General features: G+C 36.6%; 6 protein-coding genes across 6 annotated transcripts; 1 reads left to right on the forward strand and 5 right to left on the reverse strand.

Annotated features, from left to right (window-relative positions):
- Positions 1 to 9301: 9301 nt before the first annotated feature.
- On the reverse strand, positions 9302 to 9853 carry LOC116033106 (U1 small nuclear ribonucleoprotein C-like). Its single transcript, XM_031275860.1, has one exon. It carries the CDS (start codon positions 9851 to 9853, stop codon positions 9302 to 9304), a length of 552 nt encoding a protein of 183 aa, XP_031131720.1.
- Positions 9854 to 27389: 17536 nt separating this feature from the next.
- Positions 27390 to 29524, reverse strand: LOC116033107. Its single transcript, XM_031275861.1, has 6 exons — positions 29244 to 29524; positions 29005 to 29162; positions 28380 to 28449; positions 28148 to 28334; positions 27942 to 28043; positions 27390 to 27866 (listed from the first exon to the last, which is right to left on the reverse strand). Exons 1-6 carry the CDS (start codon positions 29522 to 29524, stop codon positions 27390 to 27392), a joined length of 1275 nt encoding a protein of 424 aa, XP_031131721.1.
- Positions 29525 to 29695: 171 nt separating this feature from the next.
- LOC116033108 lies at positions 29696 to 31954 on the reverse strand. Its single transcript, XM_031275862.1, has 4 exons — positions 31651 to 31954; positions 30984 to 31566; positions 30412 to 30511; positions 29696 to 30331 (listed from the first exon to the last, which is right to left on the reverse strand). Exons 1-4 carry the CDS (start codon positions 31952 to 31954, stop codon positions 29696 to 29698), a joined length of 1623 nt encoding a protein of 540 aa, XP_031131722.1.
- Positions 31955 to 31973: 19 nt separating this feature from the next.
- LOC116033109 lies at positions 31974 to 33245 on the reverse strand. The gene has a single exon (XM_031275863.1). It carries the CDS (start codon positions 33243 to 33245, stop codon positions 31974 to 31976), a length of 1272 nt encoding a protein of 423 aa, XP_031131723.1.
- Positions 33246 to 52132: 18887 nt separating this feature from the next.
- LOC116033111 lies at positions 52133 to 54769 on the forward strand. Its single transcript, XM_031275864.1, has 6 exons — positions 52133 to 52294; positions 52565 to 52981; positions 53069 to 53182; positions 53304 to 53426; positions 53534 to 53874; positions 53983 to 54769. Exons 1-6 carry the CDS (start codon positions 52133 to 52135, stop codon positions 54767 to 54769), a joined length of 1944 nt encoding a protein of 647 aa, XP_031131724.1.
- A 4407-nt stretch (positions 54770 to 59176) lies between these two features.
- On the reverse strand, positions 59177 to 64139 carry LOC116032182 (methanol O-anthraniloyltransferase-like). Its single transcript, XM_031274626.1, has 2 exons — positions 63572 to 64139; positions 59177 to 60494 (listed from the first exon to the last, which is right to left on the reverse strand). Exons 1-2 carry the CDS (start codon positions 64016 to 64018, stop codon positions 59520 to 59522), a joined length of 1422 nt encoding a protein of 473 aa, XP_031130486.1. The 5' UTR covers positions 64019 to 64139; the 3' UTR covers positions 59177 to 59519.
- Positions 64140 to 69531: the final 5392 nt, after the last annotated feature.

Below are 69531 nucleotides of genomic sequence, written 5' to 3' on the forward strand. Positions count from 1 at the left end.
GTGACAATGGATTTCCTTACTTAGCCGTCGTGCTAACTACACTTCATTGTGTCCTTTATTAGATGCAGTCTAGCGTGGGCCCCTGTGGCCGATGAGCTCTGAATAGGATGGGAGTCGAGGTTGAAGACTACTCTATCCTAGAATAGACACCCTGGAAGGTTTATTTCCATATGTACACTTTTGGATGTTGATATGGTTCTTTGAGGTTGTAAGTTTAGCCTTAGCGTTTGGGTATAGGAGAGATACCTAAGCGTGGCGGTAACACCCAGTTTTCTGCTGGTTAGATGCTTCCGCAATGTATTGTATCATTAGGGATTTTGTAATAAATCCAAGAGGTGAAAATTGGGGTGTTACAGTTAAAGGGTCCATTTAGCCGACGTTAAAAGCCGTCTGTGTAGTAGTGCATTCTCGGACTCCCAAGTCCGCATTCGGGTGGGGCATTTCACCAAACATCTTGTCTACGAGTTTCCTCCGGACCTCATCCTCCCTGATCGAGGGTGGGAGATGTGAGCACCTAGGCTCTCACACACTTGTGATATCTCGCCAAGTGTGCGACCATAACTCTTGATGTAATTGGGAGCTCTCAACTCATCAAGATCAAGCATGATCATAACTCACAACATAGGTAAAACAAAGTCAATTCAGTCTCTAACTAAGCAATTCAATTCATAAGTGCAAGAGCTTTAGGTCTCCTAATCCAATCCTAGCTAATTAGCTACTAGAGTTCATAATCAAGGCTAACATTGCTTCAATTTTGATTTCTAATGTAAAATTGCAATAAGAATAATATTCAAGATAAAGCTTCATTTTAGCAATTGAAATAACAAAATAGGAAATGAAAAGTGTTACCAATTGAAGTCTACAATCCAATTTAAGCTTGATTCCTCTAAAGATCTTCTTCAATCCTTGTTCTCTTCTCCTTTCTCTCTCTAGAAACCTAATATAGAACTCTCTAATATGAAAATCTAAAGTTGGAACTGAATTGGAACTCCCTAATTTGCTAAAATGTCCCCCTTTTATAGTTCCCGCGCATGCTCCTCAAGTGACATGTCCACGCTTGCGTCCACGCGTGGAAAAAGGCGTGGATCGATTTTGGAAACTACCCACGTCTGTTCCCACGCGTGGAAGGGTAATTCTCCCTTCTCCTTTTGCTTCTTCACTTGCGCGGGTTGGTTTTGATTGTGCCATGGCCGGTCCATCTTCTCATTAATCTTTCACATCGTCTTGTGATCTCTTCGTGATCCCGAACTTATTATATTTCTTTCAAAACATTCTAAAGATAGCATTCTCACAAGTATTATCACATTAAAGCATAAATACCACAAATTGTTTCACAACAAGGCACTAATCATCACTAAATGACCCTTGAATAGACCCTAACCATAGGTACTTTTGGCACCTTTCAAGTTTCCACAATTTAGACCTTAACCATAGGTACTTTTGGCACTAATCATCACTAACTCGCCAAATATCATGAACCCTAATTTTATTGTGAATTGCCTTCTTCTTCCTTGCTTGATTCATCTTCCTTGGCTTCGGGAGAGCTTGCTTCCGTCCTTGGCTCTTCATTGATTGTGGTTTTCTTTTGTGGTGGAATAGCCTCGAGAAGTGCTTTCCCACTCCTCAACGTAACGGCATGGACATCGGATTCCCTTTGTGCTTGAAACATGTCCATCATATTCACAAGGGTGGTCTCTACTTCTTTAAGAGGTTGGAGCGTTTCTTGATGAAGTTCTTGTATTTCTCCCAACATTTTCTTCGTTATAGCCTCTTTGAGGTTTGCATTTTCTTCCTTNCTTTTGGGTGACAATGGATTTCCTTACTTAGCCGTCGTGCTAACTACACTTCATTGTGTCCTTTATTAGATGCAGTCTAGCGTGGGCCCCTGTGGCCGATGAGCTCTGAATAGGATGGGAGTCGAGGTTGAAGACTACTCTATCCTAGAATAGACACCCTGGAAGGTTTATTTCCATATGTACACTTTTGGATGTTGATATGGTTCTTTGAGGTTGTAAGTTTAGCCTTAGCGTTTGGGTATAGGAGAGATACCTAAGCGTGGCGGTAACACCCAGTTTTCTGCTGGTTAGATGCTTCCGCAATGTATTGTATCATTAGGGATTTTGTAATAAATCCAAGAGGTGAAAATTGGGGTGTTACAGTTAAAGGGTCCATTTAGCCGACGTTAAAAGCCGTCTGTGTAGTAGTGCATTCTCGGACTCCCAAGTCCGCATTCGGGTGGGGCATTTCACCAAACATCTTGTCTACGAGTTTCCTCCGGACCTCATCCTCCCTGATCGAGGGTGGGAGATGTGAGCACCTAGGCTCTCACACACTTGTGATATCTCGCCAAGTGTGCGACCATAACTCTTGATGTAATTGGGAGCTCTCAACTCATCAAGATCAAGCATGATCATAACTCACAACATAGGTAAAACAAAGTCAATTCAGTCTCTAACTAAGCAATTCAATTCATAAGTGCAAGAGCTTTAGGTCTCCTAATCCAATCCTAGCTAATTAGCTACTAGAGTTCATAATCAAGGCTAACATTGCTTCAATTTTGATTTCTAATGTAAAATTGCAATAAGAATAATATTCAAGATAAAGCTTCATTTTAGCAATTGAAATAACAAAATAGGAAATGAAAAGTGTTACCAATTGAAGTCTACAATCCAATTTAAGCTTGATTCCTCTAAAGATCTTCTTCAATCCTTGTTCTCTTCTCCTTTCTCTCTCTAGAAACCTAATATAGAACTCTCTAATATGAAAATCTAAAGTTGGAACTGAATTGGAACTCCCTAATTTGCTAAAATGTCCCCCTTTTATAGTTCCCGCGCATGCTCCTCAAGTGACATGTCCACGCTTGCGTCCACGCGTGGAAAAAGGCGTGGATCGATTTTGGAAACTACCCACGTCTGTTCCCACGCGTGGAAGGGTAATTCTCCCTTCTCCTTTTGCTTCTTCACTTGCGCGGGTTGGTTTTGATTGTGCCATGGCCGGTCCATCTTCTCATTAATCTTTCACATCGTCTTGTGATCTCTTCGTGATCCCGAACTTATTATATTTCTTTCAAAACATTCTAAAGATAGCATTCTCACAAGTATTATCACATTAAAGCATAAATACCACAAATTGTTTCACAACAAGGCACTAATCATCACTAAATGACCCTTGAATAGACCCTAACCATAGGTACTTTTGGCACCTTTCAAGTTTCCACAATTTAGACCTTAACCATAGGTACTTTTGGCACTAATCATCACTAACTCGCCAAATATCATGAACCCTAATTTTATTGTGAATTGCCTTCTTCTTCCTTGCTTGATTCATCTTCCTTGGCTTCGGGAGAGCTTGCTTCCGTCCTTGGCTCTTCATTGATTGTGGTTTTCTTTTGTGGTGGAATAGCCTCGAGAAGTGCTTTCCCACTCCTCAACGTAACGGCATGGACATCGGATTCCCTTTGTGCTTGAAACATGTCCATCATATTCACAAGGGTGGTCTCTACTTCTTTAAGAGGTTGGAGCGTTTCTTGATGAAGTTCTTGTATTTCTCCCAACATTTTCTTCGTTATAGCCTCTTTGAGGTTTGCATTTTCTTCCTTAGTTTCATTGATAAGAGCATTGAGGCACTTCTCAAGGTCATCCTGCTCATTGTTATATGAAAAAGGTTGGTTCGAAGACGAGGGAGAACACGGTTGTGGCTCAGCTTGGTCCACCCATGGACTATGGGCGTGGATTGTCTTTGTAGTTTTTCCATGCCCCATCCACGCGTGGGGCGGTTGTGGACGAGCTACAGTCTGCAACATGACTTCGGTTTTGATTTCTTGGTTTATGGAGGGGTGCTATAGGGTGATGTGGCGGCTCATATGTGTAAGGGTAATGAGGGGGTGAGTAGTGGTGCATGGCATACGCTCTTTCATGATAGTATAGTGAAGGTGAAGGTGGTGTATAGTGGTAGGGGGGAGGATATTGATAGGCATAGGGTGAGTAATATGGTGGAGGTGGATAATATTGTGGTGGTGGAGGATAGTAGGGGTCTCCATTACAGGGTGGATACCCGCAAGGAGGTCTATCTTCATGTGGTGGATGATGATCCATATGCTTGACAATTGTACCTACAAATAATGGTGAAACAAAGAAATGGAGCACAAGATGTAGCTCCTTATGTGGTTAGCTCAAAATGTGTCTGACAAGTTTGAAATGAGATGAAGTGATCAATGGTAAAGCAAATTGAAAAGGGAGCAACCATACAAACAAATTGTCTATGTAATCAAAGTAAAAAGTCTAATCTACATCGTTTGTCATCCCTTGCAACGATGCCATTTTGAAAGAGTAGCTTTAGAGGTGGTGTGGAAGGTGGTAAAACGGAGATGAAATCCTCGAGTGTCATGTTCTCGACGGATGGGAAATTGGAGAGTTTACAGAAGTTACACTTAACTACTAAGACAATTGAGAACAAGAGAATCACAACGCATTGGTAAGGGAAGAGATTCAATTCAACTAAAACACGAGTAAAGTAAACGGATTGGATTGGGGTCCCTCAACTCTTGCACTCAACGGGCTATGGTAGAAGTCAAAATGACAATTGATCTACCTAAGGAAACTATACATACTACACCGAGTGGTGTCACACTCGGACTTCCAAGTCCTCATTCGGTTGGGGCATTCCATCGGACCTCAACCTCCCGGATCGAGGGCGGGAGATGTGAGCACCTAGGCTCTCACACACTTGCGATATCTCGCCAAGTGTGCGACCCTAACTCTTTATGTAATTAGGGCCCTCAACTCAGCAAGATCAAGCATGATCATACTCACAACATAGGTAAAATAAAGTCAATTCAATCTCTAACTAAGCAATTCAATTCATAAGTGGAAGAGCTTTACGTCTCCTAATGCAAACCTAGCTAATTAGCCACTAGAGTTCATAATCAACGCTAACATTGCTTCAATTTCGATTTCAAAAGTAAAATTGCAAGAAGAACAATATTCAAGATAAAGCTTCAATGTAGCAATTGAAATTACAAAATATGAAATGAAAAGTGTTACCAATTGAAGTCTACAATCCAATCTAAGCTTGATTCCTCTCAAGATCTTCTTCAATCATTGTTATCTTCTCCTTTCTCTCTCTAGAACCCTAACCTAGAGCTCTCTAATATTAAAATCTAAAGTTGGAACTGAATTAGAACTCCATAATTTTCTGAAATGTCCCCCTTTTATAGTTCTTGCGCATGCTCCTTAAGTGACTTATCCACGCCTGTGTCCACGCATGTACACAAGCGTGGATCGATCCTGGATACTTCCCACGTCTGTTCCCACGTGGAACAGATGCGGAAGGGTAATTCCCCCTTCTCCTTTTTCTTCTTCACTTGTGCGGGTTGGTTTTGAGTGTGCCATAGTCGGTCCATCTTCTCATTAGTTCTTCACCTCATCTCGTGATCTCTTCATGATCTAGAACTTATTAGATTCCTTTTAAAACATTCTAAAGATGGCATTCTCATAAGTGTTAACACATCAAAACATAAATACCACAAATTGTTTCACAACAAGGTACTAATCATCACTAAACAACCCTTAAATAGACCCTAACCATAGGTGCTTTTGGCACCTATTAGTGTCTAAGGACAAGTCATGAAGCTCAAGTTGCCTGAAGATCGAAAACTCAAAGAGCACTTGAAGGTCGAAGACTTGAAGATTTGTAGACAAGGCCAAGAAGTACAAAGAGGCAAAATCATGAAAGGGCCCACCTCTTGATGACCACCAAGGCCGAATGATAAAGAAAGATCACCCGAGGAGCTATTGAGAGAATGATAAAGTCAATAATTCTTTATTGAGTATTAAGGCACGAATCAATCTTGACTCGTGTGGATAAGCCTGAGAACATTCTTTGCGTGACTTATTGTCCGAAACTTTATAAATGTGGGTTATCAACCTTGTACAAATAATGTCATAAGAACCGATCCCAAGGTCAATACACTCATTTAATGTCGTGTCCTTATGTGTAAGGCAAAAAGACAAATTGTTTGTACGATGAGGTTCAAACGGCTATAAAGTACTGATACCCACATGGCTCTTCAATACCTGGCGGTTATAACACATTGGATAAAAAGGGTTTTCGAATTTTTGTGGATGAGTGTGTTGGTCTATTCATGATATTGCAAGCTACTGTGTTCATAAGTTTCAAGCATTCTAAGTGTGTAACAAGAGAGAAAAATATTTGAAGTTCATCTAGCTCTCAAAAGGAAATCTTGAGCTGCTTCATCGCCATTTGAAGCTCACTCAAGCCAACATTTCATGTTGGTGGAATGAAGAATAAAATCTTCAAACAACTATCTCTACTTGGAGAAAGTAGAAATAGGCGGAGTAAACTTTTGAGTTTAAAAACCTAAGGGTCATGTGCTGGTCGACTTTGTGATCAAGGGAGTACATTGGTGGATTATTATACTAAGAAGGGAGACATTAGTGCAATCCTTCACAAGTTGTGAAGAAGAGTGGAGTAGGCTTAGTTAACAGTCGAACCACTATAAAAATTGTCTCTCTCTTTCATTATTTACTTACGCATTTTATTTACTACATTGCATATCATAGACCAAGACAAAAATATTTCCCTCGTTTTGTGTTGTTGAGACATGCACCGGTCTTCCTTCAGTAGGTTCTTCTACTCGTTACTCCCTTGCTTCGCTTTCCCCTCGGGGGAATCATGGATAAGATCGTACAGTTCTCTCTGTGCGCTAGGAATACCTCTTTCGTGCGTCTTTTTCATGGTGGGAACGTTGGTGGCTACCTAAGAAAACTCCGATTCGATCCTTCCCCCGGCTGGGAGGTATTAAGTACCGAACCGAGCTTCATCCTCCGTTGGATTGAGTTCACTTACGCTTTCCTTCTTCATCTCAAGATTTTGGAAATATCTAATATTCATATACACGCAAAGTTAATTAAAAGTTTATATAACGTTATTTCCGCTGCAAAAATCGTTTTGACCAAGTATTATCTCCTAAGGATAATTACTTGTGAAGAAAATTTTCAAAACCCTAGTGAGTCTATTCACCCCCTTCTAGACTCACTTAGCAACCCATCGGGACCAACAATATATTATATGTGTATAATTAACATATTCTATATATGAAATTAATCGTTTATATGTTTATAGTTACTATTTTATGTGGTTATAGTTAACATGTTATGTGTTTTCGAGTTATTTAAAAGTACAAAAACTATTAACTACTAGTACAAGTTTTGTCAATTGTAGGCACATAATGTGAAAGTTATTTTGGACCGTTGTGCACAATGTAAAGTAGACCCTCGTCCATCGGTATAATCTGTCATCATTTTCTTTGGTGATGACTTGCTTTATTCTGTTAAAATTTTTATTAATCTCCAACAAATACTGTAAATATTTTAACTTTAAACGAACGAATAAAACCAGTTTAAAGAAACATGATCCCCAAAAAAACTATATATATTAAAAAAAACAATATTATATTGAGAGGAAAAACTATGGTTCAACTTTATAATAGTAATATTGAGTTAATTATATTAATGATCCATTGACTATGACATTTATTAATTTTTATATTCTCTATTTTTAATTTGACCATAAGTGATCTGAGAATTGATTTTGTTCAAGATTTGACCATCCGATTCAAGAAAAAATTATATTTTTAGTCATCCATTGTAGCATTTTCAAATTTAGCCTTATTATTTTAATTTTGTCTCATTACATCTTAAATTTTTATTTACTTGTCACAAATAGTTATCTAATAAAATTGTGTTATTTTACCGTATAATAAAGAGGACTAAGATGTAATATTTTCAATCAAACCTATTGCCTTAATAAATCTAAACTTTTCATTAATCAATTAATTTAATACCAAAATTAAATTTGTATAATTCAATCAGTTACTGTTATAATATTGTCTTTAATGAAACACTTTAATCTAAAAAATTGTAATCATGGAAAGTTTCATAAATAGAATTCTATAATATCATAAAAAATCACTATATATGGAGTAAAATAGATATAATATTTGTAATAGTAATAATAATATATCATCTAATCTTCCAAAATAGTAATCTTTTCAAATATAGAATATAATATTATCAAAATAATCATTATAAAATAATTAATACTACCAAACATATCTAATATTTAATTTTGTAATAAAATTTTGTTATTATCAGTATAGAATATTTTTAAAATAATATAATACGTGATACTACCAAAAAAATATCTAATATTTAATTGGTAGTAATATTTTTTGTCAAAATTACACTTTTACCGCATCGGCCGTCATTAATATATTATATATCTATAGTTAACATATTTTATATCTGCAATTAATCGTTTATATGTTTGTAGTTACTATTTTGTGTCTATAGTTAACATATTATGTGCTTTTAATTTATTTAAAGGTACAAAAACTATTTACTACACATACAAATTATGTCAACTGCAGGCATATAATCTAAAAGTTATTTTGGACCAGGGTCCACAATATAAAGTAGACCCTCGTCCATGATATAATATGCCATTTTCTCTTGTGACGATGACTTGCTTTATTCTGGTAAAAATTTTACTAATCTCCAACAAATAATGTAAATATTTTAACTTTAATCGAACCAATAAAACAAGTTTAAAGAAACGTGATCCAAAAAAAAAACCATACATATTGCAAAGGAAAAATATAGTTCAACTTTATAATAATAATATTGGTTTAATTATATTAATGATCTATTGACTATTGACACTTATTAGTTTTTATATATTCTCAATTTTTAGTTTGATCATATGTGTTCTATTGACAATTGATTTTGTTCTAGATTCGATCATCCGATATGATTAAAGAACAAATTCTACCTTTAGTCATTCAATTGTACTTTGGCATTGTCAAATTTAGTTTTATTATTTTAGTTTTGTCTCATTATATTAACTTTTATTTGCTTGTCATAAATAGTCCTCCAATAAAATTTGTGTCATTTTATTGTATAATAATAAAGAGGACTAAGATGTAATATTTTTAATCAAACCTCTTGCCTCAACACATAATTACAACTAATAATATTCCATAGAATAATTAAAATAACTGAAGATAAAGTTGAAGCATTGATATTAGCAGTTAGAGTATTAGAGCAAGAAGAAATAAAAATGGAAGACAAATAACACAAGAATTAAAAATGTAGATATAAATGGAGCTCTAATTTTCATTTTGCATCATTTCTATAATTTCCTTTTCGCATACAATATAAAAATTGAGAGAGTACAGTCAACAAAGCATGCCAAAAGGCAAAAGGACAGGAACCTATACTGCCTAGGACTCATCACTCGCTAGTTGGGCGCTAGGACTTGGTGCTTCAGCTGGACCTTCTATAGGTTCCCCAGGAACAAATGGTGGAATTTCGGGAATCCCATAGGCAGGTCCTGGAAATGGAAAATCGGGAATTTCGGGAATCATTCCTGGAGGGAAATCAGGAATAGGAGGAAGCCCATAGATAGGTCCTGGAAATGGGAAACCGGGAATAATTGGAAATTTGGAATCAAATTTTGGTCCTGGAAAAGGGTCATCAGGAAGATTAGGAGGAATTGGAGCACAACTTGGGGGTTGAGGCGGGAAATCAGGGATAGGAAAATCTGCAACACTATGGCCTGAGTTTGGGGGATGGGGGAAACCAGGGGTAGGAAAACCTGCAAAAGGATAACCTACAGGGATGTTTGCGGATGAAAATGGTGAGAAATCTAATTTCTTTTCTGTAGCTTGATGATTTTCTTGTTTAAGAATACGAGCATCGCAGTAACTTGTCAAGCTCATACCCAAGATCAAGCATAGTACGTATAGCACCTTCAATAACATTTGATTCGTCATTTTCTTTAATTTTGTTTTCCAACAATGCTAAACACGTACAAAATCGAGTAGAGAGGAAAACGGTTTTCACTATAGGCAACATTACCCACATATACTTATATAGCAGTAGACAAAGACGGAAAAAATAAATAAATAAAAGCATTTGTTTTTATTTATTTATTTATTTATTTATTTAACGTTAGGGTTTAGTTTAAATTACACCTTTTACACAAACACGCATATACACGCATATATATATATATATATATATATATATATATATATATATATTAGTTCATTATTTCCATTATTATTAATCAAATAATTTTTAAAATAAAAGTTGTTTATTTATTTCATACGTACAATCATTTATATAGAACGTAGTCAAATATTAATTAAAATTAAATGCTAAATTATAATAAATTAATATTAAAACCAAAATAAATAATATATATTAATATACTTATCAAAGATGAATGAAGAATTGAAAATAAAGAATAAAAAATTGTAATTTAAATTTGTATGAATTTGAAATTAATTTTTTGTATTTTTAAAAAATTGGATATTTTTGTTTTATTCGATGAGATGTTTGAAAATTTGTGATTTTTTAAAAATTCTTAAAATTTTGTATTATAATTTATTTTATTTTTAATGCAAAAAATCCAACATCTTATCAACATCTAATCCACCAAATTTGCAATTAGCATATGAGATTGAATTGGATCCTATGTCAAATATTGCATTAATTATACAACTGAAGAAAAGTATTGTATCCTATAATAATATGTGTGGCTGATTATTATAAAAGAACTAACTTTTATTATGAATTAGTTAATTACTTGAAGCAATACTAATTGATACAAAATTTGAAAGAAAAAGCTAGATATGTCAAATTTTAATTGAATTGAATGTTCACAAGTCACTATATAGTGGGGATACTTTAACTTTTGGAATGATAATACCTGTAAAATTAAATTGTACTGAATTGAATGATGCCAATCAGGTTTAGAAATAGGGCGAATCTAGTTATATCTTTTGACAGTTGTTTCACCTAGAATTTTGAATTGCCAGTCAATGGATTACACCGTATGGTCGGCCCTAATTTTCTGGTATCCTTTAATTTTGTCTTAGCAGATTCTAATTACAGTGGGTCCTTTAAACTAAATATCTTTCACATAATGATGATAATATGATATATTGATATATAATCTTTTGAATAGTTTTCAAAAAAAAAAAAAATCTTTTGAATAGTGAACATCGATTTGCACCTCTGACTTTAATTTGTATTAATTTTTCAGTTCTTTAGCGAAAGTTTCTTTATTTTGATTTTTAAGTTAAAAAAAAAAAAAGAAGCGTAATTGGCTCCCGAAATTGGGTCTTTATAATTTTGTGCGACTTTGGTATTTGAGAAGAAAATGAAATAATGCAATATTCCGAACTTGAGGTATTACATTATATTTTTTTCCTCCAAAAAAGTTGAATCCCCTATCCCTAAGGCCCCACACCCCGCCTCGATAAAATCATGTTTATTCAACTGAATACAGAGGCTAGACATTTATTCACTGCGCACAAGGAGTCCCCTCACTTTGAGTGATTGCTCCCACACAATCGCTGGTGAGACGCGATCCCTGATCGGTCAAAGTACCTGTCAGGTCCCTGTACTGTAATGTTTTGTTCAATTTAGTCCATGTACCTCAATTTTAATTTGATTAATTTAAGATTTAGAACAATTAAGGACAATACTTTAATTTGATCAATTTAGTGCATGTACTTTAAGATTTAGAACAATTAAGGATAATACTTAACACCGTTTATTTTTTCGTTAAGTCTGCCCACGTGGCGTTGGAATTGCCATGTCATGTTTTTGTGATGTGGCTTAAAACTATAAAATTCGACGCAAAACAGACCAAGTTTTGAACCCAAGACCTCTTGTTTTATGATTGTTAAATATATGTAATAATACTTTTCTTTTCTTTTTTATTTTTGAAAATCAAAGGAAACACATATATTAAATCAAATGCGAAATAGAACTAGGCCGGGAAAACTTCCACACCCTAAGGACAGAAGAGAAATCAGTTGCCCGAGCTAACGCATGAGCTACATGATTCGCTGACCTTTTGACATGACGAACAAAAACGTTCCCAACACTCTCCCCATTTACTAATATATTGTACTTAACCGAGGATACACAAAGTAGAATGAGATCAACCCACCCACGGGCGAACCCCAAAGCTACTAACATACCCTCTAAGAAAAGCCATTCCATGTGATCATAGGCTTTTGCTATGTCCGGTTTTAAAGCCGCTCAACCCTCATTACCATACCATTTTCATCGAAGAAAATGACCTACCTCACCAGCGACAATTATATTATTCGATATCAGTCTGTTTGAAACAAAAACACTTTGGGATGGAGAAACGATAGAGTCCAGAACTTCCTTCATACAGTTGGCTACCACCCTAGCAAGAACCTTATACACCACATTGCATAACGCTTGGTCTCAAATCCAATACTATCTCGAGCACTTTTTTCTTTGGGATTAACACCACATTCGTATCATTTAAACCTAGAGGAATATAGCAGTTATCTATACAGTAGGAAACAAACTTCGTGATATCCATTCCAACAACTGACCAAAAACTTTGATAAAAAGAGGGGTTCATACCGTTAGGACCTGGCGCCTTATTCAACATCATTGAGAAAATAGCAGATTTCACCTCGTCGGCCTCAACAGGTCTGAGCAAACATTTGTTCATCACACTTGTTATCCGACTCTGAACCCTTTGAATCACATTTCCACCTACATTAGAAGTACTGAAGATATCATTATAATATCTCATTACCCCCGAATTCATAGCCATGCCATTCACCCATCTATCGTCCTAAGTTCGTAAACGAGCTAGATAATTTGTTCGATGCCTACTTGAAGCAAACTTATGGAAATACTTAGTTTTCTGATCACCTTCTTTCAACCACAACTGCTTGGAATGTTACTTTTAGTTGATTTCTTCTTGAGTCATTAAGCGGTACAACTCTTTTTCCAAAACCTGAAACTGGACGACATCGCCTACCACTCGACTGCTGCGTAGGTGTGACACCCCAACTTTCTTTTCGCTAAGATAGGCATAACTTAAACGCAAAAGCTATAAATCTCAGAAAACTACTCATAACATAGCGGAAGCGTATATAAAACTTTAAGGGTGTCATGCCACACCTAGGTATAATCCATCCTAGGTGCACAAGTTATAATCCATAAACATCAATCCAAAAAGGTAAAGACAAACGTAAAAGTCAATACATAATCCATCTCTAAGGCTCACATGCCCAAAAGCCTAATACAAAAACTAGTCTAAGCATAGCAAAAAAGGAGACTAGCTCTATCGCGCTCTCAACTCAGACTACGGCATACTTGGAAAACAGTTTAGAAAACCATTAGCAAAAGAATGCTAAGCAACCAACCACTCACAGTCGTGAGAAAATACATAATATAATAAGGTTTGTAAATAGATTTACACACACGTATAGAATATACGCACCAACGAACTATTCTTTATTGAAATCAGAGGCTCAACAACAATAAGCTGAATAAGTCACAATCCAAGACTCTTCCAACGAAACCAACATTCCATACGAATATTCAAGACAACAAGTCTATAAACAAGATACCAATTGAATCACAACTTTAACAGAATACTCACAAAAGAATCAACCCAACTGCAATACTAAGGAATAACAAGATATCAAACGAGATACAACACAACCAAGTAACCACAAAGGAAACCAACAATCCACAATACCAAGAAATAAGCACGAAACTACAATACCAACCATCAACCCAACCCTCCATACCAATATCACAACGCAGAGGCATACGAGCCCATGTTTACGGAGGCACACAAGCCCATTATCACAGAGGTACCCAATTCCCAATCATAGAGGCACACGGGCCCAATTACGGAGGCATACAATACCCCAAACAATACCAACCACAAATAGCCATAACTCTAACAACTGCTTCCCAAAGGATATGAAAGACTCGACATGATAAGGAAATACTCATAAGGAGTCAAGGTTTCCACATACCAACTCAAATTCGTTCCCAAAGAATCACCCACTAACAGTGTTCATTTCAGAATATAAACACAGTACATACTCAGAATGATGACCAAGGAATAAGCCAACAATACTAGTTCAATAAGTCAAGATGAATTACTAAAGATCATGAATAAATACTCAAGAATCAAGGGGGAATACTCAACAAAATGTTCAAGACACATTCCAACATCAAAAGGAATCAAGCAGAGTTCAAAGACCGCAAAACAGACACTGGATCAGAATCTCAACTGACCTAGCGGAACACAGCAACTAAACGCACTGGTCCGTTAGACTGCACCGCACGAAGACACGGAAGAAACTCACGGTCCACACTTCCCCGCCACACCATTCTGCTCGTACACTTGCGGAACACATTGGCGGGACACATTATACCGCCAATGTGCACCGTAAGTGCATCCTCAATACACCAGAACTCCCAGACAGAACAGAATATGCAATGAATCATTCCAGAATACGAATCATGCTCACAATACACAAATTACACATCTCAGAAGTCAATAAATCATGGAATCCATAACAAGAATTACTGATACACATCTAGATACAAAGGATGATGAACACAAGTCCAACAATCCACAAATAAAGGTTCACAGACCATCAACAAAGTTATAACCCCAAGAAATTCACAAGATTCCAACACCAAATCATACACATAGATCATGAGTGAAAATAGGTTTAGTGAGACATGGATGGTTACCTATTGGAGCTCTTCTCAACCAAGCAATCCTCAATACACCACACAAGGCACCACCTCCTTCTTAATCATCTTTTTCCCAAGAAAGATCCCCAAAAGAATATAATGAGAACTTATAAAAGACTATGAAAACATGATGAGAAAAGATGTCTTCGTAAGGAGAAATACTTACCCAAGTGCTATAGACCCTAAAAGAGCAATCTTGACTTGGAAATCTTGAAGGATGAAGTGTAGGATAGGCTTAGGGTTCTTAGAGGTGAAAGAGTAGGAAGAAATGTATTTTGCAGGAAAAGAAAAGAGAGCTAGGGTTGCAAGTACAAGACTTTTATATGAGTTGGGAAAAACATTACATATATCATGTATATATCATATTAGGGTATTAAAGTAAGACATGGGCTTATTTGTAAGAAATGGGTCATCCATACTCAATATTAATTTAATGGATATAAATATGGTCCTTCCAATGATTGGGCCATTACATAATTAATATACCTGTAAGGAATAGAAAGGGTCCAATTAAAGAATTGAACATCCCTTACAAAATTAATTCAAGGAATTGGGCCTTTGATTAAATAAATAATTCCGAATGGGAAATATATTTCTATAAAAAGGTCGGAGCTCAATTAAATTAAATTAATTACACAGTAGAATTAATTACCGGGTTTTAAGGCTTGAATTAAATATGAGGTATTACACTCTACCCTCCTTACAAGGAGCTTCGTCCCCGAAGCTCAAAGCTCACGGGAACTAGGATTGAATAGTTTAAAGGAATAAGGATCGGCCGGAGGTTAAAGAAAGGATTGCTCAACCACACCTATACTTAAGAACATACTATACTCCTAACTCCTAAACTCCTATCTTACCCAAACCATGCACAGCATGCAAAACTAAGCTAACCTCCTTACCTTGTTAAAAGAAAAGAAAAAAAAACAAAGACCTTAACATGCGAACGAAAAACAACTTGCTGACCTGGAAAACCACCTCGCGACGAACTGCCTGGAGCCTGAAACAATCCGGGGTGCAAGTACTCCGGCGGAACCTCAATGCCCAGCTTAGCTTCGATGAAACCCAGGCGCTGAAAACCACGGTCTACCTTCAAATCTAACGATGTGAACCTTGCCTCGACCATACGGTGCATCTCCTGCAGCTGGAGAAGTACGGGGTCAACTGGCTGCGCAGAAACCAAGGGATCGTGTTGTTCCTTCCTTCGATGCTCCCGGTCAATCTCGTCCTCTGGCTCCTCGTCCTCGGACTCCTCCTCAGAACTATCGTCTTCCCATAAACATGCACTATTACACATTACAAAACATGTACTAAAATATGCACAAGTCTACGTATTAAAATGCACCACAACGTGTGTTAAAATGCACAATTCCACTTATTGAAAATCCTCATCCCAAATTATAAACATGTACTATTACACTTATTAGAAAATATATGTTAAAATACACACCATTCTACGTATTAAAATACACTAGAGGGCGGATTAAAACACAGCATTCCACAACACAGTTAAATGTAGCAACATTCGTATTAAAATGCACCACAGCATGTATTAAAACGCACCACATTATGTACTAAAATGCACAATTACAATTCACATAATATAGATACTAAAATTAACACCATCCACTTAACATACGCGAATTGCAATTTCCTAAACACTAAGATTATATTTCCACTGTTAGATTACTTGTAACACCCCGAAATTTTGCCAACATTTTTGTTAAAAACTTCTATTTTTGGCCAAAATTGTTTCTAACCATTCCATTCCAGAAAATTTTAGTTTGGCGCAGTCCGAAAGACTAAGCCGGTAAAAATGCTTCCCAAACTTCTTTTCACTTGAAATTTTTGTGGTAGACCCTAAACTTATAGTACTTGATATCCATAAAATATTTTTGGTAATTTTGATCTTCGAAAAAAACATAAAAATTACATTTTTTCCCTTGGAATTGTGATGTCCGGATTTTTGTTCTTTCTGGACCAGTTTTGGAAAAAAATTCGAAAATCATACTTCTACTACTCGGATTGTTATGAAATTTTTTATGTAGGTTGTACACTTATTGATTTGGTGTGATTAGGGGATAATTAGTCACCTTCCCAGTAATTTTCGTAACATTTCTGACAGTCAAATTCTATTCCTGATTTTTTCTTGAAATTACTATGATTTGGTGTGATTAGGGGATAATTAGCCACCCTTATTTGATTGACTAGTATTTTGTACGCGCGATACGCGAAAATTCGTGCCCAATATTAAAACATTAATTAAAATTTATAATTTGAATTATATATACACAAATAATATATGTTATTTATACACACACATATATGATTTACCATTCATAGAAATTTAATTAAAATATAATCAACTATTAAATTAATTAAATTAATTATATAATGATTTTAATAAAATGATAATTAAAGAATAGGAAAAAGATATGATAAATATAGGGTATTGTAATAATTATGGAGTTAAAAAGTAGCGGTGTTATAATGGTGTTGACAGGGTAATTGGGTACCCGACCCGGAACCATTGGCATGACCTACTACCCAAGACACCTCACTCCTCAGCATCAATGCGCAACGGTCCAACTCCTCAGCATTGATGACCAACGTTAAGCTCCTCAGCATTGATGATCCTCAGCATTCAGCTCCTTAGGCATTGATGTCCAACGTTCAACTCCTCAGCATTGATGTCCAACGTTCAACCAACGTTCAACTCCTCATTAATGCTCCGTTACTAAGCTGAAAGGGATAAAAAGACTCACGACCACATAGTGAGGGAGGACACTTCTTATGACACTTGAACTTAGACGAAACAACACTCAACTCATCTTGTACACTGAGCACTGCACTCAATATTGTACTCAAGTACTCAAACACTGTATCAACATTATATTCAAATAGTACTCAAATACATACCGGTAACACATTATTACCGTCAGGTGTAAGAGTAGTTTTGTATAGCAAGAATGTATTAGGGACAATTTTGTCTCATAACATTGAAGTGTACAACATTTAAAGTAAAATGTATATACTTATTAGCATACAAAAAGATAGACATAAATCAAGGATATAACCTTGATTGAGACTTATTAAGTTTTTAGATTAGAGGTAATTAGGCCAGAAGGAAAACTAAAATTTGGAAAAATGGTTGTCAATAATAATATATAATTATTGGTGACCGTTATTAAAGTGTGTTTGTGCTTGTATCGTGTGTATATAAAGATAGAGGGATGGGTGAGAGATGAAGTCAGGGAAAGTTAAAGAAAAAGAGAGAAAGAAAGAAAATTTAAAGCTTAGTCCTCTTCATTATCATCAAGTTTCTCCTCTCATCATCAACGATTAGGAAGTACATAGTGAGGGCTAATGATCCTAACTGATTTTGGTGTATAGAGAATGGTTTGTTGGGACTATATACTAAGGTAAGATTTATGTTCATTCAAAATTTATTTACCCCAATCAAAATTATTTAATATGTGTATATGTGATATATATATATATATATATTATCTGGATTTGTAATATATTTGATGTGTGTACATATTATTGTACTTGTGATTTTTGGTGAAATTATTTGATTTATTGAGATTATGATAAGTAATGAAATTATGATGTTGGTGGAATTCGTGATGAAATTTTTGGTATATGGTTTATGAAAGGGAAAATATTGGTATTTAGATATTTTGAATATGAAGGTTATAGACCTGAGGTATGAAATTGAATAAGTGAATTTTGACGTATAATTATAAGATGTGAATTTTGAAAATTTAGTTATATATATTTGGGAAAAGGGTCAAATAAGCCCTCCAACTATACTTAAACGTGTAATTAAGCCCTCCAACTTCAAAAAAGCTCCAATTAAAACCTCAAACTTACAAAAAATAAAAGTGCAATTAAACGATTTTGTAGGTTACCTTCAGGTAACCTGTAAATTATTTATTGATTAGATTTTTTAAGCTTATTTGGCGGGCTGGCGTGGCATCCACATATTTTTAAAAATGATATATTATATTAAATTTTTATTTTATTTTAATTAAATAACTATTAATAATAATGTTAATAACAAATTTTTTTAATAAACTTCTTTTATATTTGTTGTTGTTCGTCGTCGTCGACAAGCATCGCTTCTTCCCGAAAGATGGCATCGTGACATTTTGGACCACCATCGACCACCATTTTTTTCGAAGGATGGCAACCTTTTCCCCGAGGATGACGTCACATCCTTCTTCCACATTTGGAAGAAGGTCGCCGTTGCCCTTCTTTCAGATCTGGAAAAAGGCTAGCGTGACCTTCATATGTCGCCTTAGCCATAGCATCAATTAATTTGGAAGAAGGTCACGCCATGGCTGTTCTTCCAAATTTGGAAGAAGGCAGCCATGGCCATCTTCTAGACCTGGAAGAAGGCCAACTTAACCTTCTTCCAAATTAATTGATGTTATGGCTGCGACGACATGTGAAGTAGCAATAAAAACTATATTCTTTTTAATAAAAATAATATATGAAATAATAATATTAAAGTATGAAATAGCATTAACTTGCAAATGACTTGTAAAAGCAAGTAACAAGGGGTTAATTGCTTTATTTTTTTGAGTTTAAGGATCTAATTGAATCTTTTTCAAGTTGGAGGACTTAATTGCACATATGAGAGTAGTTGGAGGGCTTATTTGACCCTTAGTGAGAGTTGAGATCTCTCTATTTTGTTTTGGCCACCGGTTCGTGGATTCATCCGGTTGGTTTGGTATTGGTTTGGATTTCGTGAATTCGTCTGGTTGGCTTTGGATTTGGTATTGGTTTGGAAGTTTGAAACTCTCCATTTGGATTCATTCCTCCTTGACACTGTATATACTGATTATTATTGGACATATGATAATCCGTGGTGGTGATTGTGAAAGTTCATGATACTCTCTATTTGGTGGTTAATTTGAGAGATTGGAATTCTCTCTTTAGTAATTATTTTGAAAGATTGGAATTATCCCTTTGGTATTTATTTTGAGAGTTGAAATTCTCTCTTTGGTTATTATGTTATGAAATTGGAGAATTATGTGGAATCAAATAATTATATGATTACTTTGGAATGTTACGTGAAATCGTAAAGTATGATAAATTATTATGTGGTTGAATTGAGAATGAGTATATTCTAATGGATAAAAAATGATTATGTGGATGAGTATAAAAATATCCTATGGGGTTAATATGAAATTATGTGCTCCAAGGTGTTATGTGCTATGTGTAAAATATTTCACGGGGTGGAGTAAGTCTTACCAGCCGTCGCGCTGATACTGTTTTCCCCCCTTTTAGTCATTTTGCAGGTATGGATTACGTGGCATTGGTATGAGAGTGATTTGCGTTAAATTTTTATAAAGGTTGTAATTAAATCCATTAGAATTCATCTTGTATTAGTCTAAGATTTTTGGTGGTTTAGGTTAAGTAGTTTTAGCCTTTGCGTTTGAGTATAAGTGAGATACTCGAACATGGCATAGCACCCATTTTTCCTTTAAGTTGTTGTATGTTTCCGCTGTTGTATTCGAATTGTATATAAAATTTTTACCCGTATTTTCTTAAGTGGAAAAAGTGGGATGTTAGATTACTCCAATCCGACGACAAAAAAGTAGTCACACAACTGCATGGGAGCTTCAGGCCACATATGAGTCAATATATATATATATATATATATATATAAGATGTCGTTCAGGTGCCTGCGGGCCGCCCAGGAGAGAACTGCGGACGAATCGCTGCGCGCCACGTGTCCAGAATGTAGTTGCACCTAACGTTATAACTAGGTGCACGTAATGTTATAACTAGATGCACTTAGGTGCACCCTAATGCATAAATGTTAACAAGGTAAATTACTTGCACTTGTAAATGAAAATAGGTGCACACGTGCAAGTAAAATGTATTACAAGTGCAAGTAAAGTTTACACTGAGCATCAATACTAAGTGCACCTAATGTTATAACTAGGTGCACGCTTAGGTTGCACCCAAGTGCATGAATGTTAACAAAGTAAATTACTTGCACTTGTAAGTGAAAATATGTGCACAAGTGCAAGTAAAATGTATTGCAGATGCAAGTAAAATGTATTACAGGTGCAAGTGAATTATACACTGAGCATCAATACTAATGGCACTTAATGTTATAACTAGGTGCACCTAATGTTATAACTATGTGCACCTAATGTTATAATTAGGTGCACCTAGGTTGCACCCAGGTGCATGAATATTAACAAGGTAAATTACTTGCATTTGTAAGTGAAAATATTTGCGAAAATAGGTGCATGAATATTAACAAGGTAAATTACTTGCACTTGTAAGTGAAAATAGGTGCACTTGTAAGTGAAACTAGTTGCACTTATAACACAATTACTTGCAACAAAGTTCCAGTTATTTACGAAAATGCCACCGCGTCGTTTTTTTAAAATTACATCTGATTCGTTGATCTGGACACTTGGATGGCTGTGAAGTGTTCTCATTTCTTTGTTGGGCGGCAGTTCGCATGGTAGCACGCCCCTATATATATATGGTAATTTTAGTATGTATATCGACAGGGAGCTCCCATGCGGTTGTGCGGCCTAATCTATGTCGTCCGATTTCATTAATCCAACTGCAATTCGTGTATGTTTAAGTGGGGTTATTATAGTAATTTTAGTATCTATATTAACTGAATTGAAATGGTGCATTTTAGTACATAGTGTGGTGCGTTTGAATACATGATGTGGTGCGTTTTATTACGTATGTTGGTGCATTAACTGTGTTGTGAAATGGTGTGTTTTGATCTATCAGCTGGTGCATTTTCATACGTAGAATGGTGTGTAACTATGTTGTGGAATGGTGTGTTTTAATACGTCATCTAGTGCATTTTAATACGTAAAATGGTGTGTATTTTAACACATGTGTTTCTAATAAGTGTGTTGTGGAATGGTGTGTTTTAATCCGTCTTCTGGTGAATTTTAATACGTTGAATGATGTGTATTTTAATACATGTTTTCTAATAAGTGTATTAGTGCATGTTTATAATCTGGAATGGGGATTTTCAATAAGTGGAATTGTGCATTTTAACACATGTTGTGATGCATTTTAATACGTAGAATGGTGCATATTTTAGCACATGTTTTCTAATATGTGTAAATAGTGTTTGCTTATAATCTGACATGAGGCACGTTGTGGTACATTTTAATACGTAGAATGATGCATTTTATCACGTATACTGATGAATTTTAAGTGAATAGGTGCATTTGGTTATAGTGTGGAATGGTGTGTTTTATCGGTCCTCTGTTGCATTTTAGTACGTAGAATGGTGTGTTTTGTAACATATGTATACTGCGCGTTGATTTGATGACTTAATTTGATCTAATGGTTAAAAATAGGCCGCACGGTCACACCTAATGACGCCTCTCTCTCTCTCTCTCTCTCTATATATATATATATATATATATATATATATATATATATATATATATATATATATATATAGAAATCTACTCAAATGTGGTTGCGCATTCCCGTGCGGTCGGTGCGGTTAGGAAAATGTACAACAATGAAAATGCACAAAAATACCACATTATGCATTTCCAAACACTGTGTGGTATATATTTGCATACCTAGTGGTGTATTTTTGGTGATGTGTACCTAATGGTGCATATTTGTGTTTTGTATATTCCTAATACTAGTGGTGTATTTTGTTCACTAGTGGCGTATACTGCACCGACCACACGGGAAGGCACGGTCGCACCTGAACTTCTCTCTCTCTCTCTCTCTCTCTTAACGTCGATTTTCTTCTAACGTCGTTACTTCAAACGTAGTACAGCAACGATACGACGTTGGTTTTCTGACCAACGCCGTATAATTTTTTTTAAAATTAAAAAAATTAACATACAATGTCGGTTTAGTACTAAAAACCGACGTCGTTTATTTTTTAAAATAAAAAAAACCATACGACGTCGGTTGTTAGTAATTAACTGACAACATATGGTAATTTTTTTATTTTTTATAAAATATACGTCGTCGATTTGTACTCACATATGGTAATTAACCTTCAAATCTCACATCTTACATAAAAAATCTTTACACCCAAATACTCACATTACTTTACACCAATATCTATAACCTTTGTACTTTCACGTATACAATATTCTAATATTTCATACTTAAATATATATACCATAGATACACAAGGTGTTATACTTGATCGTCTATAACATACTGTGAGTAATGTTATGTTTACTTTTATATTATATAGTCCTAAACAGTTATAGTTAATAGCTAGTCAATATTCAGTACCTGTAGAATAGGGGAGGTTATAGCTAACTCTCACATAGGTACTAGGACTCTGTAATTCAGTTGTATTGAATCATATTCTACGTTCATCTGGTATCAGCTAGGTTAGGATCCTCTCTCCTCTCCTACCTTCCCGTAACATACCCGGATCTTTTTTTTTTTCCGATGGCTACACCATCTGGTGAGGGAGCGATCACCCCCTCCATTGCCGCAATTCCGCCACCGGCTCCCACCCTCTCATCGGCAAACCACCATATCTCCATCAAATTAAATGCCCGCAACTATATATACTGGAAGACGCAGATTCTTCCACTATTACGCAACCAGGGTCTGTTGGGATATATTGATGGCTCCCTGCCATGCCCACCCGCCACCATCCCCGCCGCTGCGCCGGCGACTGCTGCGACACCAGCCATCCCGAACCCTGCCTACTTGCCGTGGATCCAACAGGATCAAGCGATCTTTTCGCTTATAGTTTCCTCGCTTACAAGTGAGGTCATGTACCTGGCGGTTGGGAAGGAAACGTCACGCGCCGTTTGGGATTCCATCACGGCGGCTCTCGCATCGCAGTCCCGTACACGCTGCCTTAGTCTACTTGGACAGTTCTAGACACTCCGTCAAGGGAATTCCACGCCGGCGGAGTATCTTGGCCAAGCACAAATGATCGTGGAAGCGTTATCACTCGCCGGCCGGCCCCTCTCCGCCGACGAGCAAATCTTGTACGTGCTCCGTGGGTTGCGCCCGGAGTTTCGTGCTATGGCGAGCACCCTCACCGCAGCCGCGACGCCGTTAACCCTTCCTTAACTAGCCGATCATTTACAGGCCCAGGAATTCATCCATGCGGATGAATTCGCCGTTGCTGATTCACCAGTCCCGCAGAGCTCACTTGCGGTCGTCACTCAGGTAGTCGCGGTAGCCAACATTTGAGGGGCCGTGGCTCCGGTAACTCAGGTCGTGGCGGAAGAGGCGGAGTGCCGCGCTGCCAAATTTGCAGATCACATGGTCACACGGCGGTGACCTGTTTCCGGCGCTATGATGATTGGCTGGCTAACCAAGCTCATGCTGCGTTCGCCGGTGATTCGTCGACAACCGCATCGGCCGAAGCGTGGTATCCCGACACGGGAGCCACCTCCCACGCAACGTTGGACGCTCATCTGCTGGACCATTCTGAACCATACACAGGGTCTGATGTTCTGAAAGTAGGCAATGGTACAGGTTTGGACATATCTAGTGTGAGTCGCACGGTTATCCCATCTGAGTCACACCCATTAAAAATGTCTAATATTCTTCATGTCCCGAATTTATCGCTCTCGTTACTATCAGTTTATAAATTTACTAATGAGAATAATGTTTACTTTGAATTTCACAAAAATTGCTTTCTAGTGAAGGATTGCACAACTCGGGCAGTACTTCTTAAGGGATTCACTTCGGGCGGTTTGTATCGGTTACTTTTTCCAAATAGTCACAACGCCTTTCTTATCGCCCGAGCCTCGTCAGTCATTTGGCATCAACGTTTGGGTTACCCGCATGGTCAAGTCCTACAGCGTGTTTTGAAACACTGTCCAGTCACATCTCATAAAGTTGGTTCGTTAGACGTTTGCTCGGCTTGTCAACTCGGAAAATCGTCTCGGTTTCCACTAGATAGGGTTCAAAATAATACTAAAAATTTACTTGATTTAATTTTTACGGACATTTGGGGTCCGTCACTTGTTATTTCTAGTTCGGGGTGTCGTTACTTTGTGTTATTCGTAGATGATTATTCTAGGTATATGATGTTGTGTGTATGGTGATGAGGGTGAAGGTGGTAAAACGAAGAGTCAAGACTCCCCGAGTGTCGTGTCTCTCAAGGATGGCGAATGGGAACCAAATACGTGTTGGCATTTAGGAAGTTGAAAGGCAAGAGTTGCAAGAATCGTAGGGAGAGGTTTTCACTACAAAAAAAGGCCTGAATAGCGACGGACGAATTCCGTCGCTAAATGATGGAATTCCGTCGCTAAAGCGTTTAGCGACGGATTAGTGACGGATTTCGTCCGTCACAAAAACCCTCCTCGCTAGAATTTTGCGACACAATTTTTTTCCGTCGCTAAAATTTGCGACGGATATTTCCCTCGCTAAACGAAAAGCATCCGTCGCTAAAGTTCGTCCGGCGACCAATTCGTTGACGACATTTGTGAGGGACTAGCGACGATATTTTCCGTCGCTAAACCTCGCGACGGAAATTCCGTCGCTATACTAACTCTTTGTCCGTCGCTAATTTCGTTGTACGACGATATTCGGTCAACATTTGTAAGGGATTAACGACGAATTCTTCCGTCGCTATTATGAGTGTCAGAATTTTCCGTCGCTATTTTCCGTCGTTATATGTAGCGACGGATACTATGGTCGCTAATTTATTTGAATTGAATTTCATTTAGCTTGAACTTAGTGACGGAATAATCCGTCGCTAAAATTTAAAAAAAAATAAAAAAAAATTACGCACAATTAATATCACGTACCTGCATTAAATCTATTATATTAAAAAACATAATCTGAGCTTGCCAAATATATTAAGCAAACATAATATTAAGAAACTTCCAAAAACAACATCAACATCCAAAAGCATAATCTGAGCTTGCCAAAATACTTAGAAATAGTGTCAAACAACATCAACAACATTCAAAAACATAATTGAACTTGCCAAATATATTAAAAAAATATAATCTATTCATCTCCCAAGTCTTCGTCATTTGAATTAACAGAATGTCCTTCAGTAGTTGGAGGTTGTGGCGTGGAAGTGGTGGGTATGATGCCGTTGCGACGCAACTCATCCATCAAACTTGCAATATGAGCTTGCATTTGAATTTCCATTTGAGTCTGCATTTGAGTTCTTTCAGCTTGTAATGTAGCCTGCATTTGAGTTCTTTCAGCTTGTAATTTAGCCTCCATCTGAGCCTCCATCTCAACCCGCATGGTATCTAACATCTCCTTCATTGTATCTTGATGAAATTGTGAAGTAGCAGATGAACTACAACTATTATCATTGATAAATGAGGATGCCTTGGTTCCTAAGCCATAAATACGCTGTTTTTTTACCCCACCAACAACATCCACATACAGCTGTGACATGTTTATAACTGGTGGCTCAGTTGACCCTTCCACCTCTTGCGTTGCAGCATCATGTCGTGCTTGTATTTCTTCCTACAATTACAAATTTACAAAATAAAAGAAGTATACAAAGACATAATAATTTGATCTATTTTACATTATACTTACAGCAATTTTCTTTGACCTTTCATCAACAAACGCACCATTCTTCTTTTTGTGCATATGCTCAAAGCACTCAAATAAATTAGGCTCCTTTTGAAGTTCATCTAGCTATTAAACAAACAAAAACAACAAAATGATGCTTAATTTGTAAAGAATATATATATATATATATATATATATATATATATATATATATATATATATNAATTTTTACGGACATTTGGGGTCCGTCACTTGTTATTTCTAGTTCGGGGTGTCGTTACTTTGTGTTATTCGTAGATGATTATTCTAGGTATATGATGTTGTGTGTATGGTGATGAGGGTGAAGGTGGTAAAACGAAGAGTCAAGACTCCCCGAGTGTCGTGTCTCTCAAGGATGGCGAATGGGAACCAAATACGTGTTGGCATTTAGGAAGTTGAAAGGCAAGAGTTGCAAGAATCGTAGGGAGAGGTTTTCACTACAAAAAAAGGCCTGAATAGCGACGGACGAATTCCGTCGCTAAATGATGGAATTCCGTCGCTAAAGCGTTTAGCGACGGATTAGTGACGGATTTCGTCCGTCACAAAAACCCTCCTCGCTAGAATTTTGCGACACAATTTTTTTCCGTCGCTAAAATTTGCGACGGATATTTCCCTCGCTAAACGAAAAGCATCCGTCGCTAAAGTTCGTCCGGCGACCAATTCGTTGACGACATTTGTGAGGGACTAGCGACGATATTTTCCGTCGCTAAACCTCGCGACGGAAATTCCGTCGCTATACTAACTCTTTGTCCGTCGCTAATTTCGTTGTACGACGATATTCGGTCAACATTTGTAAGGGATTAACGACGAATTCTTCCGTCGCTATTATGAGTGTCAGAATTTTCCGTCGCTATTTTCCGTCGTTATATGTAGCGACGGATACTATGGTCGCTAATTTATTTGAATTGAATTTCATTTAGCTTGAACTTAGTGACGGAATAATCCGTCGCTAAAATTTAAAAAAAAATAAAAAAAAATTACGCACAATTAATATCACGTACCTGCATTAAATCTATTATATTAAAAAACATAATCTGAGCTTGCCAAATATATTAAGCAAACATAATATTAAGAAACTTCCAAAAACAACATCAACATCCAAAAGCATAATCTGAGCTTGCCAAAATACTTAGAAATAGTGTCAAACAACATCAACAACATTCAAAAACATAATTGAACTTGCCAAATATATTAAAAAAATATAATCTATTCATCTCCCAAGTCTTCGTCATTTGAATTAACAGAATGTCCTTCAGTAGTTGGAGGTTGTGGCGTGGAAGTGGTGGGTATGATGCCGTTGCGACGCAACTCATCCATCAAACTTGCAATATGAGCTTGCATTTGAATTTCCATTTGAGTCTGCATTTGAGTTCTTTCAGCTTGTAATGTAGCCTGCATTTGAGTTCTTTCAGCTTGTAATTTAGCCTCCATCTGAGCCTCCATCTCAACCCGCATGGTATCTAACATCTCCTTCATTGTATCTTGATGAAATTGTGAAGTAGCAGATGAACTACAACTATTATCATTGATAAATGAGGATGCCTTGGTTCCTAAGCCATAAATACGCTGTTTTTTTACCCCACCAACAACATCCACATACAGCTGTGACATGTTTATAACTGGTGGCTCAGTTGACCCTTCCACCTCTTGCGTTGCAGCATCATGTCGTGCTTGTATTTCTTCCTACAATTACAAATTTACAAAATAAAAGAAGTATACAAAGACATAATAATTTGATCTATTTTACATTATACTTACAGCAATTTTCTTTGACCTTTCATCAACAAACGCACCATTCTTCTTTTTGTGCATATGCTCAAAGCACTCAAATAAATTAGGCTCCTTTTGAAGTTCATCTAGCTATTAAACAAACAAAAACAACAAAATGATGCTTAATTTGTAAAGATATATATATATATATATATATATATATATGAAATAAATTTTTAAATTAAGTGTATTACCAATTTGTGATAGTGCTCAATAGCAGATCTAGATCCTCCAGTATGTCGGGAACATCCAGTACCGGGTCCTGCCACCTCACTCATCCTATTCTTCCGCTGTTGCTCAGATTTAGCTTTAACGTCAGGCCTATCCCAATATGCCTCCCAAATGCGCCATGTATCTTCATGTATACAAGCTGGCTTCCCTCTTGAAGTTCAGTTTGACTTAAATTTTGAGACCATATCTGTATACCGTATGCCTGCTTGTGCTAAAAATGCTTTATGAACATGTCGGTCAATAGACGCATCCACTTGTAAAATTTCTGTAACATTACAAATTCATTAAATATAAGATTACAACATAAGAAGTGATCTAATGACTACATGTCATATCGTATTAAAGCATAACCAGTCATATTTAACAAATAAGAACCCACAAGTAAGAATCCACATGTGAAAGATTTACAAATATTATTAATAGTTTTTGAAAAATCTGAATAAATGACTACAAACTAAAACAAAAATTAGTGAGGCCAACTAGAGTAAGATAAGAAATATAAACAACAGAAATAACCACAGCAGAAAGTTTCCCTTAACTCCATTCACTACTAAATTTATCCTCAATTCCTCTTTCTTAACTCCATTCACTACTAAATTTATCCTCAATTCCTCTTTCAAGTGTAACTCTTTCCTCCAAAATTTGGTCTATAAACTAACAAAAAGATCACAATTTACATATATATATATATACACATTTGATAACACATGCAAGCATTGAAAGAAATGCAAAGGCCAAACAAAGATTCACTTCAAACAAAGAAATGCAAAGGCAAAGTTATTGACAGAAATTTAATAACAGTCTAACTTCAAGAATTAACCACAATTTTCAAAATCATATCGTGAATTTACCTTAAATTCCTCAAAGTATGATTCCTTGTACTCATTAGGTATATTCTTCCAAGTATACCCTTCAGGATAGATCCTTTGCATGAATATTGTTTTCATTGTAGTTGAACATTTATGAGATGGTAACAACCTGTTCATATATAAGAAATGAATAAAGATAAAATAATATACACATAAATGTAAACATAATAAAACATTTCTACATTTTTACTTCCCATCCTCTACATGAACAATAGGCAAATCAGGACCAATAGATGATCCTTCAACTGATGAGGATGTGGGTGGAACAGTAGAGTCTGATGGTGATGACATCGGCAAGTCAGTTGGTGAACCAGTAGAAACAGGTGCTACAATAGGTGGAGACACCACAGTAGGAGGAGGTGCCACAGGAGAAGGTAGTGCAAACGAGGATGGGCTAGAACTCGAAGGTGTAACCGATATACCTCGTCCGCGTCCTCTTATGCGTCCGGTTGTATTACCACCTCGTGTCATCTAATATAAAATATAATAAAGTTAAATAACATATATAAATATAACATACCATTTACTATTTAAGCTAAACACTAATTATCAGTACCATTATCACTATCTCCTATTTACTGAACCCCTACTTGAGTCATTTGTTTCTTCCTCTAACTCAAGTTCATCTTCATTGTCACCATGTTAGCCATCAAGTTCTATCACCCCACCATTTGGGTCATTTAAATGTGATGGGTCTTCATCTATTTGCATGAGATCATGATTGTCGGTAATTTCCTCTTGAAATGGTGGAGGTATTAGTGATTCTTCAGAAGATATAGATGATTCAGGAACTTCTACTTCAGATCTCGCTTTAATTTTGCACACAGCCCACCAGTCAAGCTTGTCGCGACGCAAACTTGGATATGTACAGTAATAAACCTGAGCTGCTTGCATTGCTAGAACGAATGGTTCATAGCGATTGAATCTATGCTTATGATTAACTTCAACAAGTTTATATTGGGAATGAACCTTCATGCCCACGGTTGTCGGGTCAAACCACTCACACTTGAATAATATTGTCCTCTTGACTGGTAAGCTAGGATACTCAACTTGTACAACTTCTACCAATCGGCCATAGTAATCACTTTCATCTATACTATAGTTTATACCTTTTATGCAAACTCCACTATTCATTGTTTCTTTAGTTCCACCATAACCAATGGTGTGAAATTTAAAGCCATTCACATAATACCCTGAATAGGTATTAACAGATCTTTGTGGCCCTTTTGCAAGATCCTTTATAAATTTATTTGAAATATTGTTTGAAGGATCATGTGCCTGTATAATACACACATAATCTAAGTGTTAAAGTTTATTAAACAATTTCAAGCTCAATATAAATAATATACAATTCTTACATAGTCATTGAACCAATTTGCAAATTCATTTTCCAATTTACCATCGATGGTACTATTGGAAATGTTTGGTTGACTCCTCTTTAACTCCTCAGTATAAACCCTTTAAAACAAATTAATGGGTTAACATTTATAACACATTACATAAGAAAAATTGAACAGAAGTGAATTCTTACTCAATAAATGGCTCCACTTCTGAACAATTTAACTACACATAGGTTTGAGTAGCTTTAAACTCTTCATCTGTCATATATCTCGCTTTTGATTTTCCAAATGCTCGACCCGGATACTTAAATATAGAAAGAGTTTCTTCATGTTCCTCAACTAAATATTCACTACTATCCGCATTTCGAGGCACATTTCTGTGTTTCTTGCTAACATGGTCCTCAAAATAGTATGAACAGAACGATGATGCTTCTTCCACCAAATATGCATTACATATAGAGCCCTCAACCTTCGCTTTATTTTTTACATTACTTTTCAATCTTCGAAGGTATCTAAACAAAATTGACATATATAAGTCACAATTTTATTATATGTTCGGAAACATATAAAAGAACTAATAAAAATCATACCTCTCAAATGGATACATCCACCTATATTGAACCGGACCAGCAATCCTTGCTTCGTAAGCTAAGTGGATTGGTAGATGTTCCATGGAGTCGAAGAAACTAGGAGGAAATATACGTTCAAGTTTACAAAGAATGAGAGGTATATCATTCTCGAGTTTCGTCATTTCCTCAACTCTAATTGTAGTGGAAGTAAGGTTCTTAAAGAATAAACTCAACTCTGTAAGAAATTTCCAAACATTTAGCGGTAGCAACTCACGAAATGCAATTGGTATTAACCTCTGCATAAACACATGACAATCGTGACTTTTCATACCAAACAACTTCAACTTCTTCATATCTACACATCGACTCATATTAGATGCATAACCATCAGGAAATTTGAGATTCCTAACCCATTCACACAATGCTTCCCTTGCCGGTTTGTCAAGTGTGTAACAAGCTTTTGGAAACTTTCTAGTCACAAGGTTTCGCTTCAGCTCTGGCCGCTGACAATAATCATTCAACTCTTCTCTAGATTTATATGTGTCCTTTGTTTTTCCAGTAACATCCATAACTGTGTTGAACACATTATCAAACACATTTTTTTCTATATGCATGACATCCAAATTATGTCATACCAAGTGTGAACTCCAATACGGCAAATCCCAAAAGATACTTTGTTTCTTCCAACCGCATGTTTTGGAAATTAATGCATTAACTTCAGCAGCATCCAATTCAGTGACCTTCTTAAGGCCTAAAGTCTCAATCTCTGCAAGGATATCATATCCTGACCGAACAAGCGGTGCCTCAGTTGTAACCGCTTTATTCTTGAAAAACGCTATCTTATTCTTGCGAAATGGATGATTCGCTAGCAAAAACTTTCGATGATTGTCAAACCACGATTGCTTACCACTATGTTTTAGGGTGAAGGCATCTGATTTGTCCATGCAATACGGACAAGCTAACCTCCCAGCAGTGCTCCACCCGGATAGCATCGAATATGTAAGAAAATCACTAACTGTCCACAAAAGGGCAGCTCGCATCTGAAAATTTTCTGCTTCTTAGAAATATCATATGAACACCTACTTCCCATAATTGGTTTAACTCTGCAATAAGCGGTTGGAGAAAAACATCTATCTTCTCTTTTGGATTTTTTGGACCTGGAACCAATATGGTCAAGAACATATACTCCTCTTTCATACACATCCAAGGAGGCAAGTTGTATGTTGTTAGTATCACAGGCCATGAGGAGTATTGCTGCCCTGATTGTCCAAATGGTTGAAAACCATCCGTGCACAGACCTAACCTGACATTTCGAATTTCAGATGCAAAGTCAGGATAAATGCGGTTAAAATGCTTCCAAGCAAGCGAGTCTGAGGGATGACGCATGATTCCATCTTCAACTGAATTTGCATGCCACTTCATATCATTTGCTGTAGCATTAGATGCATACAACCTCTGCAATCGAGGAACTAGAGGAAAGTAATACATTTTTTTGTATGCTACATTAGTTTTTTGTCTTTTTGTAGCACCACGAGAAGTTTGTTTAAATCGAGGATGGCCACAAAACTTACACGTTGTCATATCAATATCTGACTCCCAATATATCATGCAGTTGTTCTTGCAACAATCAATCTTCTGAACTGGCAACCCCATGCCCCGTAATAGCTTTTTGGTTCCGTAGAAGTTTTCAGGGACTAGATTATCTTCTGGAGCAACTTCTTTCATAAGTTCAGTGAATTGATTGAAACATTTTTCTGATATGTGATTTTCTGATTTCAAGCTCATAAGTCGAGCTACAAGAGACAACTGCGAGTGTTTTTTACTCCCAGGCCACAACTCTTGATCTGCAGCTTTCAGCATGTCATAAAACTTCTGGGCCTCAGGATTTGGCGATTCTTCTATTTCATCCACATTAAATTCAGGACCAACAGCATCCATAACCATTGTATGGTAAGCATTAGATGCTTCTTCACTAGCCATTTGAGATGGGGCACCAACATCTTGATCGACATCTACCCTCAGATTGGCCTCGCCATGGAAGCGCCAAACGTAGTAGTCCGACACAAATCCATATTTTGCTAAGTGGAATTTCACGGTAGGCACATCTAAAAACTTGGTGTTTTGACACTTGCGCTGATTACATGGACACTTAATTCTTTCCCCGTCCATCGAACTATGTTCACTAGTAGCAAATTGGATGAAAGTTTCAAGACCAGCGAAAAACTCCTCAGTGAGAAGACCATTTCTAATTCGTGTATACATCCAATGACGATTTGAACTCATTCTATTTATCACCTATTGTAAAATATTTTTCAATGCTACATTTCATTTAATTAAAATAAAAACCAAAACTACATTTGACCGAATCATAAATCATTCGAAGAAATTCTCATACACATTCAATACAAATTCAAATAATCATAAGCCTCCGATACCCACAGGCGGTTTAGCCGGAGATAACACAAGTGCCGATACCCACAGGCGGTTTAGCCGGCAAATAAACAATAAATGAAAATTTTATAATTAAATGAACAACCTTTTTGACCTAATAAAACAATTCATTATTAGTGGCTAAACCTTACTTTAATTGCAAACCATACGGCCCTCCATCTTTCTTAAACCACAACAGCACAAAATCTAATACTTTAAATTCATAGTCTAAATTTGAGACTAAATTAATTAATTTCATGCATTCCAAGACTCCACTCTGCCCAGACCATAATCCTTGGGCCAATTTAAAAGCATAATTCCAATCCTTCAATTCCCCAACATACTGCCCAGAATTTTAATTCAAAGTTCATTGAAATCATTCCATAAACAGCAAATCATTTTTGTTACTTCTTGCTGCAATTCAATCTTACAGCAACTCATATTTATTCCATAATCAACATTTGTTTTTTAAATCCACTACTATACTGCCCAAGACAGTATTGCAGCAGCTTTGATCCACAAACAGCAGCAACACAGCCACTCTTTCTTCTTTTTTTTTTTTTTTAAAAAAAAATTTCCAGTAACACAGCCAATTTGAATACTTTACCATTGCTATTCCAATTCAGATTTATCAAAACATGCTTCTCACATACCCACAAGCAAGGCCAATAATCCCATCCAATCATCACTACTCTTAATCCCTCCCTCCTTAATATATGTGTACATTCATATATATATATATATATATATATATATATATATATATATATATACACATAGATAGAAATATTCGTACGTATATTACAGTATATAATATATAGAAACAGATTCTAAAAAATTAATATATAGAAGTTTGAGCATTACCTGGGCGTGGGCGTGGGCGATGGTCGGCGGCTGAGCAGCGAATGAGCAGCTACGGTCGGTCGTCGGCGTGCAGCGACTGAGCAGCTACGGTCGGCGGCTGAGCAGCGAACAACAGCGACTAAGCAGAGATTGAGCAGCGACTGGAACAGCAGCGGTTGAGTCGGTGGCGTGCAGCGACCGTAGGTGGGCGTAGGAGAGCCGGCGGCTGTGGGCGGTGGGCACCGGTGACCGTAGGTGGGCGGTGGGCGCCGGCGACCAGCACACCATAGGTGGGCGGTGGTTTGCGTAGGTTTGCGTCGTATTTGTTTGGGGTTGGGAGGTTTAGGAGTTAGCGATTGGGCGGTTTAGGGTTGACCGATCCAATTTTATTTTCTTTTTATAACATTTGGCGACGGATAACACGATCTGTCGCAGAGTTTATTTTTTTAAATCCCGCCTTTCAATTACTTAGCGACGGATTTAAGGTTCCGTCGCTACAAATCTGACATACGTGAAACTTAGAGCACCTTAGCGATGGATATGGATATCCGTCGCTATTGCTTTTAAACAAATAACGAAAGCTTCATTCATCTAGCGACGGATTTGAGATTCCGTCGCTATTTCTAGCGACGGACCCTCAAATCCGTCGCTAGATTACAAACACAATCCAATGGCCGATTTTTCTTAGCGACGGATTTGAATTCGTCGCAACAGTCTAACAAAGAAAATTAAAAAACGGGAAAAAATACTCTAGCGACGGAACAAATCCGTCGCTACTTTATTTTAAAAAGCCGCCAACCATATTGTAGCGACGGATATTTGTGTCCGTCGCTAGTTCTAGCGACGGAGTCAAATTTCCGTCGCTACATATACTTGTAAACGTGTATTACGAATTTTTAAGTTCAATATCCGTCGCTATTTTGTAAAAAAAATAAAAATATGCCTTAATACATAGCGACGGATATATTTCCGACGCAAATCCGTAGCTAATCAAATTTTTAATCAGCCCGCCAAAATTCCGTCGCTAATCCGTCACTAACCGTCTAAATTTTAAGCGCGATAATTTATCGCTAAAAATTAGTTACGGATTTAACGACCACCCGTTTCCGTCGCAAAGTACCGTCGCTAGGGCGTCGCTAATCCGTCGCTAACTTCCAATTTTTTGAAAAAACAAAAATCCGTCGCTATACCGTCGTTAACTTAGCAACGGAATTTATCCGTCGCAAAATCCGTCGTTATTTCTTCGTTTTTTTGTAGTGTTTGTTCATGGTTGGTTTGGAGGGTTTGAAAGTAAAATAAGATGGAAAATATAAAAGGTAAAAAAGAAGGGTGCATGCTAAAGTTAAGCCAAAGGATTGATTATCGTAGGTAGCTTGGAATTGGGTTTCGAGATTGATCTAGGGAGTCACGGTATTAGTACCGAGTGGCGTCACACTCAGACTCTCAATCCTCATTCGGTTGAGGCATTTTATCGAACACCTAGCCTACCACTCCTCTCGGATCTCGTCCTTTCGGACTAAGAGTAGAGATATAGATGAGTAGGGCTCGTGAGAGGCCGCTATCGCGCACTCTCTCACTTCCACTCGGTTCACTAACTATCCCGGCCGGAAATAGAAGCAAAGATTGAACAACATCATCCATACAATCATCAATCATACTCCCACAATTCACAAGATCATAAGATAAAATCTAAGCATCAATCAAGTGGTTAACAAGGGCACACACACCCAAACTACTCTACTCTAACATAGAAAGCATTAAATCAACAAAAAAAAAAAACAAAGCAATAAAGTAAAAGAGCAAACTTTATAATAAAAGAAGAGTATTTATACCTAAGGAAGCTTGAATCTACATCATCATCTTCATCTACACTAAGCTAAATCTAATCTAAGGAGGAGTATTTGTCTTCCTCCCCAAAGGGGATGAAATTGGAAAAGAAAACAAGATCTAAGATTATTGGGTGCCTCCTCCTCTTCTTCTTTTCTTCAAAGGTCTGAAATAATGAGCCTTATATAGGGGGAACAAAATAGGGGCAAGATGGACATTTTTCCCGCAGCATATTTTAGGGCTGATACAAGGCTTCTCGACGCGTCGAGACAGGTCGAGCCCTGAAGAAAGTTTTCCGCGATCTTCCACATGCGTGGTGGCGGGCGTAGGGAGCTACTGGAATGTTTCCACGCCCCTCCACACGCGTGTGAGGCTGCGTGGGAGGCTCCTGCTTCATGACTTCTTCATTTTCTGCTCAGTTTTGGCCTTAAGTCCTCCTTTTGACTGTAGAATACCTTAAAAACATCTTTCATGCTCTTGTTAGCAGTTTTGGTCACATCTGAGTCTAAATGCATGAAATCCTTATGAAATGGGTAATAAACCATACAATTCTAGCCCTTAAATGACCCTTAAAATAGATTATTCTTGGTGCTTATCAGTATACATGGTTTTATCCTCTTCGTGTAAAATCCAATATTTATAAAATTTTTACGTTATTTCGGGCAATGGTAGAACGTCGGTTTTCACGTTCTATCAAAGCCATATAGTCTGCTTTAGGAGGAGAATATCGTCGGTTACACACTATATTTGAATCCTTGGGAATTATACATCGACAATCCTGTGCATATACACACGAACAAAATGGGAGGGTAGAGCGTCGTAATCGCCACATTGTCAAAACAGGCTTATCTTTAATTGCTCAAAGTTCCACCCCCCTTAAATATTGGGACTACGCATTTGAGTCTGCAACCTTTTTAATCAACCTGCTTACCCTCCTCTGCTATAAATTTTCTGACTCCTCATTACAAAATATATAATGTCCATCCACCTTATTCTTTCTTTCGAGTCTTCGGGTGTTAGTGTTTTCCATATCTCCGACCCTACAACCGTCACAAAATTGAGTACAGGTCCGCGCCTTGTGTTTTCCTAGGTTATCCAGTTTCTTATAGGGCATACCGTTGCTTAGATCTTAACACTGGAAAAGTCCATATCTGTCGCCATGTGCGCTTTGCTGAAAACATTTTTCCTTTTCAGGCCAACTTGCAGGAAAATGAACCACCAGACACTCCTACTACACCCTGGGCAACCGCTTCGTTACACACAAATTCTCCTCCTTTGCCGCTCAATATACCTCCGGCATCAAACACATCTGAGACTCTGGATATTGCGACGTCTTCGTCACGGACTGAGTCTGATGCCCAGTTATCAGTGTCAACTACGGGGCCCCCACTTACCACCACTCAAGCGTCAACAGGTGGTCATGCTATGCGAACACGCAAAAAGACTCGGGGTACCGGTGAGCAGTGCTATGCTCTTCATACGACCATTGACCCGACCTGTTATACTCAAGCTGTCAAACACATACACTGGAGGGATGCAATGGATCAGGAGTTTAATGCGTTGCTACACAACAACACCTGGAAACTAGTGCCTGCGTCTCCGCTTATAAATATCATTGGGTGTAAGTGGGTATATCGCACTAAGCGCAAAGCCGATGGCACCATAGAAAGGTATAAAGCTCGTCTAGTTGCAAAAGGTTTTAATCAAGTTGCAGGGGAAGATTTCTTTGACACTTTCAGTCCCGTAGTCAAGCCCACAACAGTCAGGTTGTTGTTCTCTCTTGCAGTTACTCATTCGTGGACTCTTCGACAGCTGGATGTTCACAATGCGTTTCTAAATGGTCATCTACCAGAAACAGTTTACATGAAGCAACCACCTGGATATGAAGACCCACTGCATCCTGATCATGTTTGTCATCTCTAGCGATCCTTATATGGCTTGAAGCAAGCGCCACGTGCTTGGTTTAAGCGACTGCACGACTTTTTAATCTATGCAGGCTTTTCGTCCTCCAAAACCGATGTCTCATTATTTTTCTACACATCAGGGGACTCCCGGGTATATCTGCTTGTTTATGTGGATGATATCATTATGATGGGTAATGACACTACCTTGGTTGATTCTCTTCTTCGTCGTCTTTCAACTACGTTCAAGATCAGGGATCTGGGCACACTTGGTTTCTTCCTCGGTATTGAAACTCTGGCATATGGTGGTGGTTACCTTCTGTCTCAGAAAAGGTATATGCATGATATTCTCGTTCGGGCTGGTATGATTGATTGTAAGGCTTTGCCAACACCAACTGTTGTCACTAAGTCCGATTCTCCCTCTCTTGAGCTCTTTGATAATCCCACACAGTACCGTCGCATTGTGGGAGTTCTGCAATATCTGACCATCACTCGGCCAGACTTATCATTCTCTGTCAATCGTCTCTGCCAGTTTATGCATTCACCCTCAGTAGAACACTGGGGTCTACTCAAGCGGGTTTTACGTTATGTCAAGGGCACGTTATACGTGGGACTACAGGTCACTCCGTCATCACATTCTACTTTACATGGCTACTCTGATTCAGACTGGGCTAGATGTCCGATAGACAGGAAATCGACTAGCGGCTATGCTGTTTTCTATGGTACAAATTTGATTTCTTTGATCTCCAGGAAGCAGCGCACAGTTGCTCGTTCATCGACTGAAGCCGAGTACAAAGGGTTAGCAGACGTTGCAACTGAGGTAACATGGGTCGTTTCCTTGCTACGCGAGTTGCGGCTACACTCTGGTCGGCCTGCGACGTTATGGTGTGATAATCTAGGAGCTACTTACATGGTAGCTAATCCCGTATTTCATGCTAGGACTAAGCACGTTGAAGTTGACTATCACTTTGTTCGCGATAAGGTTGCTTCAGGGGAGTTAAATGTTTGCTTTGTATCAACTCAAGATCAGTTTGCCGATATCTTCATCAAGCCACTACCTGCTCAGCGTTTTCAGACTCTTCGTGCCAAGCTCAATGTTGTTTCCTCCCAACCTTGTGCTTGAGGGGGCGTGTGAGTAGTGTTATGTTTATTCTTTTATATTATATAGTCCTAAACAGTTATAGTGAATTGCTAGTCAATATTCAGTACCTGCAGAATAGGGGAGGTTATAGCTAACTCTCATATAGGTACTAGGACTCTGTAATTCAGTTGTATTGAATCATATTCTATATTCATCCATACTAATTACTAAGTATACATATGTAACACACTAATCATATGCTAATATATAACACAGGACACAAAACCAATTTCGAATTGCCAACTCCATAAATACAAAGCTTATGCATATAAATACCTTGACGTACATACTTACGAATATGTACATAAACCTTATGCTCGTAAATTTTATATATGAATACAGACACAAATCAAACCCACAATATAATCAACAATCTTCATCAAACAATTTTCATATGATAGACAATATTCATAAGGATCATAAATCACATAACAATTATTCAAAAATAACAAAAATAATTTTTTTTTGAGGAAAAATATTTTCACATAAGCACATAGGAAATTTTTTTTTTTTGGTTTTCTATAGGGTTAAAAGAGTTTTTTTAATGAACATAAATCTTACCTAAAAGTCAATAATCCATAATCAACCAAAACATGATTGCACCAAGATTTGAACCTAAAACCTTCAATGAATTAACACATGTCCAAACCATCAAGCTACTACCACTAACGTATTATTTACTACATATATACTTATCTCAGTTCATTCCATCTGCAACCTAATCTCTACCCTCCTCACATGGCTCTCACAAGTTACCAGTGCAACAAAATCCAACCAATCGCAAGTTTTCTTGCTTGCTCTGGAAACCCCAGAAAAAAGAAAAAGAAATAGTACGGTCAGAAACATAAAGATCTCTGGCGGGATGGAAGGCGACCCTCTCCGCCATAGGCCCATAGCCACCTACGAAACCAGCAACTTTCCATATTACCATCTGAAGGCACTACTACAAAGCATAGCTACTACGGTGGTTTTTTAAACATACACGGAAATTTTTGAAGTGCCGAGTAGGTAGCTGTCATGGTAAATTATTACTTTCTACAACGGTTCTTACGAACTGCCTTGTATATTACCTATATACGATAGTTAAAAATCGTCGTACAATCATAAACATAAACGACATATAAAACAAATTTACGCATTACATATATACTTTATAAGGCAGTTCTGAATAATTACCGCCGTCTAAAGTTTATTTATACGGAGGTTCCGAGTAATAACCGCCGCCTATAACAAATTTACGCATTACATATATACTTTATAAGACAATTTTGAATTATAACTGTCATTTAAGGTGTACTTTATAAGGCGGTTCTGAATAATTACCGTCGTCTATAATAAATTTATGCATAACATATATACTTTATAAGGCGGTTCCAAATAAGAATCGTCATCTAAAGTGTACTTTATACGACAGTTTCGAATAATAACTTCAGTATATAAAAAATTTACACATTGCACATATACTTTATAAGGCAGTTCTTAATAATAACCGCCGCCTAAATTATTTATTAAAAATATATATATGTATATACGGCGATTCCGAGAGAAAACCATCGTATATAAATGTATGTATGTATGTATATATATATATATATATATGTATGTATATATATATAAATACTTTTTACGGCGGTTCCACAAGCAAACCGCCGTATAATGTATTTAATTTTTTTTTTATAAATTCAGAATTTGTAAATCCCAGCTCTAATATAAAATAAAGTAATAATATGTTCAATTGCATCAAAATTCATCATTCAGAATAATATTCTTAAACATATACAATAATAACGATACAAAAAAGTTATAATCAATCATAACTACCAAAAAAATTACATTACAAATACTAATAATTAAATAACAATTCAATGTCATCATCTAGATTCAATCCAAAAACCAACAAAACCTTTGCACCATAAATTTCTTATATGATTAATTTCTTCATGTGAATAACTTTGAGTACCGTATGCTCTTCTGCAATGTAAAGCAAATAGAAAACAAAATCATTATTTATGGACTTGTAGAAGTCTTACCATATGCTCTTCTGCATTGTAAAGCAAACAAAAAACAAAATCATTATCTATGGACTTGTAGAAGTCTTAAAATAACATAAGGAAATTAGAAATCAAAGAGACAAACACATTCCATATCATCCATCTTCTCATTCAGTTCTTATATGGTGGACCACGGTCCACAAAGCATTGTGGACCGTGGTCCCAAAACGCCGCCGTTTCATTTACTAAATGAAACGACGGCCGTTTACTCCGTTCCACGACGTCATCGCGTCGTGGGACATTTAATATTATTTTTTTAATAAAATACGAAAAGAACGGGAAAAAGGCAGCAGTTGTCCTCTCCACTCTCCCACTTTCTTTTCAAACAAGCAAAGACGTACCATCTTCTCCAAAAAGCAACAGTGCTCTCCACTTCTTCTGCCATTGTCGACCATTTTCATCGACATTGTCGACACAGTTTCAAGCGTTGTTGCAGTCTAAAAGCTTCAATACAGGTAAACATCTTGTTATGTATCAAACAAACACATTGTTATGTATCTAGCATGAGCTAAAAGTTTATTTTCAGTTTTTTTAACTTGTTATGTATTAAATTTAACTTGTAGTAACTAATATTCTTATTGTTTCAAACACAGTTGACATACCTTGACCGTTTAGAATTCAAAGGCAGAAAGATACAAAGGACAACACTTGCAATAACAGCGTGGACTGAAGAACAAATAAAGGAAAGTATAAAGTCAGAGATATTATCTGGACAATTTGGAAGAGGAAAGGTAATCCCGCGATTCGAACGGAAAGAAAAACAGGCACCTGAGCAAATTAATGAGAATGTGCGAGATGAATTGTCTTATGAGTCTTTAAGGAAGGTCACTTCTGTCTTGAGGAAGATGGCCAACACAGTGGTTGAGTTTGCTAAAGTTATGGCTGAGATTGGCAACACTAGGACTGGAGGTGGAATAATAAAGAAAACATTTGAAAACATTGCTGAAATGATCAGCGGTGTGTCCTGTTCTCAACCTCCACAACAACAAGGTCTGCTAGATGATGATGACATCTTCAATCAATAGAGCTTCCTTTATGCAGTAAGTGCTCTTGAGCAAGCATTCTTACAGACATGAAAAAATTACCCAGCTCAGCCCACACAGCCTACAACTTCACAATCACAACAACAAATTCAAACACCATCTTTTGACCTTGGAGTGCCCTCTCCTGAACCTGCTGCAATGGAACAACCCCAAAATCAGTTCGATGCTAAGGAACTACAAAATATTGCAAGAGATCTTGAAAAAGATAGTGAGAATACCATTACTGATGAACAACAGTTGGACACAACCCCAGCAGATAACACAATGAAAGAACTCTTTGATAGGTATGCTCAATCCTTTTATATATCCACTAATTTTAACACATACTATTTGCATGATATCAAAATGAAATTATAGTCTAATTTAAAGGATACTGTAGTGTTCATGAAAAGACAGTGAAGTGTCTATAAAATGTAACTAAACAACATGTCTCACATATTTATTCTATGTTGCCAATTGAACATATAATTGTATAGAAATGATAGTGAGGTGATTATGAAAAGTAACTTCAGTGTATGTTAACTGAAACTGACCAGCATGCCTACTCTATGTTGTATGATACCTAATAGGAACTATAGTTGTAATAAACTGATACTGAAGTGTTTGTGAAAAGAAACTGCAGTGTATATAAACTGAAACTGACCATCATGCCTACTCTATGTTGTATGAGACCTAATAGGAACTATAGTTGTAATAAACTGATAGTAAAGTGTTTGTGAAAAGAAACTGCAGTGTATATAAACTGAAACTGAACAACATGCCTACTCTATGTTGTATGAGACCTAATAGGAACAATAGTTGTAATAAACTGATACTGAAGTGTTTGTGAAAAGAAACTGCAGTGTATATAAACTGAAACTGAACAGCATGCCTACTATATATTGTATGAGACCTAATAGGAACTATAGTTGTAATAAACTGATACTGAAGTGTTTTTGAAAAGAAACTGCAGTTTATATAAACTGAAACTGACCAGCATGACTCACAAATTATATATTTGAACAATTAAACTGCAGTTTGATTGCTGAACCTGATAATGATGACCACTCTGAGCAAGTAGTGGCTGAAAGGACCCGAAGATTTAAAAATCTACCAATGAATCTGATATCACCTTTTTGGACCAAGAATGATGAAATTTTGAAGAAAGTGGGACCAAAAGAAAATCTGATATCTGATTATGTCTTCCTTGACCCAACAAAAGAACAGCCTTTGACGTATGAAACACACTCATCTTATATTATATTATCTCCATATTTTTGCCTAACTAACTTAAATATCTATTACATGCTCTTTTTTGCAGTGAACAACTGTTTGAGTATGCTGGATATTACTTGAATAGAGACACATTCCAATCTATGAGAGCCGAAGAGCTAAAAAGTGTTATTGTAGATGTTCGGTGTCTAAGACTAAATCAGCTGGATCTCAACAGACTGGTTGATAAGCCCAAGCGAATATTCTTCTCAACCCAGGCTTTTGTAAGCAAAAACACTTTTTTACATTATGCTTAATTTTTATAATTAACATCCTATAACATAAAATAAATTTTTACAGCTCCAACTATACAGCCCATCAAATTGGGAGAGGGATGATAATCCAGAACAAAGCTCATACCAGATAGACTTTGAGCAGTGCTTAGACACCGAAATAAACAACGTCGGAAAGTTGGACATAAGTGATGCTCAGCTGGTAAATAATGTCTTATGCAAAAAAATATTGTACTTAGGATTAAACAAACTACTAATATTTTATTAATTGTTAACAGATATTCTTTGGCATATACCGGCATCATCACTTCTACATAATGTGCTACAATTTCACAACGTCAATGCTTGAAATCATTGACAACAGGCCCCTTCCAAAAGGAATGAAAATTCAACAAAAGTATGGTGATAGTCCAAAAGTCCAGGTAAGTATTCTAATTACCTATTCCATTCACAAAATACTTTAGTTTAATTTGATAAAGTGTCATATATTCTTATATGTGATTCATTATGAAACTGTATAAAAAGAAATATAGTATTCATCAACTGATACTATAGTATATGCACTAAGAAAATATAATGTATTCGAAAAGAAACTGTAGTGTTTGGTAAAGGAAACTGATATATATTCAAAACGAAAATGAATTCATGAGTAATTCGAATGAATAATTCCATCTGACACTCTAATTATAAAGATATACATGAATATATGACGCATATCTAACTAGTTTTAATTTGCAGAGCAACGCATTTGTAGAGTATTTGATAAAAAAAAATGACAGACCAGTCTAGCTGAGAAGATAAAGAAACTGCCCTTGGAGCTGGTAAAAATGAATTGGAGAACAGCTGATAACAGGACTGATTGTGGATTGTATTGCATGCGCCACATGGAGACCTACATGGGCAATCCACAATGGAAATGTGGTTTTACTCCCAAAAACCCAAATGTAAGTTTACATAGAACTTTACACATTTATACTGCTCATTTAATTATAAAAATTTAAATAACAAACAATTAACACTAATGCAGGACCCATATTTGACATCACTACGAGCATTGTACACATCAAGGATCATCATGATGCCCGTGAATGTTCACAAAGAAAATGTCATAAGGAATGCCGAAGAATACTTTGTCGGAAAAAAGCTCTTACAGTGACTGTGAATTTGAATGTAAGGATAAATGCACCACCTGACAATGTTTTGTTCTGTTTGTTTTTGAAGCCAAGGTAGCTTTAGACTACGTTTATTATGCAGGTTTTAATCATCATAGTTTTTGCTAAAAATACTCTTATGTTTTTTACTTATCATGTTAATATATATCAATGGAATATAATTCCCGAAATGCTACATTTCCATTCACAAAATACTTTAGTTTAATTTGATAAAGTGTCATATATTCTTATATGTGATTCATTATGAAACTGTATAAAAAGAAATATAGTATTCATCAACTGAAACTATATTATATGCACTAAGAAACTATAATGTATTCGAAAAGAAACTGTAGTCTTTGATAAAGGAAACTGATATATATTCAAAACGAAAATGAATTCATGAGTAATTCGAATGAGTAATTCCATCTGACACTGTAATATGTACAAAGTGAAACTGCAGTGTTCATGAAAAGAAACTATATTGTCAAACAACTGAAACTACACTATATACAAACTGTGGTGTCAATTCTAGAACCCTAAATTCTAAACACTAAAGCCTAACCCCTAAAGGCTAAACCATAAACAGTAAACCCTAAACCTTAAAGAGTCATGTGGGAGTTAAACTTATTTTTGTTTTATATCCTCTTACTATTTGCTAAAGGTTTTAATTTTTTTTTTAAACTCTAAACCCTAAACACTAAAGGGTAAAACCTAAACCCTAAACCCTAAATGCTAAATCCTAAACCAAAAAAAAAGAATAAACCCCAAATGATAATCACTATAGTACTCGAATGAATAATTCCATTTGAAAACAAAAAAGTGTAGTATTCATGAAAAGGAACTACAATGTCTGTGAAAGGAAAGTGTAGTGTTTACCAACGGATACTGTAAGGTTTGATATAGAACAAAGTTTTATCAAGAATCATTATAATTGCACTATCACTTTGTTTATACTGAAGTTACATTTGTTAAATACTGCAGTTTCAGTTCAATTACCCCCCCCCCAGTTTCATTAGGATTAGATTGAAAAAAGAAAATTATATCAAATAATAATTACATTTTATGTACACCAAAATATGATTAAAACTACATTTTACTACATAGAAACTTCATTATATAATATAATAAAAACAAAAACAAAAACAAACAAAAAATAAAAAATAAAAACATATTTACTTAAAAAATCAGTATCTTTTTATGTGTGAAATAGTTTCATTCTACCTATACTATACTTTCATTTGGATTAAACTAAACCAACTTTGAGCTACTACCACTAGACGGATGGACCAAATATCCACTGCGCACCATACTAGAAACAGATTCTCGCATAGAGGACTGCATTGCCGCCTTTGTATTCAACTCAACATACTTTGAATAATTCTTTCGCCCTCTTGCATATTTATACTTCTTTTCTATTGTGCTAATCAACCGTTTGTTGCGTTCACCTTTTGGCCTACTGCATGATGGATTTTGTATAACACCATGTGTGGTTTGTTCACCATCTTCAAAGAAAATAGGACCAATTTCAGCTTCAATCTTCATCTTGGCATTCTGAAATGCATCTTCACATGCTTCCCGAGCTTTAGAATTGTCTTGACTAGATAAAACCAACCGCTGAAACTTTCTACCAATTTGTATAACCCAACCACTTGAAGCAACACCACAAACACTCTCTACTGTCCTGTCTTCAACTACCTTTTTAGTCTATCTTTTAAGAATATACTTATCAGGGATTATTGCAACACAATGAATATTTAAAATGCGAAGAGAATGAGAGCACAAAATACCCATCTCTGAAAACAACCTGCAACTACATGATATATCCAAGTCCTTAACACTAAAACAAACCTCATGACGAATCAAATCAACATCAGGACGCCAAATATGATATTTCATTACCTCACCACTAACCCCCATCAAATCTTGATGGCATGAAGAACCTTTCAAGAACTGTTCCTCAAATAAAAAGTATATCTCAATAGTGTAAACTTCTCTAGCATGTGAAAGTAACTTCACGTAATTCATAGCCATTGATGGCAAACCTTGAGAACAACGAGCATCTTCACCACTCTCTCTACTCCTCCACTCAGAAATCACACTAACAAATGAATTATAAAAATCGCACAATCCAGCTGTTTTTGAAAGTCTTCTAGAAATTGAATGATTAGTAGACTCACTCCTTTGCGAGGATAAAATACCACCAGAGAAATACTGTTTGCTAAACGCAGGACACCACTTCTCCCTAATATTATATAATCTATCTAAGCAAACATTCTTATGAATATTATATTCAGTCACCATCCTGAAAAAATATAACATAAAAGATAAATTGTAAGAGCAAAAAAGACAAAACAAAAAGTTCATATGCACTACTGATTTGGATACCATATTTGTAAGTAGGGAGGGTGTGGGGTATGCCGAATAAATCCAACTGAGCTCTACAAACAAATAGGATCTACAACTAATAAACAAAAACAAACTGAAAATACGATAATAAATATATAAATAAATAAATAAACATTGACATGATATCATTTTATCAAACCCCAAATATCATTCTCTCATAACAGTACTATCATTTCATAAACAAAGCCAACTCATACAATGTACAGGAAAAAACATGAAAACACAGACACTAACATAGTATCCTTTCATCAGAACAGCAGTTTCATTCACTCAAGCCTGCACTGTCATTCGATAAATAAAACAAAATCATTCCAATTACAGTAGAAAACAAATATAGTCAAAACTGCATACTATCATTTGATCAAACCCATAGTATCAGTTAATCAAAACAGCATTATCATTATATAAACAAAGCAAAATCTGATGATGAAAGTTGCAAAAAATACCTGTTCCAGTAAAATTCAAATTCAGCTTCTATATCACTATACTTTAACAGAAAATTAAATAAGTCTATGAAACCCGTTTGCATTCTCAATCCTTTGATGTGCTTCTTTGAATTCTCCGCAATGTGCCAAATACATAGCCTATGTTTTGAATTTGGAAATACTTGCATGATTGCAGCAGCCATGGCAGAACACTAATTAGTCATTATTATTTGTGGCTGCCTACCATCCATTGACTGTAGAAACATTTTGAACAACCACACAAACGATTCTGTCTTCTCATTCAATAAAAACCCACAACCAAACATCACATTCATACAATGGTGGTTCATACCTACAAATGGACCACAAATTATATCATACATATTGGTACGGTATGTTGTATCATGTACCACCAAATCACCAAACAACAAATAATCCGACTTCATTTGCGCATCCCTCCAAAAAAAAACTACACAACCTTGCATCATCATCAACTTCGAAATCAAAAAAGAAACCAGACTCATTCAATTGTCTCTTCCGGAAATTCTCAATCAAAGTGTTAGAGTTAGTCCCATCTAAATGCTTCGCCGAATCTAACAACATTGTGTTATAAGCATCCCTGGCAGTAAATCCAACAAATGGTGAACCTCCAGACTGATGTTTAAAAACCGAATACCATCAGATAATGGAACTCCACTCCTCTTCATATCTTTTAGGTATGTCAACTGATCAACAGAAACATTCCTATGCGACCTAAGCATATAACTTGCAGATGCCGGACACAACTCATGGTTGTGCTCCTTTACATGTTTCGTAACAACCCACTTCCCACTTGAATCTAAGTCGAATTGACACATTGCATTACATCCAGTCCGAGTATCTATCTTTGTATAACACTTATTAGCACTCGCTGGTTTTGCTTTGAACCCAGCCTTATAACAATGGAACTTTTTTGACTTCACATTCCGAGTTCCAGGAAAATAGTACTGTTTTTCCTTCCTAACACTAAATCCCATTCGAGATGCAAGATCAGTATACATATCAAATGCTTCTTCAACTGAATAAACAGAATGTCCCACCAATTCTTGATTAGCTGTGAGTTATTAAAAGGAACCTTCAATAAGTATACACTAACACTTCATACTAATTGGAGAAATCGATTGACACTATAGACATATTGACCTGATACTACAATGTTCTTCAAAAGATACTAAAGTGTTCTTAAAAAGATACTAATGTAGTCTGTAAATGTACCTAAGTATGATGCTCCTAAACAAAAAATATAACTAAGCTGTTCAAAGTCAATGAACAAACAGCTAAACATAAGAACCTAGAATAGATGAATCCTCCTCATTGGCATCTGTAGAAGTACCACCACCTCCAGCAGAGGGATTACATCCATCTGAACAAACAAAAACCAATCAAAGTAAAGAAATCAGCTGACACTACAGCGAAACTAAAATGAAACTACAGAGTAAACAAAATGAAACTACAATGATATTAAACTGAAACTAATGTCAAACGTTATCCATTGAAATTCACATGCTCTACAACAGATACTATAATGTCCCATAACTGACACTATAGTATCTAATAACTTAAACTACTTCAAAATCAAATTCATACTAACTATAATGATTCTGACACAAATGCATAATTCAAATAAGCACAAAAAACAGGATTAAAACCTGGAATGTCATCGTGATCACCATCAAAACATGAAGAACGAGCATTACATACAATTAGTGAATCCGATTCAACACCAGTAGGGGGATTACATTCAACTGAAAGGCATAAAATTTTGAAAATATATAACATCAAATATAACCTAGAAATATTACACAATCAAACGAGTAAACAAACGAAAGCTAATTATACAATCAAACAAAGATACATACCAGGAGATAATGAACTATAATCTTCAACAATCAACGCATTCATATCAATATCAGCAATAAGATTGCTTCTACCTAACATCTCTCCCATATTTTGCAGAAATCGTGATGCACAAATGTAGTCTCCCCTGCTCTCTTTGCGAACAAAAAAAACTAAATCAAACTGAAAAAGGAAACAAACGAAAGCTGAAAGACGAAAAATGGCCGCCGGTGATAGTTAACAGCACCGTCTAAATCTAACGATTAGAAAACAGCCAAACGACGTCATTTCTTCCCTTGGCCCACAAAGCATTGTGGACCACGGTCCATGATATAATTTTCGCTTCTCATTATTGTATACCTACAAATACCACACCATATATAATGACCTAAAATAATGACAGGTACAGTATTTGACATATTAAATAACCAATAAAAAAATTTAAAAAAAGTACAGTTTTTAGCTGCAGTTATGATTGAGATAGAACATGCATAATTAGTTTTTCCATGTTTTTTAATCTATTGGCAATCTTGATAAGCTATAGTATAGCTGGCAGATAGTTGTGCTCTCCCTCTTTATATCACATGCAAAGCACATATATAATACATTTTTACCAAGAATAGCTACTGCCCAAATGAATCTACCTCATTTGAATTTAAGGATTTCATAGCTACTGCCAAAATGAATCTGCTGCTCAAAATTCTACAATTTAATACTATAAGATATAAGTAGTAAAATATCTCTTAATCTCTTAATATTGAAGTTTTATATAAACATTTTAAGGTAACAATGTTTTTTAGACTAAAAACTATAAAATGATATCACTGTTTTTTTTTTTCATTTCGCAAAATTCAAATCTACTTCCATTGCTAAATTATAGTATGAATGTTCAAAGACATTACAATTCCACTAGAGTACCAAAATTAATATTCTATTTACTAAATCCATCATATTTGTTTTATAATTATAAACACACAAAATCAATATAATACTCTTTTTATTTTTTTAACTGTATTTAGTATTGTAAGTAAAAATAACAAATAAATAAATAATAATATTTAAACAAAAATAATAATAAGAAAAAACAATGAAATATGTAGTTAGATAAGGTATGCATTACCGGAAAGAATATAGACACGCCGCTACCCCGTCGTCGGCACCGCCGTAATAGCAACTCCATCCAAGACCCCAATACCGAGAACATGTGTTGGGACTTGACTTTAAAAGTTAGAAGAATGCAAAGGGTCAGTATTGGGTTGGGTGGTCATAGCTGTATGACCACTTTGCAGAACCATGACAATATTTGCATTACCCACAGTAGGTAAATTATCAACAACAGTAACATTATTATTTGAAAAATTCAAGCCGGACACATGAGCTAAATTAAGATGACTAACAGTACGATTATTGCCATAATTTGCAACCAATCAACATTCAACGTGGATTTGAAAATGGTTGATTTTGCAACCAAGAAAAAAAAATAGTAGAAGGTCGTGAGGAGGCAGCGAAGAAAAGGACGAAGACATACTTGTTCGATTAAGGTTGCGATTAGACTAGGTCAAAGAAGGAATAGACTGCTACACCTCAGTGTCGCCGGCGGAAAGACCAGATAGCACCATCGGAGGCATTGAAATTTCAGCCCTAGTTTAGTTCAGGACAATTTTCCTTCTGTTTAGAATTTTTCATAGCATAGATTAGCACCGTTTTACATACTTGAATACGTTTGCAAACTTGGAATCGTGGTTTTGGATTGGATTTACTTTTCGAGATTGCTAGTAAAGTTCTTCCTTTTAATTCTTTATATTTCCTAGATTCATTGCTATTGCTTCAATAGTTAATTCTTGCGTTTTTATGTTTACTTTAATAATGAGTAAGTAGTTCCTATATGAGTTTAGATTAGGGAACTATTGTTAATCTTGATGTTCAATTGGTGATTATTGCATAAAGAGATTGGATTATTTACCTAGGGTTTATGTTGAATTGGGGATTAATTTCTACTTGTTATTAATTGGTGGCCACAATTGATTGCTAGTTTAGGAGAGGGATTCATTACAATGAAAGTTGGGTGAAGACCTCGAGCCTTACCAATTTCAACCTAATTTTTCCTACTATAAGAATATGGGTAATTTGGGGGCTTACAATGCTTAGGTGTTTAAAACTATGATTGATGCATCACGAAAGTGGGGCAATCTTAGCCTAATTCTATTTATTGATTACGAAAGTAGCTGAATTGAATTCTTGTGTACATTGCCCATAAATCCCTAGGTTAATCCTTCTTTCCCTAATTCTGAGTTGTTAGAACATCAATATTGCAATACCCCTAATCTGAGTTGTGGACATGGAGACCGAAGACAATAGCAACACCGGGCAGCTTGCTCATGATGATGTTAGCACACAGTAGAATCCTAGGCAGAGAGAGGTTCTCGGGGAAATCCATGGAGTTTGTGTTGACCCTCTAATGAATAATGTTCAGAATCAGGCACAGAACTTCATGGCCAATCCGAACCCGAATGCATATGTTGGTGGAGGATTGGGAGTTCCTCACATGCATCAGCGTCCTGCGTTTCAGTAGCAGGGACAGGGAGTTGGGATGCAGAATCTTCTCTACCAGATGAATCCCAACATGTTCAACCAGTTTGTCCAGAAGTTTCCACAGGGAGTTCCTCTTATGTTCCAGCAGGGTGGTCAGCCACCCATGGCAGCTCATTTAGCTTCTGAGTTTGATGAGGAAGATTGCATTGTTTATCCAAGAGTAGAGGCGAATAACTTTGAGCTGAAGACTTCTCTAATTTAGATGGTCCAAGCTAATCAGTTTGGAGGTGCTCAGGTGGAGGCTCCTAAGGCTCATGTTGTTCACTTCGATAGGATCTGCCAGACAATCAAGATGAATGGGATCCCTAGTGATGCCATCAAGCTGAGGTTGTTTCCATTTTCCCTGAGAGATCAAGCATTGAGTTGGCTGAATTCCTTTCCAGCCAATCACTTCATTACTTGGGAACAACTATACAAGGCATTCATGTAGGAGTACTGTCCTCCGCTTAAGGCTGCTAAGCTCAAGAAGCAGATTCAGAATTTCCAGCAGTTTGGCAATGAGAGTCTCTACAAGGCTTGGAAGCGGTTCAAAGAGTTGAGGAGGCATTATTGTCCTAAGAATTTGATGACTTCAGGAGATTTCATCTCATCATTCTATGAGGGGTTGCTAGATAGTGCGAAGACCATACTTGATACCTCATCTGTTGGAGGTATTTTCATTGATATTGGTCCTGATTATGGTGAGCAGTTGATTCAGAGAATCACTTCGAATACTGCCTACTGGTACAATGAGAGGAGTGATCCACCGAAGAAAAAGAAGCGAATTGGGATGTTTGAAGTAGAGGACAAGATGGCAATGCAGGCTCAGTTGGATTCTATCCAGCACATGCTCAAGCGGATGATGCAGGTTCCTACTTAGAGCGTTCAGGCTGTTACTCAGCCTTCACCAGTTCCTCATGGTTCTTATGTTACTAATCCTTATTCTGTGCCACAGGTTCCTCTTGTAGCTTGTTGTGCAGTTTGTGGTGGCAATCATGCTTCTCAGACTTGCTATCTGTTAGATCCTAGTAGTCAAGTTCCTCATCCCAATGTGGAGCAAGTTGATATGGTTGGTTACTCTAGACCATAGGGGCAGGGGCAGGGTTACGAGAATTACCAGCAGCAAGGGAGAAATCAGTTCGTTCCTTCTTGGAACAATCAGGGAAATCAAGTGAGAAATCCACTACCAGGCTTTCATAGAAATCAATGGAACATGGGTGGAAATCAAGGATATCAGTGGAGGAATAACTAGAATCAGAATCAAGGATAGTTTCAGCAAGGCAATCAAGGCTACGGGTATGGTCAAGACCAAGGTCTTGCTAAACCATCTCAAGAGGTGGGCATGTAGACTTTCATGAATACTGTGCTGACTCAGATGACCAAGCTACAAGTAGAGATGGAGATTCTCAAGGCTCAATAGCAAGGAGGTGGTAACCAGAATCCTAATCAAGCTTCATCTTCAAGTGGTAGACTTTCTGCTAGTACAGAGAACCCAAGACATCAAGTGAATGCAGTCACCACTAAGAGTGGATTAGCTTTAAAGGATCCTCTTTTTCCTTCTGATGGTCCATTACCTGAGAGAACTGATAAGGGGGATGAGGAAGTTCAGGTTGAGGATGTTCCTGATGAGAGTGAGGAGGAGCCTGTGTTTCAGAGAGATAGTTCCAAAGGAAATGCTCCAGTGCAAGACAAGGGTGCCTCGAGCAAGAAGAATGAGAGCAAAAACAAGAAGGCAGATGACTCGGTTGTACCTTGCAACCTGTTGCCATATCCATAGAGATTGTGGAGATCAAAGGAGACTAAGAGAGAGAGAGAGCAAGTTCCATAAGATGTTGGATAAGCGGGAGGTCTCCATGCCTTTTGTGGAAGCAACAACTCAGATTCCATCATACAAGAAGTTCCTGAAAACATTTTAGGCAACAAGAAGAAGCCAGAGAAGAGTGCGGTGGTGGATTTAAGCGAGGGAGCATTGACTTGTGCAAATCTTCAACATAAACTGCCTCCTAAGCTGAAGGATCCAAGTAGTTTTGTCATTCCTTGCATCATTGGCGGTTTTGTAGTAGGTGGTGCTTTGTGTGATTTGGGTGCCAGTGTTAGCCTTATGCCATATTCTCTTTGGAAGAGGCTTAACCTGGGCACACCAAAGCCCACTACTATAACCCTACAGATGGCGGATCATTTCATTAAGCGTCTAGTGGGAGTGCTTGAGGATGTCCCGGTGATGGTTAATCGGTACTTTATATCGGGGGATTTCGTTGTCCTGGATATAGAGGAGGATGCCAAGGTTCCTATTATACTTGGTAGGCCTTTTCTAGCTACTGTTCGAGCACTCATTGATGTGAGGAGAGGGAAACTGGTAATGGAAGTGGCTGAGAACAAGATCGAGTTTGACATATTCAAGATGGCAAAACACCAGTCCTCGTATGTTGATGAGTGTTATTTGGTAGATGGGCTGGGGGAGTGCACTGATGAGAAGAGAAAGAATGAGCTGGGGGACTTGCACGTTTCCCCTGTTAATCCTGAACCTCCTGAAGAAACATGTGCTCTAAAACGTGGGAGAAAGTTCTTTGGTCCTGATGGTTTCTATAAGAGATGGATGAAGGAGCTCTCTAAGTTCAAAAGGCCACCAGATCGTGTGGTTTCCAATCACACTTGATGTCCATGAGGTTGAGTCGAGCTAGCGTTAATAAACTTAGCACTTCATGGGAGGCACATCATGTTATCCTTTACCTTTTTGCATTTTATTTTACTGCATTTTTATTTTTTGTTTTAGTTCGAGATAGAGTTAGGAGTTTTTCTATGTTTACGGGATGATAATTGGGTTGTTTTTGTGAGAGGTTTGCATTAATTTACTTTTGAGAGAATAGGGAATGGTTGGAATTGAGGTGCTTATGGTTTGAATGGGTTTAGAAGTGTTTTGGAAGTATTTTGAATTGATTTGTAGATAAAATCGAGCTTTGGCGCAATCGTACAGGAAAATGCTTAACGGAGCAGCGTCCACACGGCTTCCCTCCTGGTCATGAGGGGGCCCGGGAGGAATTTTGAGAAATTCCAATACGTGCAGAGCTATAGAGGGCTCAGGGTGACCCTGGCCGTGAGGTGTTTGGGGAATTTCCAGTACGCACAGCTTAATCCAGGGCTCTGGGTCACAGCTACCATCCCGGTCGTGACCATGCCCATGACATCCTCCCAGAAATTCCAGTACGCACAGGTTTATTTAGGCCTCTGGGTCACGGCCACCATCCCGGGCATGACCCAGGCCGTGATACTTCGCAATAAATTCCAGTGCTCACAGCGCAAAGGAGAGCTCGGGTACACGGTCTCCCTCCCGACCGTGTACCAGGCCGTGCTCGGGGTGCGGGACTTCAATCCCCACCCGCGACCCCATTTCTCTTTTACCCCAATTTTCAAACCTAGTCTATTATATTCTGTTTTCTGTTTCCATGTACTTCTTGTTTTCCTGCTTTCTAGTTCGATTTCTCATTATTGCTTTTGTTCGTAGGGCTTCAGTTGTCCATCAGGGACGATGTCCAGTTTAAGTTGGGGGGATGCTATTTCTGATGAACTTTTGAAAATGGAATTTTTGATGAACTTTGATTGAAGGACTCAATTTGCAGCTTAGGACAGTTTGTTTTCCTTGTGTTGTGGTTGTGACCACTTTCCTTTCTGTTGATTAGTGGTTTGTTTTGGTGGTACTTGTGCAGCTTAACTTGTCAGGGATGATTCAAGGTTGAGCTTGTGTTTAATTCAGTCTCTTGCCAATAGTTGGGTTAACCACTAACTTAAATGCTTTCCCTGTGTGTTATGCATTGCTAATGAAGGCTTATGTGGATTTCCGGTGATATTTGTCTTGTCATAGCTTGTCTCAGTGCTCTCATAGTGAAGTCTATAACTTGCATGCTTTGAAGTGATTTAGGCCAGTGTTGTTAGCCCAAGCCTTTAAACCTACCCTTATTATAATTGTTTTCCCTAGTTGTCCCCTTTGAGCCTTGTTTTTGTTTGATAAGTGCAAACCACTTAACCCGCTCTTTGTTGTTGATTTTTCTTGTTTAAACCCTATCATTTAACCCTTAGCCTTTAGCCATATATTTCCATCCACCCTTAGAGAGAATGTAGCATTTGTTCTTTAATTTAGAGGAGATTTCTTTTTGGAGCTTATTTCTGTTAGAGTTATTTCTGTCATCTTTGTTCTAGTGTGGGGGTGTGGCGAAATGAATTGATTGATTGGTTTGAATTGAAAGAAAGAAGGTTGGTTGGTTGAAAAGAAAAAAAGAAAAGAAAAAAAGAAAAGAAAAAAGATTGATAAAAATAAAAAAGAAAAGAAAAATTGTTGTTAGAGAAAAGTGTGAAAAAGAAGTTTGAAAGTGAAGAAAAGGTTTGTGAAAAGAAAGAAAAAGAAGGATGAATAAAAGTACAAGTCATGTTGCTAGAATAATTGTTTCCAACCCCCACTAGTTTAGAATACTCTTGTGTTTTCAATTGTGTTTTGCTTTACTGTTCATACTTTCAGTATTTCCTCTAGATTTAGTTGTGAATAAGTGTGAAATTCTCTCCTTTGCTCATTTTTCCATATCCGTTCTTTGTTTAACCACTCACCCTTAGCCCCATTACAAGCCGAATAAAGACCTATTTGATCTTAGCATGCAGTTTTAGAGTTGATCTATGGGAGTATGAAGGGCAAGTCTATGGGATCTCATCTTAAGCCAAGTCTTGCACAATCTCAACTGAGTACATGTGCATACAGGGTCTTAATCTTCCTTAATTCTGGTGCCTAGTTATTGGCCTGAGAGGGAAACTCACTTGTGATTCTGAGATGATTCTTGAAGTAGGTTAGGTTGTATGAGTTGGTTGTGCAGGGAGGAAGTGTGATCAGTTTCAATGCTTGGAAGGTCAATTGTCCTTGGTAATTGCTTGAGGACAAGCAAAAGTTCTAGTGTGTGTGTGGGGGGGGGGTTGATACATATGATTTTATACTATTATTTGCCCCATAATTTAAGTCGGTTTTGTTGTTTATTTCCTTTACCTTGATGAATTTGAGATTCGTTTGTGCATTACATTTGCTTGATCTTAGTTTATTCACGAACGAGGAGCAAAGGAAGGATTTTTGACCATCTTGGACAAGTTTTCAAAGCATAGGAATCTATCCAAGGTCGGAAAGGAACAACGGAGCACGAAAGGAGTTAGAAGGCAAACCAAGAGGACACCTCATGGCCAGCCTCACGGCCGTGGGGTTGCCCGTGAGCATCATCACGGACAGCAACTGGTCACTGCACCTCACGGCCCCGATCCCGGTCGTGAGGGTGCCCGTGACCCTGCTACTGTCCAGTATTTACTATTTAATGACGCGATTTACTGTCTTTTTTGGGGATTCCGAGCCCTAGTTTAGTTCAATACAATTTTCCTTCTCTTTAGAGTTTTCCATAGCATAGATTAGCACCGTTTTACATACTTGAATACGTTTACAAGCTTGGAATCGTGGTTTTGGATTAGATTTACTCTTCGAGATTGCTAGTAAAGTTCTTCCTTTTAATTCTTTAAATTTCTCTGATTCATTGCTATGGCTTCAATAGTTAATTCTTGCATTGTTATGTTTACTTTAATAATAAGTGAGTAGTTCGTTTATGGGTTTAGATTAGGGAACTATTGTTAATCTTGATATTCAATTTGTGATTATTGCGTAAAGGGATTGGATTATTTACCTAGGGTTTATGTTGAATTGGGGATTAATTTCTACTTGTTATTAATAGGTGGCCATAATTGATTGCTAGTTTAGGAGAGGGATTCATTACAACGAAAGTTGGGTGAAGAACTCGAGCCTTACCAATTTCAACCTAATTTTTCTTACTATGAGAATAAGGGTAATTTGGAGGCTTACAATGCTTAGGTGTTTAAAACTATGATTGATGCATCACGAAAGTAGGGCAATCCTAGCCTAATTCTATTTATTGATTACGAAAATAGATGAATTGAATTCTTGTGTGCATTGCCCATAAATCCCTAGGTTAATCCTTCTTTCCCTAATTATGAGTTGTTAGAACATCAAGATTGCAATACCCCTAATCTGACTCTTTTCTTTATCATACAATTTATTCATTAGTCAATTTATTTTTCTTTAATTTCCCTATTCAGTTATCATTTACTTGGATTCTATTTTATTCAACTGCTCTAGTGTCTAGGATTTCTTAATTTACACAATTACGTGCCATAACCCCAATTCTCAGCGGAACGACATGTACACCCTCTTATTTACACTCACAATTATACTCATCATTTATTCTCAAGGATCTGCTTGTGTGTACTTGCTAGTCTATGTGGATGACATCCTTGTGATGGAGAATGATCAGCAGCTAGTCACTGACCTTTTTGTCAAAATTAAGGATCTGCTTGTGTGTACTTGCTAGTCTATGTGGATGACATCCTTGTGATGGGGAATGATCAGCAGCTAGTCACTGACCTTTTTGTCAAAATTATTAACTACTTTCAAAATTTGAGATCTTGGTGAGCCTGGTTTCTTTCTTGAAATTGAACTGGTAAAAACTTGGGGCATGACTGACTGTAAACCTCCTCTCTCTTAGTGCATGGGCATGGGAAAACTTAAAGTGATTATTTCCTTACTACATGAAATTAATATTGCTGACATTCATGTTCCAAAATTATGGTGTGAAGATTGATTACCTCTACTGAGGCTTAAACCCACTCCCATTATCCATGTGGGAGTGTAAATCGGGACACTGGGTGCCACTAAACCACAAGGTTTTTGGCACAAGCTACAGGTTTCTAGTGTACCCTATGCTTGAGGGGGAGTATTAGGACTCTATATATTCGAGTCATGTTAGGACTATCTAACCTAGTCTTCCTGGGACTCTTCGTGTATATATATCTCCTATCTCTACTATTATAATTGATTCAATTCATTCAATACAAATATTCAGTTCTCATCTTAAGTATATAAATTTTGTTCACTAATATAACATAAAATTAAATATTATTAAAAAATAAATTGTAAATAATTTAAGCAAAGTTTTGCTATTCAAACAAGGCTATAATTTAAGAGAGAGAGAGCGCAATAATAAACTTTTTTAATATTGTATAATAGTTGCATCAATTCAAATTTATGAATCTTACATAACAATTTTATGAATATTATTCCATATTCACTTTGTTAACATGGCATGCACCTGGATACATAAGGCACCCTAAATTTGTTTGTAGTTGCATACATAGATAAAAATTAAATAGGCCACCCATTTTCTATGGGCTATGGCCTCGCTGTCCTAAAACGACTTAGTCATCTTCTTTTTTATTTTTTTGAATAAGAAGAGAAACCTATAAATATTATTATACAAAAAGGTAAATTATTACAGTAAAAAAATTCTTTTTGTCATTAGATCATTAAAAGGATGTTGTCAAAAATTGAACTTAGTCATTTTCTTGATCTCACGTTTGAAAATTAGCATAGATAGGTGAGGCAGAGATATAGGTACCAAAACGCTCCTCTCAGTACTGCTATTGCTCTTCGGCCGTTCTAAGAATGTAGCCCCGTAAGCGGCAGTGGCGGCACCGGCAAATATTGCATCCCCCCATCCAAAATCTATCTTCTCCAACCCAATTCTTGAAATGTCCGAAACCAAGACGTTCCTCATCACCGACATCCTTGGGCGGCCGTTAATCACCAAGAAATCAAGCACCGACTTGACATAATCAGTGCTTACTTTGCTCTTAGCCTCTCTGATCAACTCGATGGCATAAGTAATGGGGCTCTCACACAACAACTTGGCCGTGGTGGCGGCGGACAGCATAACAATGGCGTTGCCGTAGTACCCAGGGTCGAACTTCAGCCCCGCCAAGGATTTGCGGCGTATATCAGTGGGGAACGTGACCCGGACCGTGGCGTTGGGGTTGGGTTGGAGAGCGATCGTGCGACACTTCCACAAACAAGCAGATATCAACTCGAACGTGGTGCAGGGGCCGAAGTCTTGAGCCGCGGCTTGGTCTCTGAGAGCCTGGATTTCGTTGGGACCAAAGAGGAAAGAGCTTCTGAGAAGGATGGGTTTCAAGATGTTTGGGAAGAAGAAGAAGAGCGGCTTAGAAGCCAACTTCTCAAAGTTGAAAAGTATGGTGCCCCACCACTCAATGTCAAGCCGCTTGAAATTGTTGCGCATGTCGGCGGCCCCGTAAACGGCGTGGTGTGTGGTGGGGGTAATTGGATCAGCAGCGGTCGTCAACAGCTCTCTTTCCCACACTGGCAAAACCGATGGCGCCGATCCACCCTGCGCTAATTCGCATACTGCTTTCAGAAACAGCTGGATCCCGTACCCATCAACCATGGTGTGATTGAAACGGACACCCAGTGCAAAGCCGCCGCAACTAAAACGAGTCACCTATCACATTCACATTAATAATTAGGGAAACAAAATTCTAATTTTTTTTTTCTAAATTTTTGTTTCTTATGTGGCTACAAATCATCGAATCACCATCAATATGCTAACCAACCACTAATTAAAAAAAAAATTTAAACCAATGATGTGATTGATGTCAAATCAGGAGATAAAATTTAAGAAAAATAAATTAGAGCTTCTACACCAATGCATATTTGATGGTTTATAGTATAACAAGTATTGAAGTTGAAGCGAGACGAGAAAGGAGAAAGAGGCTTTGGGTTCATCTGCAAGAACCAATTTTTAGTACACTAACTATCTGACAAAATAGAGAGAGAAAGAGAGAAGCAAGAGAGAAGGCCTTCTTTTTTCGCAGCTTTTGGCTGTCAATTGCAACTTTTTCATTTTTTTTTTCTTTTTTCTATTTTTATCTTTTTCGTCTTCCATATTCTCTTTCCTAGTCACACTTACAAAAACTCTTAAAAAACCGGAAAAAAATCCACTAATAAGGATAGAGGTATATAGCACTACTCATTAGAAAATGCTAGATGTACTCCTAAATAGTATAAATCTGTACATATTTTATTAGATAAAGAAAACTCAATACCCCTCAGTTTTTAATCAATCATTATATGACACTTCATTGAAAGTAGAAAATAAAGTATAAAATAAGAGTAAATAGAGTATAAGTCTAATAATTAAGAGAAGCATAAGACTATATATCTTTATCTATCCAATATTTTCTTGTCTTTTTTTGAACGCTTGCAAATGGTGTATTTTAGAAATAAATAAATAAATAAATATATATATATATATATATATATATAAAAGCTATAAAGAGTAAAAAATGCAGGGATAAAATTTCAGTCTAAAAATACATGAGGTTTATGTATAAAATACTATGGTAGTTCATTATATATTATCATAAAAACAACTCCATTATATTTATTATTTATTCTGCCACCAACTACCCATTCAATTCAGTTCTGAATAGAGAAAACCTATGCACTTCTCCCAGCATTACATTTAATTACTTGTACTACAATTTAATGCTATGATAGGGTGGATGGATAGTAGGTCAACAGAGTACTACTTGTATAAGTTGTATTCTTAAGATTAAAAATATATATACTTCCCAGTTTTAACATAAGATTTGTATTGATTAGTTTTTTTTTTTGTTTTGTTTTTTTATACAATATAATACTTCATATTTTTAAAATTGTACTGTAAAACTAATTTGAATTTAGTTTGAGACACACCTACAAAATTTTGGCTCTTTTTTAGGTCAAAGTCGAGTCTATACTTTGGTAAAATAAAAAATATATATAATAATTTTTTTTTAAAAATAATAATAATAATACTCCATGTTCGGATTTTATTTGAACTAAGAAATAAAAATAGTGACCTAATTTATTTAAATGAATCAAAGCATATTAAGTAGTCGGAGTCTAGGAGAGTAAAAAATTTGAGTAGAAATATTATTACTCGAATGATAACGCGAATAACAAGGAAAAGAAGTATTTTTTTTTCTAATAGTACCTTTCTATTGTACTAACAACAACAAAGTGATATATTTACTATTTATTGTAAGCCAACCTCACTTTGCACGTACGGTTTATATATTTACAAGATATGTATAAATAATTATAATTTTAAACGTGAATCAATACATGTACCCAACTGCCCCAACACATATAACTCATCACAAATTGGAGATCAATTTTAGCACGAAAATGAACTTATATAATAAGACTGAAAAGTTTTAAAGTTATGCCTAAAAAAAATTTAACTCGTAATCAATAAATTTGATAACTCGAACGAACTAATCCGAAATTTAGTAGATTTTTTTTTTCAATAGCGGCTTAGATTGATCGAATATAATGATGTTAGAATTTGAAAATAGAGGCTTAGATTTATCGAATATAATGATGTATAAATTTATATTTTTTAGTCTAGATGTGCTATCAAAAGTTTTAGTTAAACTCACCCAATAAATTAAATCCTACAACCCAAAGTTTTAGGATTAGGACTAAAATTTTAAACCCGATCAAATATAATTAATAGGTCGAGTCCATAAACTTGGCATGCAGCTCGATCGAACTAGAGTGAAATTGAACGGCAATTTATATCATGAACCAGGGTCAACGTTATCATTATGGACCCTGGATTGAAACGACGAGGTATATAATTTATACTTATAAGGTGCCTAATTTAATAACACAAGACACATTTAATCACAACATAAGGCACATACACATGTTATATATTTACTTATATTTTAAATTTAATTTAGGTACACAATTTGTGCTAATAGGCACAAAATTTCACAACACAAATACAAAAAATCATAACATAAGACAACTATTAATTTTTTTCAGGTATAAAATTTATACTCTTCTTAAATTACAGAATTTAATAACACAAACACGAAAACTCACAAATAACACAAACACGAAAGCTCACAACATAAAACAGATACACAGTGCATTATGAACCATGACCCATGATATAAGTATGGGAATTGAACATGCTGACATGATTTACATCCTTAATCGCAAGCAATAATAAGTTATTGGCTCTATTTGGTAAATAATCAGCCTATCAGTCAATTTTAGCTTATTTGACCACTATTAGTTGTTTGGTTAATAAGCTTTTTGCAACTCCAAAATGCTAAAATTCAAAAGGTTACTCAAAGCAGTCTTTTCAATTAGCTTTTTGAGAAAAGAAATTATACCAAACAGCTATCAGCTAACAGTTAATCTATCGAACAACTTTCTACAATCAACTAATGTTATTAACAAATCATACCTTCTAACCCAAACAGCCGACCCAATCAGCTAACAGCCATTTACCAAACAGGGCCATTGTCTACTTATTAACTATTGTGACCTACAAAATTAATGGGAAGTAAATGCATGTTTTTGGTTTTGGGTGTCGCTACTACAATGCTACCTAGTACCTACTAAGTCCACAATGTCTCGTGCATGAAAACCACAATTAAACTGCCCTAAACTTTATTTGATTATATTAAAACTTTAAAAGTAATTACGGAGTAAATAAAAAGTTTTTTTTTTTTTTACCTGAATCAAGAGAAGTGGGCAACCAGTGATCCTGTGAGAGCCAGGCACATTATACTGAAGCTTCTTGAGATATGGACATGGGGAGTGTATAAAATCACCCAACTTGTGAAGCGCAACGTTGGCTTCAGCCGTCACAAACAGCACGCCTTCACCGTTGCAGTCCACTATCAACTTTTTGTTGGGGCCTTCGGTGAGCCGACCGGCCAAGGGATAAAAAAACACTAGCGCTTTGGCCAGTCCTTCTTTAATAACCTTAGCTGGATCTTTCCCGACCATGGATTCTTTATTCTCGTAAAACCATAGCCCAGGCATTTGGTACCGGAGGCTAGCCTGGTCGTCGATGTCGGACAGCGCCTTCTTTTCTCGAGGCGTCGGGGTTTTGGGCGTCACCAACTCCGGCTTCGTCGTTAGCCGAACTGAGAATCGTGGGGGAAACAAGCACGCCATTAATTATATTATGTTGTTGTCAAAGACGAGATGAGTTTTTCTTGAGGAGAAGATCGAGAAGAAAAGAGAGAAAGAGTGAATTATGCTGTCAGCTGGGTGGCTCCTGCTGCTGCTGCTGCTTTGGTATTAAGTGGTATTTATAACCTCAGCTCAGGATAGCTACGCTACTATTCTCACATGGTAATTAAGAATTTGAGATTAACTCTCAAATTAAATGTCCCTATCAATATCCCACCATCCATGGCCAGCCAGCCATAATATCAAATAAATCAAGTTTCCAAGTTTGATTCACGGTACAGCGATTTATTAGTTTTCTTGAATTGAGACAGATATTTATAGGTAACGAAAACGGATTTACTTATTATGATCTTTTGTTAGCTAGAATTACTGCGATATTATTCATTAGGCACGTTAGAGTATTCTCTAGTCACCGAAAAAATCAATTTGCTTTTTTTTTTTTTGTTAAATATTGAGAAGTTTCACTTCGATCCCTCTGGTATGAGTCATTTTCATTTTTTGTCCTACTGTTATTGGGGCATTGCCAATTTTAGTTCACTTCATTAATTTTTGCCACTTTGCGGCCAATCTTATTTAGTCCTTGCCACTTTTAGTCCACCGTTAAAATTTTCGTCAAATGGCCGTCCAAAATAGGGGTATTTTTGGTCTTTTCATGCTTTGGTCATCTCCTTGATCCTTTGCAGTTGTTTTCCTTACACATTTTTATCCAATGAAGAGGTCTGGCGAAAGCCATGGCTTTGTAATGTGGCTCACATGGCTTTCGCAGGACCTCTTCATTGGATGAAAATGTGTTAGAAAAACCACTACAAAGGGTCAAGGAGATGACCAAAGCATGAAAAGACCAAAAATACCCCAATTTTGGACGGCCATTTGACGAAAATTTTAATGGTGGACTTAGGGCTGTTAACGAACCGAACATAAACGAACGGAGGCTGTTCGTGTTCGTTTGTTAAGGATTTTGGAGTATTCGTGTTCGTGTTCGTTTGTTAAGGTTTTTGAAAATCCTGTTCGTGTTCGTTTGTTAAGCGTTCGTTAGTGTTCGTTAACGTTCGCGAACATGTTCGCGAACGTGCTCGTTAACGTTAACGAACACGTTCGCGAACGTGTTCGTTAACATTAACAAACACGTTCACAAACACGTTCATGAATACTTAATAACCAAATACCTGTACATGTTCATGAACACAATTTGTTCGTGAACAAGAAATAATCTACGTTCACGAACAATAATCAAACAAACAACACAACTACAAAACTAATACAAATAATTGAATAAGTCCACTCGTAGCGTCTAATATCAAAATAAAAATCTAAGTCCACACATAATTTGTCTGTTCACATTACATGCCAAAACATAAAAACATAAATCATAAGATATTTAAATTCTGCATCCGTCGTGACCAAGCCTAATACCATCAGTCCATGTTCATTCCAGTGATATCGTCTTCACATCTTCAGTAAACTACATGAAATGATATGTATTGTTATATTACATATAAAGTAATGAAGATATATAAATGAAATAAATTAAATAACACTTGGACTTGAAGGTTCATCACTTGTGCTGAAACCTTCGTAAGACATAACTATTATACATAATGTAAACAAGTAATTAAAAGATGTATAAAATATTCTTTCAAAAATTTAAAAAAAAAAAAAAAGAAGAGGGAGAAGAAGAGAATACAGAATACTACCACATTGACATAGTACAATATGTTATATTGTTCTTCTTCATTTTGTCCAGTTATCGAACAAGCTAAACAAGGAAATTCAAAGAACAAATAAACACACAAATACAATGTCAAAGTGGCCTACTAACTCTAAAGTCAAGCTAAACTCAATAATATTAATCTTTAAAAAAAAATTAAATATACCGTGTTTCTAAAGTAGCTTCACGTCTTCAAGGAAGTCTGAAACAACAATAAGGCAAAGAATAAGCGGACAACTATATAGTACACTGGTTAGTGAAGCACAATTCATAAATATAAATATAAATTAGAAATATAAATATATATGTATAGTGGTCATAATATAAATCAAAATTCATAAATATAAATATAAATATATGTGTATAGTGGTCATAATATAAATCAAAATTCATAAATATAAATATAAATTAGAAATATAAATATATATGTATACTGGTCATAATATAAATCACAATTCATAATTGATAAATATAAGTATAAATTAGAAATATAATATATATGTATAGTGGTCATAATATAAATCACAATTCATAATATAAATATAAATATATATGTATAGTGGACATAATATAAATCACAAATTCATGAATATGAATATACATTAGAAATATGAGCAAATACCAATTTTGGTCCCACGACTAATAGCAAAATGACAATTTTGGTCCACATGTTTCATTTCTACCAATTTCGGTCCCACGACTATTGTTTTAGTACCAATTTTCATCCACGACTATTGTTTTAGTGCCAAAATTTATCGCGCCGGTCACCCAACCGTTTAAAACGTGCAAAAATCTAAAATTGTTAAGCGTATTTTCATCATTTTCAACTTAATATCTTAATTTGAGTATGAATAAATGGATTTAAGTCCTAAAATTGATCAAAATTCACAGTTTTCCTCCTCATTTTACATTAATTTGAGGAGGAGAATTGTGAATTGTGATTGATCTTAGGGCTTAAATCTTGTAACACCCCGGCCCAGCTATACCGTACATCCGGAGTAGTTACCGCCACATCTAGACTGAACCCTGTCCAACCTCGGTAGAGTCCACTCTAGATGCACAGTCTAAAGAAGAAAACTGCTTCACACACACACACTTTCTACTTGACATAACCATATTTTCATTTCAGCAGAAAGGAACAAAAGTAGCTAGATTAGCTACGAATATATATATACCAGGATTGACCTCTAGGGTCTGAAAAACACCAAGGTTGATGTTGCTTACAACCTTACTAGCCAACTAAGTTTACTATGGCTACAAAACAACATATTTACACAAAACAAGTCCTTCCAAAACCTCCCCAACCAGCCATCTACTCTAAGAGGCGGTACACCGGTCCGGTGTACGTTCCCCATACTAGGTGCCACTCACCCGCAAACCAGGTGAGATGATCCAAGAAGTAGCAAGGAGTGTTCACCATAGACCACTCATCCCAATCCTCCGGAGGACTGGGGTCCCACGGGTAGGGATAAAAAACAATGAACTCCAGGGGATTACTCCCCTCTAACACCTCCATGGGATAAAACTCATGCCTAGCTTGGGCTCTATCTAGAAAAGTCGGCTGCCAGTTGCGAACCTGAATGCAAGCGGGTGCAGATGGATAAGCTGGGGGAGGGCTATACTGCGGAGAGGGAGGATCAGGAGGATCAGGAGCGTAGCCAGGAACGTATGGGTCTTCGCCTATCAAGAACTGTGTGTAGTCATCATAGTCCATAGTCGGGAATGTAAACTCAGATGAGCTCCCTGAGCTCATCGGGCTCCAGGAACCCACACTAGATGACATCTGTTAAATAAAAACACATTGAAGTGTAGTTAGCGCGACGGCTAAGTAAGGGATCCATGGGTCACCCAAAATTAAATAAAGGTTTGCAAAACAGGTATATTTAAACAAAACCTTTATTACCCTTACTCCTCATTGACACTTTACCTGCAAACAGGTTATCAAGTATAGTTTGCACAAGTAATAATTAAGAATGGAACAACAATAGAATTCTTTGGATAAGGGATTGCTTAACAAGAAATACATTACTCAACGCATCACTAATCATCTACGCATATAAGCAAGTAGTGGAAAAATTTTATGGACTTCGCATTTAATCACCACCCTGTACTTGAAAATCTTCCTCGTAGGGAAATTCCACCAACTTTTTCTCAAAGAGGGTTCATCAACACCCTTTCTTGCTTAAACAATCATCACATCCCTCTTTACCGTAGCTACAGAGTAACTACATTTTCATACGAAATTCTCCACTTAGTTTCTTTGTAGAAAGCGTGAGGCCTTTGGAGTATTCTCTTGACTCCCTCTCTTGACCACTTGGATCATCGAACTCGGGTTCAGTGGTCATCACCCGGTCTAACACTGATCCCCTAGACGTAAGGTTCGTTAAAATGATCCCTAGCTGGCCCTACTAGGTCCATAGAAACGACACCTACCCGGACTTTCTAGAGTAACTATACTTTAAGTGTGCACACCCCCGCAGGAATTCCTCATCCAAACGAGTTATATAGTACCCGGCGAATAAACTTCACTCCTTCCGTATGAATGATCATACTATATATAACAACCTTGGGCAAAGGCAGTTTAAGCCACCCGAAGGCTAATCAAGGTCCTCCTCAACTTTACTAGAAACTAAGGGTTTGAAAACATTTTTCCTTCTTCCCCATCTTCCTTGAGTCAAAAATTACTTTTTGAACATATTCCACAAAACCAAGTCCCAACTTGAAATCATTCAACACTCTTAACTTTGTCCAAAAGTTTTGTTTCTCAAAACATTTTGATAGTACACTAATTACCATATACCGAGGTAATAAAGTGTAACTATCCCACATTGTTCCATTATCACATCACATATGTACATAATACTTCATATATGTATATAGGCAATCAACATAACGCCTCACACATTTAGGCATACTCACATAAAGTGCACATACTACCTATATACATAGTATAAATTTCCACAATACTCATACGTATATGTATACACGGTTAACATATATATCACATATATATATATATACATAATACAACATTTTATTTTAATTGTACATACATACCCATTAGGTATGTATTTATACCCATATATGCACATATATACGGTTTTACATATACATACATCACACGTGTATATATATATATATATATATATATATATATATACATATATATATATATATATATACATATATATATATATATATATATATATATATATAGAAATGTATTCAGGTGAGGATTAATGTGTTATAGAGGACTATGAGGATTAATACAGTGCGTTGGATTGAGTTTTTTAACGGTGTGAGATTAATGCTAATTTTGGCTTATGTTTGTGCTAGGCGGGTGGGCTATTAACCTGGAAGGCTATTTTTGTAATTTGCAAAGCCTTTTAATTTTTGGTTTCCGGGAATATCGTAGGCGCGTAGCGTAGGTTTCCTTTTCCTATTCGTATTCGTTTCTTGGGGCAGTTCAAGAGTCTTCGGCTTCATCTTCGCCAATCAGCTTCCTCCCCACGTTCTCTCTCTTCGGTTTTTGTGGACTCGCCGGTCTCTGTGTGGTGGTGGTGGTGGTGCAGACGTTGTTTTTCTTCTCGGGGTAGCGGTGGGACTGGTGGCCGTGGTGCATGTGCCTGGTAGCTGTGTTTTTGCGGTGATAGAAGACGATGATGGCGGAATTAGGCGGTGGCCGACGGCGAGGTAGGGTGGCCGGTCCAGGAGGCTGTTCGGCGGTTCCAGGTAGGGTTTTTTTTTTTTTTTTTTTTTTTTTTTTTTTTTTTTTTTTTGGGTTTTT

Source organism: Ipomoea triloba, chromosome 10 (genome assembly GCF_003576645.1).
Source record: "Ipomoea triloba cultivar NCNSP0323 chromosome 10, ASM357664v1".
NCBI lineage: Eukaryota > Viridiplantae > Streptophyta > Magnoliopsida > Solanales > Convolvulaceae > Ipomoea > Ipomoea triloba.

Coding starts and splice junctions, on each gene's coding strand:
- LOC116033106 (XM_031275860.1), bottom strand. CDS start 9,853: ATGACGAATCAAATGTTATTGAAGGTGCTATACGTACTATGCTTGATC.
- LOC116033107 (XM_031275861.1), bottom strand. CDS start 29,524: ATGACACGAGGTGGTAATACAACCGGACGCATAAGAGGACGCGGACGA. Junction 29,163..29,243: donor GTTCATGTAGAGGATGGGAA/GTAAAAATGTAG, acceptor ATATATGAACAG/GTTGTTACCATCTCATAAAT. Junction 28,044..28,147: donor TTGAGCACTATCACAAATTG/GTAATACACTTA, acceptor TTTGTTTAATAG/CTAGATGAACTTCAAAAGGA.
- LOC116033108 (XM_031275862.1), bottom strand. CDS start 31,954: ATGCTATCCGGGTGGAGCACTGCTGGGAGGTTAGCTTGTCCGTATTGC. Junction 31,567..31,650: donor ATTAATTTCCAAAACATGCG/GTTGGAAGAAAC, acceptor TCATGCATATAG/AAAAAAATGTGTTTGATAAT. Junction 30,512..30,983: donor TGGATGTATCCATTTGAGAG/GTATGATTTTTA, acceptor TTTGTTTTAAAG/GGTTTATACTGAGGAGTTAA.
- LOC116033109 (XM_031275863.1), bottom strand. CDS start 33,245: ATGAGTTCAAATCGTCATTGGATGTATACACGAATTAGAAATGGTCTT.
- LOC116033111 (XM_031275864.1), top strand. CDS start 52,133: ATGCAGAATCTTCTCTACCAGATGAATCCCAACATGTTCAACCAGTTT. Junction 52,295..52,564: donor ATTGCATTGTTTATCCAAGA/GTAGAGGCGAAT, acceptor GCATTCATGTAG/GAGTACTGTCCTCCGCTTAA. Junction 53,875..53,982: donor TCGGTTGTACCTTGCAACCT/GTTGCCATATCC, acceptor CTTTTGTGGAAG/CAACAACTCAGATTCCATCA.
- LOC116032182 (XM_031274626.1), bottom strand. CDS start 64,018: ATGGCGTGCTTGTTTCCCCCACGATTCTCAGTTCGGCTAACGACGAAG. Junction 60,495..63,571: donor GCCCACTTCTCTTGATTCAG/GTAAAAAAAAAA, acceptor TGAATGTGATAG/GTGACTCGTTTTAGTTGCGG.